The sequence below is a fragment of the Biomphalaria glabrata genome, chromosome 11 (genome assembly GCF_947242115.1).
Source record: "Biomphalaria glabrata chromosome 11, xgBioGlab47.1, whole genome shotgun sequence".
In the NCBI taxonomy this organism is placed as follows: domain Eukaryota; kingdom Metazoa; phylum Mollusca; class Gastropoda; family Planorbidae; genus Biomphalaria; species Biomphalaria glabrata.
Genome location: NC_074721.1, coordinates 30,365,186 through 30,437,274, shown reverse-complemented (window position 1 = coordinate 30,437,274; position 72,089 = coordinate 30,365,186). Strand labels below are relative to the sequence as shown.

The following is a 72,089-nucleotide window of genomic DNA, read 5'->3' as shown; positions in this document are numbered from 1 at the left end:
TTTGCCATGAATAAGATAAGTGGAATTAATTTGTTTTAGTTTTTTTTTTACTCTTAACAACTGACATTTTTCTGGGTGGAAAGACATGCTCCAATTTGATTCCCATTTCTGTAATTCATCTAATTCTCTTTGTAAAATATCTGTGTCTTGTGTTGTTTTTATTGTTCTATATATTATGCAATCGTCTGCAAATAATCTGACTTTTGTTCCTGAACTAATGCAGTTTGGTAAATCATTTATGTAAATTAAAAATAGTAGTGGACCCAAGACTGTACCTTGAGGTACTCCTGAGTTTACTGTTATCGGTGTTGATTTAGAGCCATTTATTATTACAGTTTGTTCTCTCCCTATCAGAAAGTCTTTAATCCACTGATGCAGTGGACCATTAATGCCGAAATATTTTAATTTTTTAAGCAAACTATGGTGGTGAACTTTGTCAAAAGCCTTAGAAAAATCTAGTAAGATAGCATCTATTTGTTCACTATAAATAGTTACTGTAAATTGTAAAGTCTACTAATGTCTAAATAGTAAAATAGTAAACTCACAAACTGTGACAAAGAGTCAAAGTGTCTAAAATATTGGAATTTTAAATAAAAGTTAAAGTTAACTTAGTTAAGTCTAAGTAAAATTAAAAATAAGTAAAGTTAAAAATCTAATTAGATCTATCTATTTAAAGCCACAAACCAATCAAATTTCAAATAACTGTTGTGCGAGTTAATGAAGTGACATGCTTAAATCATGTATATTTTATATCTAACTAATAATACAATCTTTGTTAGCATGAAAATTTACCTTATAACTAGGGACAGCTGTAATATGTTTAACAACGTGCGCCATTGTTGTTTCTTTCACGTGGGAGAGAAGACCGGAAGTTTGTGTTAACTTAACTAGGGAGTCTACGTATTACGTTATTATAGACAAATTTTTTTTCTGTTAGAGATCGAGTGCGAATAGGCTTATCTTGGACTTTGTTGGTTGTTTACATTTCAAGTAGATCTAGATTCTAGACAGTCGAGTCTAAGACTAATCTAGAGTCTAGATATCTAGAACTACCAATATTCGTATGTGAGTTACTTTTAACTTTAGTCACTGTGACGACAGTGACAGTGTCTACACTTAGACGACTTAGTCACAGTTACACTGACACTGACTACTGAGTGACTGTGACTGAGTGACTTCAGACTTACTCACTTACACAAAGTTACAGTTACTCTGACTCTGACTCAATTTACAGTACAGTACAGCAGGAGAACTCGTAGTCTGTGTCTGGTAGTGGGGCATAGAGTGCATTGTAGTGTCTGTAGTCAGTGTAGTGTTACTAAAGTTAAAGTAACTAATTAGACTAATAAATCTATATTGACTATTCTATATATAAAGAAAGTCTAAAGTGTTACTAAACTAAAGTAATAACTTAAGTAAAGTCAGCCTTAGACGCCTTAGTCAGTAGAATAGTTTCAATAGTGTAGTGACACTGACTGTAGTGTAGATCTAGAGTCTAGATCTAGTAATCTAGTAAAAACTCAGTACAGCACTGCCACCCACAGGTAACACTCTCATGACTAGAACTGACTAGATATAGACTAATATAGAGATAGGCATAGATAGATCTAGGAATCTCTAGATCTCTACTAGAGAGTATTCTAGAGTCCATAAGACATTACTTACAAATAGAAAAACAAAACCTTACTAAATTGACACATGAAATAGGTAGCACATAATTATCTTCTTTTTTTGAAGTAATATCTGATCTGTAATATATATATATAAAATAAGAGTCACTGACTCTAGAATACCTAATCTAATTCTAGAATGTCTAGATCTAATCTAGTAAATTATAATTAAGTAACTAGATCTAGTAAGTCTAAAGTCTTGTGATCTAAGTTTTCATTAATTGATGCCTGAAATGGAAAAAAGTATTTTAAACACTGGTACCCTACACAGTACACTGTGACTATAGTAGATCTACAGACTACAGGTAACACTCTCACGACTCACTGACTCAACTAGAATACCTACTCTAGAGTCTAGATATATCATCTAGATATAGTAGGTCTTAAGTTTTCATTAACACTACATTTTAAGTGATGCCTGAGAATGCAATGCAAAGTATTTATTGAGAATGTTAGCTTTAACTTCATTATATCATAATTTTAAGGTAGTTTTTATGGACTCTTTCTGCCTTAGTTTTTTTTAAAAATAGGTTTTCTTTCTGTTTGCAAAGTTTCTTTAATTTGTTGTTAAACAAGCATTTATTTATTTTATTAATGTCTTCTTCTGTTAGAAATGAATGTTGAAAATTTTTTTGCAGCTTGGATTAGGTTGCATTTGTTTCACAGTAAAATTTTTCATTTTGGTTTTAGATTGATTACTGCTTTTAGTAGATTATTTATTTTCATATCATGGTCAGTTAGGGATAATGTCATAATCTGGAAAACTTTTCAAGGTCACAAATTGCTTGTCATTTTATTATTTCTAGTCTTGTGATTGACTTAATCTATTCTTTTTGAGCTGCTTGTGTGAAATGTCTGCTTCAAATTAAGATGTATGAATACTTAGATTTACTAGACACCTTGCGATGGCACAGTGGTTGAGTGGTTAAGTGCTTGGCTACCGAAGCTGGCATCCTGGATTTAATCTAGGTGAAGATGGAATTTTAAACTTCAAGGTTTTTAGAGCATCCCTGAGTCTTTAATGGGTACCTGACTTTAGCTGGGGGAAAGTAAAGGTGGTTGGCTGTTGTGATGGCCAATTGACACTTTGCTTGTTAACCGTTTGCTAAAGAAACAGATGACCTCATGGTCTGAAAGGGTACATTATTATTTTTTTATTTTACCTTGCAGCACAAAGCCTTAAAAAGTAGGACAAAAAAAACATGACAATTAATTGCAACTAAATTAAAAGCAAGGCTTCACCGTATATAATTAAACATCAGGAAATCAAAGGCTGTTCATAATTTTTCAGACAGGTGACTTCATGCATAGATTGCATGTGGAACTCCATGGATATTTTCTTTAGATAGCATTTTATGAGAAAAGTGCTACTAATTAATTCAATAAGAGTATATTTCTGAACTTTATTTTCTCAATTGTGCGTTGATCAGCAAAATTGTTTTTGTTGTTTTGACTTGCACATTTTAGATATTCCTTCAGAAATGAAGATTATTATGGCAAGGGACAATAGTGTCACAGTTCCAACTTAGGATCAATCCTACCACACTCCCAAGCACATATCCAATGGTTTGGCATGTAGCCTCTCAATCACATTTTACCAGAGAATGAAAGAAACTTTCTTTTGAACTCTTTCAAATAAACAAAAACCTGCTCAGGAAGGAGAATATAAAAAATCGTAAATGCTCAACATTTTAAACTTTAGGCCAATGCCTACCTTGTTGGAGGAGACGACCAGATGTCAGATAGCCCAATGAATAATGGTACCCTCTAATTTCTCCCTTATTAAGATTTACTGTTTTGTTTCATGTGTGCTTCTTTCTGGTGTCATTTTTACATTAGATTTTTCTACATAAAATATACAACCAGCAGTATAAATCAGCTACGCTCATAGATTTTTTCCAAGGATTTATATTGTTTATTATGGCCAGAACATCACCTAATTTTTTTAATGAACTTTCAATAAATGGGCCACATTTTAACCACCCCCCTGATATAGCAGTGAATTATTGTACCTCTATTACATTGAAATGAGATCTTCCCCCCAAACACACATGCACTTAAGCTTTTGGAAGGTAGGTGAATTCTAGTAGCACTTTTACTGTTTACTTATTAACCTCCCCCATCCAGGGTCCTTCCACCCTCAACAAAAAAGTTAGTCCTACATACAATCTCTGACTTCTCTTCAGCTTCTCAATTTACTATGGAAATATTTTATATACTCCATGCTGCTTTTTTTACTGGAACTACCCCACCCACTTGCTTTCATAATTTTCAACTCTTTTTAGTGCATCTAGATATATAGCACCTTTGGTTAGTTTTATTTATTTATTTTCATCCTTTGATCATAAGGCTTAATAAGGATAACAAAGTACGATATTAGATATTGCAAACATTTCTTTGGCCCATGAGGCCTAGAGGGGAAAAATGTAGTTCCCAAGGTCCCAATTGAATTCTCCCTTCCCATTTTCAACACTACATTTATTTTGACAAGTCCTCTAAAAAAAATGGGAAATAACAGTTTGGTTTTATTATTTGACCTATCATTGATTTCATCTATCATTTTGATGCTATTAGCCTAAAGGAAGGTTAAACAAAATAAAATATGACATGAGGTAAAAAAAATTTACTTAGGGAAAAAGAAAGAAAATATGTGCTGTTACGATCATTCCCTTAGTTTTTGTATGGGGCAGTAGAGTTGAAAATTAAACACATTGCAGTCTGGGCAAAATCAAACATAGATGCCATTGTGCAGTTGCTGACTCATTTGACCCAACATTACAACCTAAAAGAGTAGGGGCAAGTACACAGCATTGCTTCATACCATTTTCTATTGGGAAGTGATCAGACAGGACACTGTTGTGTCTTATCCGGCCTTTCAGTCCCACATGAAATTGCTTGAGAATAGATAGGAATGTAAGTGGGCATCTGAACCTGGTCAAAATCCTCCATAAGCCATCATGACTGACCATGTCAAAAGCTTTGGTGACAAAGGCAATGTATAGGTTTATTAGAAAATACCATTCTTTCGATAGCAGATAATGACTTGTCAGTCAGCATTTGGGTCAGTTACTGACTTAACTAGCACATGAAATGCCTCCCCCCCCCCTCCCATTTTTATTTGTCTTTTAGAAGCTTGCATGGATCATTGTGTTTATTGATCAACAGCCAGGTCTGTGCAGCTGCTGTAATTCATTGAATGAGAACTTGTCTTCTTCATTGACTATTGATAGCCTTGTTGTGAAATGATACCCTCCCTTTTCAAGATCCATCTCATACCACCTGTTGTTTTTGTGTGTGTGTGTTTATTATTGGCTTTATTATTTATTTCATTTTGCTGCTACTATCTAGTTTTGTTTTACTGAGTATCAATAGATGGGCATTTTATTGATTTTTTTTTTTTTTGTGGCAAGGTGACAATTTTTTTTTTTTTGCCTTTACATACTTTCTGTATGCTGTTGTGCTATAGTAATTAATCTCTTGGATGATTGAGTAAACTCTGATTTTGGTTTTCTATGGGTCTTTTTTTTCAAATGTCTTGGGTGATGTGGTTTCTTTATTTTTGAGAAAGGTAAAAGTCTATAATCTATCAGCAAATTTTTAAAGTATTTTTTTTTACATAATTAAACCTTTTTTATGTATGTACTTACAATGTTAGCAGCAAAGTTGAGAATTTAAATATTCTATTGCCTAACATTTTCAAACAGTGTAATAACTTCACTATTTTCTCGGCATTATTTCTTCTCAGGATTGAACTGGACTAGAACTTTGAACTCTGGATTGGAGGCTCATTCAACGTCTCAGTCATTGCTTGACATGATTATGTATGCTAGTTAGATATTTAAAACCTTCTGACATTGATGGATTAGGGAAAAAAAAATCTAGCGTGAGCTTTAAAAGCAGAGAGATTAAAATATAAAAAAAAGAGACTAAAATGTCTCCTCTACTGGCTGCAGTTTTTGCCTTGCTCCTGTACTTGTTAGTTCGGCTCCTGCACATCACGACGCCCGCCTCTGCCCCACTCATCTACGCAAAAGATAGATCATCTCAGTTTGTACAATCAGTGTTAACACTATGTCCAATTTTACAGCAGCCGTAAGTATTTTAAGCTATAATAGTTTTGTTATGTCTTGCTCAGATCCATGAATTCATGTAGTGAATTTTTTTTTTTTAAAGTCATCTTAATTCATTACTGATTTAAATTGTACCAAATCTTACTGTCTGTTTCAGTCACTTTATCTTATGCTCAAACCAAAGTGTTGATATAAAAATTAGTTAATTTCATTACTAGTTTTAAAGTTGTTTTTCTTTTGTCTACAGTTATTTTCCTCCTCTCTTGTGGGGCAAAAGTGGGCACGTCCAGACTGTTTTGTATGCCAAGATGGGACGAGTCAATGTGCCAGTACCCAATGGCATTAGACACAGCATACTCTTGGTAGATGGGGCCACACTAACCTTTGACCTACACAAGCCTAAAGTGCCACATAAAAGTGGAGGCATGTAGCCTTGATACTTAGGTCTTCAAATAACATTTAGTTATGTTGTCTTTATCTCATGCATGATATACATGTTGAGTTAGGTTAAAGTTCATCTGGTGATAGCTGAAGGGTTAATGTTCTGTGTTATCTTAGATTTAATTTTAGAGTGTGCTATCTTATTATTTTTTTTCTCTCTATCAATTGTTTCTTAAGTAAATAAATTAATTGTTTTTTAAAAATTACTTTTCACAACAGTCTTATTCACAATAGGGATATTAGAACATGAAATTTAACTTTTTCTTAACATTCAATTCTCACCTCACCATCTATCCCTTAGTCTGTTGGACCATTGGGGCATCACATAAGGTCTGTTGACCATCTTTCTCCATTCATCTCTGTCTTTTGCCTTTGATAGAATCTCTTTCAATGACAGGACTGTCCATTCTTTGACATGTCTTCCCATCGCTTTCTCTGTCTGCCTTTTCTTCTTTTTCCTGGTACTGTTCCCTTAAGCTCTTAGGACTTTGTGATATTGCCATAGAGTTTTAGTTTGCATTTTTTTGACAGTAGTTAGCAGATCACATAGTGGGGTCCGATCTCTAAACCAATTCTATCTCTTATTTCTTTATTTGTGATGTGGTCTTTGTATGTGATACGTTGGGTCTTTCTGTATCATCTCAAGCCCATTGCTAGGACCCTTCTCTGTAGTTCTGCAGTCAGTGTCCAAGACTTCCAATCATATAGGAATTTGGCCATGACCAAATAGCCAGTGAGATTTTAGTGTTCAGGGCTATGTCTTTGTCTTTCCATATTGTTTTGATTTGATTTTAGTCTTCAATGAATGTGAAAAAGCTTATTTAAATATTCCATCACCATTAAATGATGGGAATAATGCTACATACGGTTGCATCAAACTGAGACATTAAACTAGTCTCATTAAGGGCAATCTCATCTGATTAAGACTGTAGACTGTAGATTTAAAAAATTGTCCATTAAGGATTCATGTCTGTTGTCAGCAGAATCCTATTGCCTATTGATCTGCCCTGGTATTGGCAACAACAGTGAGTCTCACTACATGAGGACACTCGTGGACTATGCCCAGAAGAATGGATACATCGCTGTAGTTTTGAACCACATTGGCTCACATAAAACTATCCCCCTCACAGCTGCCAGAATTTTTACTTATGGTAAGCTCATAACTTATTCATGGTAATCTCTTAAGTTGTGGTTATTTTATAAGTTGTTAAAAATGACTACATTAAGAGAATTATAGTTGTATTATTATTATTATTATTATTATTATTATTGAATAATGGCACTAAGTACATAGGTGTGGGTCTGCATGTGATTATTTATAAGTTTAACAGTAACATTGTGATTCAATTACCTAATCAATATTTATTTATTCTCTTGAGTGTTAAGGCTTGTTTTTTTAGGAATTTAGGGGATAGCCTGGTTGTGTGGTTTGCACTTGAGACTGCCATCTTGATGGTTTTAAGCTTAAATCCTGCTTGCCGCAATCCCCCACCATATTGCATGAGGTTTAGGCTAATATATAATAATTACAAATTCTGAAGAAAAATCCCCCAAAATGTTAAACAAAAAAAAAAAAACAATAATGAGACTCCCAGGCCAGGATGAAAGCAATGTTTCTGTCTGAGTTGGTTCCTAGCATATGTTATTGCACCTGATTTATCTTAACCTTGGGATGAAGAGCCAGGCCAAAAGTGAAGCACTCCAGGGAGACCATCTTATTTTTGTTCTATACAACACCACTGCTGAAAGGTGGCCTATCATTGAGCATAAGGACCCTTTGAAAAATGGTGTGCTGAGACAGATTGATTAGGCTCCCTGCTAAGTACTTTAAACTTGTTCAGCACTGCCACACAGGGTGTTGGTTATGTTGGGCCGAAATGGTAGTAGGGTCTGCCTAAGGTGGATTAGGAAGTGACATTTTAAGAGGATGTGGTTTACTGTTTCATAAGAGTGGGCGAAGTGTCTACAAAGGGGTAGGTGTTTGGGATTTATTTTGTTAAGATGATAATTTAACAGAGGTGTGTGTCCTGTTCTTAGTTGGAAGATTGTAGATTGCTCTTTGTGGGGGAGGAAGTCAATACTGTCCAGTTTGTTTGGCATGGTCATTTCTTTGTACATGGCTCTGCCTGTGTTTCCTGATGCCCATTGGTTGAGACACTCCTCTTTGTGATTGTTAACTAACATTGACCTTAGGTGAGGTACTTTGGCTATGTTTAACTTCAGCTATATTAGATAAAATGATTCATTCTTGAGTATTGCATTGTAACCAGAATTCACTATTTTAATGACCAGGTGGCACAGAAGAGCTACACTTGGTTAGGAAAGAAGTGGAAAAGCTGCTCCCAGAAAGCAACATCATCTTGGTTGGCTGCAGCATGGGAGGAAACATTGTTGTCAAGTATCTGGGGGAGAACAGAGAGCACCAGGAAGGTATTTTAGCAGCAGTGTCCATTTGCCAGGGATATGATGTTTTAAAGTGAGTTTAAATTAGCTTCCAACTCTCTAGCATCATGACATTTATTTCATTATTGTAACCCTTGTTTCCATTATATTGTGTTCACTTGTAGGATTGCGTCAGGATATTGAGATTCTAGCTTATGTATTTGTTATCTTCCGTAGCAGACTATTGTTACATACACCGTTTGTATCACAACAAATATTTTTGTAATAAATCCACTTTACAAAATATAAGATACAGAATACTCACTACAATTGTACATAAGTATAATTTTTTTTACTATGAGGTACTGAGTTCAAGTATCCATTACAAGGTCCATTATCTTTTACTCAAAACCCATGTTTGTAAATTTTCATTCACACAGACCATCACAGTGATTCTCAAGCTTCTATTTAAATACTTATATATTACCCCTATATCTCACAAATGTAGGTTGACATTTTTTTATGGTAATAGCTGCTAAATATAATCAACTTTTTTCCTGTCTACAGTTTAATAACCCTTTTTTTTTTAAAGAGCTAAACCTCTACTGCTATCATGGTATAACTTACGACGAGCGTACTTGTATGTGATGACAAGGAACCAGAAGAACTTGATTCGCATTCACAAGAAACAGCTACTGAGTGATGAAATCAAATGCAAATGTGACATTGATGAAAAAAAAGTTTTTTCTTCAATCACTTTGGAGCAGCTGGATGAAGCATTTACACGGTAACTCACTTATCAAAGTGACAAAATTTTAACATAATTAGTAAAACAGATAACCTAAAAAAAAAATCATTAGTTATGTTCACATTGTGGTAAAATTGTTGCTAAATACAGTTTCTCCTATTAGCTTCATAGGTTCAGGAATCAGGGTATTTTTAAACAGCTCAGACAATTTGTTATGTATATCTGGTACTTTATGTATATCTTTGGGGAAAACAATAACTATAATTGGCCACAGGGTTAAAACTTAGGCTTGACAAGTTATAATTTTTTTCAAAATATAATCAACTTAAAATTTAGCTGAAGTTTTTTTATTTTTGAAAATGCTTTCAGTGGTAAATACCACACTTTCTGAAATGCTTCTTTGTATTTAGTACAGAGCTAAATTAAATAGATGTTCATGAACATTTTGTGCACCATCTTATGTAGAAATGAGCTGGACTGAAATAGAAGAACTTGATTGTGCAAAGATGACTAGGAAGACTCTTTTCAAAACTGAAGCACGACAAGAAATAAATAGAATGAGAAATCATAGACCGGCATTAGTTTTATAAAGGAAGAATGGATTTTTTAAAAAGTTGTTTTTGTTAGTTGTTATGTTTGTGTATAAAGACAGTACAGACCTTCATCAACAGATATCTGAGAAATATCTTAAAAATACACTGGCAAAATACACCAAACTGTGGGAGATGGACGGACAGAGAAATATAGAGGTGCAGATCTTAGAGAGAAAGTGGAGATGGATAGGTCAGACCCCTAGAAAAGATACCAACAACAGAGCTAGACAGACCTTAGAGTGGGTGGGGACCCCCCCCCCAGCACAAGAAGCAGAACGTGGCAATGCAGTGCATTAGATGAAGCCGAGAGGAATAAAAAGAATTTGGAAGCCATTAAAAAACTAGAGTGGCATGTTTTTACTGAGGCCTTATGTTCCATGAAGACCGCAAAGAAAGATGATGATGATGTTTTGTTTGTGTAATGTCGTGAGAATGTGTTTACAACATTGATGTGGATATCGTTGATCATTTTAGCTTAATAAAGCCTTGTACCTGTATTAGGTTCTCTGGTGTTTTATCTTAATTCTTATTAAACATAGGTTTAGTCCTATCCATTCATCATGTCTTACTCAAACCTGTTTTAATTTATATATTGTACTAGTTGTCGATCATTGGGTGACCCATCGAGTATCTAAATTGACAAGAAACATAAACATAGTGCTCATTCATAAAATCCTAATGATAGATTTTTGTATAGTATTTAAAATTTCTTTTATTTAATTGTCTGACAGGAGGTTCCATGGATGCGAGACCCTGGATGAGTATTATCAACGTAACAGTTGTGGGGCTCATATAACTAATGTAAGTTCTGATAATGGTGACACCCTAGAGATTTAACATTTTCATAACAATTGTTTATGTTTCTTGAAAGTATCTGCTGGATAACATGAGAAACATACCGCTACTTATTTCACTGTTTTACTTAATTTTTGTCATTGATCAAAAAAAAAAAGGCATTTTCCTTATAATCTATAATCTGACATTATATGTATAATCTTGTACCAAAATAGATTAAGATTCCTCTTCTTCTGGTCAATGCTGAAGATGATCCTATTGTTCCGCTGGATCTGTTGGAATGTCCCAAAACGGCAGCCGGTGAGAATTGTTTGTTCATTACATGTTTCTCTGTGTTCCTATTGGTGCTTGCTACTTTATTGGAATGCTACAGATATCACACTTGTATCAAATAATTTCACATAGACATTAAGCTTTTTTTTTCTTACTCCTCTTTTCTTCATTCTTTGGCAGAGTTATTTCCTCCTCTATTACTTCCAGCAGTCTTAATTTTTAATATTCCTTTTTAAAAATGCAGTGCTTTTTTTTGTAAAAAAAAATAGGTGCCAATATTCAGGGATTAGGTGCTGGTACTCAGTAGTTGATTGTCCAACTTTTAACTACTAAAAATTAATAATATACGTTAAAATATAAGAAAAGTAATAACTTTTTCAAAAAGGTGACGGTACGCCGTACCGTCACAAAAAAAGCCCTGTAAAAATGATTTAGCATTTATTCTTTACAAAGGCTAACAGAGCTATATCATATGCAGAAACCTGTCTCCACATAAAATTCCTAGACTAAAGCATTTGAAAAAAAAAAAAAAGTTAACTACCAAGGGAAATAACTTTGTAGAATATCCATTTTATTCAGATATTTCCCTTGTCGAAGGGAACAAACTCAGATATTGAGTGATTCGAAGACTATTCCTGTTCTCAGTCACTCTGAATTAAGCAGATTCCACTGTATTTTAACTGTTGAAACAAAATAAACAAATAGTTCAATATTAAATTTGATAAAAGTCACTGATTTCTTCTTAACTTACCATTGCAGTTATGCTAATTTGTGATGTTATCATTGGCATCTGTATTGCATATATAGGCCTAAATGTATTTCCCTACCAACATGCCTAAACCTATTTAAATATATTCCCCTACCAACATGCCTAAACCTGTTGAAATGTATTCCCCTACCAACATTCCTAAACCTATTGAAATACATTCCCCTACCAACATGCCTAAACCTATTGAAATATATTCCCCTACCAACATGCCTAAACCTATTGAAATATATTCCCCTACCAACATGCCTAAACCTATTGAAATATATTCCCCTACCAACATGCCTAAACCTATTGAAATACATTCCCCTACCAACATGCCTAAACCTATTGAAATACATTCCCCTACCAACATTCCTAAACCTATTGAAATACATTCCCCTACCAACATGCCTAAACCTATTGAAATATATTCCCCTACCAACATGCCTAAACCTATTGAAATATATTCCCCTACCAACATTCCTAAACCTATTTAAATATATTCCCCTACCAACATGCCTAAACCTATTGAAATACATTCCCCTACCAACATGCCTAAACCTATTGAAATATATTCCCCTACCAACATGCCTAAACCTATTGAAATATATTCCCCTACCAACATTCCTAAACCTATTGAAATATATTCCCCTACCAACATTCCTAAACCTATTGAAATATATTCCCCTACCAACATGCCTAAACCTATTGAAATACATTCCCCTACCAACATGCCTAAACCTATTGAAATATATTCCCCTACCAACATGCCTAAACCTATTGAAATGTATTCCCCTACAAACATGCCTAAACCTATTGAAATACATTCCCCTACCAACATGCCTAAACCTATTGAAATACATTCCCCTACCAACATGCCTAAACCTATTGAAATGTATTCCCCTACAAACATGCCTAAACCTATTGAAATATATTCCCCTACCAACATGCCTAAACCTATTGAAATATATTCCCCTACAAACATGCCTCAACCTATTGAAATACATTCCCCTACCAACATGCCTAAACCTATTGAAATATATTCCCCTACCAACATGCCTAAACCTATTGAAATGTATTCCCCTACAAACATGCCTAAACCTATTGAAATATATTCCCCTACCAACATGCCTAAACCTATTGAAATATATTCCCCTACCAACATGCCTAAACCTATTGAAATGTATTCCCCTACAAACATGCCTCAACCTATTGAAATACATTCCCCTACCAACATGCCTAAACCTATTGAAATATATTCCCCTACCAACATGCCTAAACCTATTGAAATATATTCCCCTACCAACATGCCTAAACCTATTGAAATATATTCCCCTACAAACATGCCTAAACCTATTGAAATATATTCCCCTACAAACATGCCTCAACCTATTGAAATACATTCCCCTACCAACATGCCTAAACCTATTGAAATATATTCCCCTACCAACATGCCTAAACCTATTGAAATGTATTCCCCTACAAACATGCCTAAACCTATTGAAATATATTCCCCTACCAACATTCCTAAACCTATTGAAATATATTCCCCTACCAACATGCCTAAACCTATTGAAATGTATTCCCCTACAAACATGCCTCAACCTATTGAAATACATTCCCCTACCAACATGCCTAAACCTATTGAAATATATTCCCCTACCAACATGCCTAAACCTATTGAAATACATTCCCCTACCAACATGCCTAAACCTATTGAAATACATTCCCCTACCAGCATGCTGCTGAGAACCACGTTTTGAACAACAATATTTTGTTCCTTTTTTTTTTTTTTTTTTTAAACTTTTTAAGGTTTGTTGCCAAATGTGATATTTGCTCTGACCAAGCATGGTGGACATTTAGGCTTTTTTGAGAAAGGGATCATACGTCCTGATTGTATAACATGGATGGACAGGTATTTTATTGTGAGATTTTTTCTTGCTGATCTTTATAGAACTGCTGCATTAGCTTGAGCTCAACTTCACAGTCTGACCTTCATGCACATTAAAAAAAAAAACAACCACAAAAGTCTTTAGCTTAAAGAAATTAAATATGATGAGCACTGACTTTTATTTCTTTGTGTGTAATATTTAGAGTTCCAAGTTGCTTTTCATTTAGTAGTTAACATCATTTAGTTGACTGTGCTAAGTGAAGACAATGGGCTACACCCATTGAGACAAGGCTAGAAGCACCATTCTTAAGTCAAATAAGAAACATTTGGTCAAAGTTTTTATTTTTATCTTAGAATTACTGTGCCAATTAACTAAGGGACATGGAGGATATATGGTCAAGTGCTCAATTTCTGAACTGAGTTTGAATCCAAGTGAAGGCTGGGATTATGAATTTTAAAATGTGTATAACATTTCTGAGTCCATCCAACTCTAGTGAGTACTGGACATCGAATGGGAAAAGTAAAGGTGGTTGGTTGTTTATTAGTCACATGACACCCTTATTAACAAACTGTCATAGCAACAGAAAAGTCTTTACATCTGCTCTGTGGATAGTAAAGTCTGAAAGGGTAACTTTACTTTTTTTTTTTTTACTTTACTGCTGTAACATTAAACAAAAATAAATAAAATATTGATACAAATAAAACAATTTTGGGCTTTTACCAGGCTGATAATATCAAATCTATATGTTAGTCACAATCTAATTTTAAAAAATTATCTGGAACATTGGATTTCCAACCATAGTACCTTAGCAGAGCTAAAGTAATTACAGTGTTTGAGCCCCTTCATAAAATAACATTTTAAGCCTTGTAAAGTACACGCATCTGTACAAAATAAACATCCTTTGTATTATCCACAAGCCGCTTTGAATTAATATTCCTCATCATACATATAGATAAATGATTAAACCAATTTTTTTAATGCTGTCCAATATACAGAACTAAATTATGGCTGTTATTTATTTTGCTGATTAAAAGAGTTCTACTGATTGATAAGCAAAGCCAATGTTGTGCATCATAATCCAAGATATGAACAATTTGTTCTATTCCTATATAGTTGTAGTTTAATCAGCATAGGATTTGAGTTATTCTCATAGAGCTGTTCTTTTAGTATTGCTAAGGTTTTGAAAACAATTTTTTTGGTACTTTTAAATTTCTTTATAAGGCATCCTTTTTTCTCCCTCAGACTAATAGTTGAGTACGCAGATACCATAGTGACACTCCACAAAGAGGGAGTGCTGCCCCTAAGTGGTGGAGACTGCACAAAGTCTGCTTTGGATGGCTTAATTGATGGCCACCATGGACTTGACAGCCCGACACACCCATTAAGAAAGGAAGGTGCAGATGACCAAGTCGTGTCACAGTCAGTTGAAAATGTTGACTCAGTGACAGATGACTTAGTTTCATATCCACTGCTAAATGGATACATAGATGTGAAACACTAAGTTTGTGCAAGTGGTTGGGAATACATTTAGACAGTAATAACATTTTGAAGAAGTAACTTCAGTCATTATGATCAGAAACCGGTGAACAAAAATATAAACACATTCTAGAATCTTTTTTTTTTTATACAAAATATTTAGAAAAAAGGGAAAGATTTTTTTTTTTGCAAAATTGAAATGAATCTCATATTTTTTTAAAGCAAAGATTTGACAAAAATATAAGATTAAAAAAAAATAGTTATCTGATAAAAATTTAAAAGAAAGTCAAACGTGTTTATTTTTCAACTAAATGAGATAATTCTTGACCAAGTTTTTATCATTTTGTATGGGTCCAAATAGTTCATTATTCAAACTAATGCCATTTTTTTACCATAATGTCTGATTAGAACTTCTTATTCTAATTTCACACTATTATTATTATTATTTTTTTTTTTTGCTATCATACTAAGAGCTGGTTTAGAAGCTTTTTAGGATAATGTGCCTTTTCAAAATCTTACTTGACTGTCTTCTAGCTAAAGCTACACTAATGAGAAACTGTCAGTTGATTGGTAATATGAATGAATGGTTTATATTTGATCTTTTTTTCCTTTACCTTTCTTCCAACTTTTCTTTGTCAGTTAAAGGCCACTGTTTCCTTGGCACTCAAAACAAACCCAATGCCATTTTGTTAGGGCTGTTTGAATTGAACAATTTTAAAGCATTTTCCAATTTCAATTCATTTGCTTGTTTTCTTGACTTTAATAAAGAAATATCATATTGCTAATCATTTTTTGTATACAAATGGCTTATGCATACAAATGGCGTAAAAAAACAATATTTATTTATATCATAGCATTATCTTCAACAAATTTTATTTATTTATTTATTATAGTTATCAGTTTATTATGATCATTGAATGCATTCTAACAGAGCATTACTTCCTCTGTGATACTTTTTTTTTTTTAAACTTCTTAATTGAAACTTCAAAGTAATGTCAACTTTGATTTACTATTCAATATTAATTTTATCCACACACACAAAAGTTCTGTAAATGTTTAAAAGAAAAAAAAACATGAAAAAATCAAGAACTGCTATAGAATCTTTTTCTCAAACAAAAGGGAGAAACCAATAGTATAACTTTAAAAGACATTTAAAAAAAAAAAAAATTTTACTTGAAGAAAGTAAATACTTCTTCCACCTTCTATTTTACTTCTATTCATTTGATCAAAACCTTTTGAAATAAGAAACTTTACATTGCAGAATTGAAAAGAAGCAAAAACAATGTTTTGAACATCAGTTAAATGTTTTCTTGTTGAGTTAGCATTTCTTTAACTAAATAAGGTGAAGCTGAATGAGGAGTTTGAACATTATAGTCAAATTCATGTGGTGCTTTTTGTAACATATCATTTTGAATTGAAAGCGATATTATTTAGTTCTTAATAATTGTGCAACAGGTTTTTAAAACAATGTCAAAGTGTGTGTGTCCGCTTTGAAACTGTTTGTTTAAAAAATGTATTGATAATATGTATTTTAATGAGTTAAAGGATGGAAGTAGATAGAATCAGATAATGATCATTTCATTGGGTTATGTTGATAGTGCATTGTGCATTATACCAGAGAGGGTAGTTGGTAATCTCAAATCATCATTAAAAAAAAGATTATTCAAATTTTTTCCGATTAGACATTGCACAAAGATGTTGGTAACCAGGTCATAAAGGCTCTAGAACTAGCATATCATCTGTACAACAGAAGAATAAATAAAAATGTGAATGAACCTATTTAAGAAATAAGGGTAGTTTATTTAATGTTGATGGTTCAGATTTCTCTGAGAGCTGAAAAAAAATGTATTAAATAAGGTTTAATTAAATTCTGCATGCTTTATTATCAGATTGAGGGTAAGCTTTACAGAAACAAAAGCCAAAATTTGTAGACTTAAATGGCAAGAATGTCCAAACAAGAAATATTTAGTAAACAATTTTGTGGTGAATGCTTTGTGTAGTTTGTATGAATACTGCTCTTTATTTCCTATTCTGTTCAAGTGACATAATGCCATTGTTTATTCTATTATTGGGGTGTGTGTGCCATTTATCATTTCTATGAGATGAACCATAGTCGCTCAGCGACAGAAGGAGACCAACTTGTTGTTTATATTAATTTATATGTTGGCATGTGTCTGTCTAAATGAAATGGTTTTAATACTATTAAATGTCTAACTATGTTCCCAGTTAAAGGGATTTTTTTTTAATAACCAAAACAAAAAAAAAAAAAAAATTCACCAAAATGCTAAGAGAATATTTGTGCCTTTCTTTTTTTGTACTTCAATCTAATTTAGAGAAAAACTCAATATGAGGAACAAGTCTTGTCTCATAATTCCATAATAATTTCACTAGTGGGGCTTGAAGGTTTAATGGGGGGGGGGGAAATAAGTAGTAATTATATCTCTTTCCTTTATAAATAATGAAATGCATAGATAATTTTTATAGAAACTCAATTGGAGGGGAAAGAATATCTCAATGTCACTAATATGAGGTCTCCATTTGAGTAACATTTATCCAGCCACTGTAAATAGTCAGTTAGTTGGTATGAATGACATTTCATGGCCAGAATTTCACAATGGACTCTAGTTAGTTTATACAAGCATCTTGTTCATCACGTGTTCACTATTTTTCACTTCTATATATTTCTTACTTTAGCTTCCATACTGGCTTCAAGTATCGCTGTTCTATATATCAAGCATATAATGTTTGTGATATTCATTTCTATTATTATTTAATGACATTATATTCAGAAAAAAAAGAGTTCATCGCATTGGCGTATGCTTATCTATAGGCGTATGCTTATCTATAGGCGTATGCTTATCTATAGGCGTATGCTTATCTATAGGCGTATGCTTATCTATAGGCGTATGCTTATCTATAGGCGTATGCTTATCTATAGGCGTATGCTTATTTTTCACTGTCCTTCCATTGCTTATTTTGCTTTGCAATGAGAAAAACCAAAGCTGCCTTGTGTTGGACATTGTTTAACTCAGGACATTGATGCTATCCTACAACTTTTCTTCACTCTAATTTTTTAAAATATACTTTCAATGTTTTGACTCTTTTTTTTATGTAATAGTTTTTTTGTTGTTGTTCTGTTTTTTAAAATCCTCCTTTTAATATTTTGAGCCATACATTTTTTGAAATAAAAAACAATATTAGTAGTATTATTTTTAATATATATATATATATATATCTTTTTCCATTGCTTCCTTTTTCATCAGCATTAATTTTGTATTGGTCTTTCACATATATATTACAGGAATTTTCTAAATGCAACCTGCAGTTGTCAGCACTTTGTGATAGTAATCTTGCAGCCAACTGTGCTTTTTTTTTTTTAAAATTATTCCAATTTGTTTTTTATAATTAAATAAAAACTAGGTGAATAAATTTGTTCATCTTATTATCATTATTTTTTTCTACATTACTTAAGCTTGAAATGAAAATGATGATCACATTTTTAATAAGAATATCTTAATAAAATTCGCTACCTCCTTTTTTAAAACATTAAATGAAATTGATATTCATGTTGCAGAATTCTTTGAAACTTTCTCACCTGTTTATTTTAAAAAATCACATGTAAAAATTAAACAAAAATTATTATATTACTTTTCTTAATGTGTAGTTTTTTGTATCAAATTTATTAATATAAGATAGAAGGCCACAACCAAACTTTTAGAGGGTATTTCTACTAAATGTGCTGTGTTCATTTATTAAATGTACACCTGGTCCCTTTTTTGCTAAAAGATTCTCTTTGTCTGTGTTGAAAGGACAATAGTCTCTAGTCTCTTAAGGTTAGTATAACCTAATCAATTTCTTATTGTCCTTAAGAATGAAACATTACTTTAAGAAAAAAATATTTGATATTGTAAATACATGTATTTGTAGTGACTTTACTATTGCACTTGAAGGTTAGTAAGGACAATCTGGCAATAATATGCTTTACAAAATACCTTAATTACGTGGTAAAGGGCATCAACCCAGGAGCTGTCTCACATATTCACTTGTTTATCACAATACAACACCAGGGTAAAAATATGACTACATAATGACAGTATGCATGATTTTAACAAATATGTCTTTCATTGACATGTTCTGTAATTTTTTTTTGAAGGCAAATAACAAACTTGATATGTATAATAGTTAGATAAATAGATAGATATAATTGAATTAGATATTCTTATCATCATTTATTTTTCTTATAATTGTTAGTGTGACTTTTTTTATTTAAAAGAATGATATGGTATGTTTTATGGAACACTATTGACATTAGTTAAAACAATACTGAAGAATGAGTATTTTTTGTGTTGATTTTGGGTGTTCATTTATTTTTTTCTACAGTTTGTGTTAGTGTTGTATTTCTGTTTCTTGAAATTAAAATTTATTTGTAGATTTTCAGTATTTTATTTTCTTGTTCATTTTGTGTTGTTTTTTTTTTTTTTTTTTTTAATTTTGTGATGTATTTATGCTATTGTTATAGTCAGCTTTTTATAATCATTATTTTATATATTTGATTTATTTATCTAATAAACATTTCTTGTAATAATTGTTCTCTGTATCTTGGTCATTGATTATAATCTTTTTATATTCCTTTTTATTAAAATTATATAATTGCATACAATATTGAGACCTCCTAAATTTTATCTATATTAGTCATTCATATAACTAATACAATTTTTTTAGTAAAATGTATTAGACTTTAAGATTAATAGAATTTTTATATTTATGCAATCGGCAAAGTAAGAAATCCGGCATTCTATTGTTTTTCTATTTCCCGCATTCTTTTCTATTTCCCACATTCTTTTCTATTTCCCACATTCTTTTCTATTTCTCACATTCTTTTCTATTTCTCACATTCTTTTCTATTTCCCGCATTCTTTTCTATTTCCCGCATTCTTTTCTATTTCCCACATTCTTTTCTATTTCTCACATTCTTTTCTATTTCTCACATTCTTTTCTATTTCCCACATTCTTTTCTATTTCTCACATTCTTTTCTATTTCTCACATTCTTTTCTATTTCCCACATTCTTTTCTATTTCTCACATTCTTTTCTATTTCTCACATTCTTTTCTATTTCCAGCATTCTTTTCTATTTCTCACATTCTTTTCTATTTCTCACATTCTTTTCTATTTCCAGCATTCTTTTCTATTTCCCACATTCTTTTCTATTTCCCACATTCTTTTCTATTTCTCACATTCTTTTCTATTTCTCACATTCTTTTCTATTTCCAGCATTCTTTTCTATTTCTCACATTCTTTTCTATTTCTCACATTCTTTTCTATTTCCAGCATTCTTTTCTATTTCCAGCATTCTTTTCTATTTCCCACATTCTTTTCTATTTCTCACATTCTTTTCTATTTCCCACATTCTTTTCTATTTCCAGCATTCTTTTCTATTTCTCACATTCTTTTCTATTTCTCACATTCTTTTCTATTTCCAGCATTCTTTTCTATTTCCCACATTCTTTTCTATTTCTCACATTCTTTTCTATTTCTCACATTCTTTTCTATTTCCAGCATTCTTTTCTATTTCTCACATTCTTTTCTATTTCTCACATTCTTTTCTATTTCCAGCATTCTTTTCTATTTCCCACATTCTTTTCTATTTCCCACATTCTTTTCTATTTCTCACATTCTTTTCTATTTCTCACATTCTTTTCTATTTCCAGCATTCTTTTCTATTTCCCACATTCTTTTCTATTTCTCACATTCTTTTCTATTTCTCACATTCTTTTCTATTTCCCACATTCTTTTCTATTTCCCACATTCTTTTCTATTTCCCACATTCTTTTCTATTTCCCACATTCTTTTCTATTTCTCACATTCTTTTCTATTTCTCACATTCTTTTCTATTTCCCACATTCTTTTCTATTTCTCACATTCTTTTCTATTTCTCACATTCTTTTCTATTTCCCACATTCTTTTCTATTTCCCACATTCTTTTCTATTTCCCACAATCTTTTCTATTTCCCACAATCTTTTCTATTTCTCACATTCTTTTCTATTTCCCGCATTCTTTTCTATTTCCCACATTCTTTTCTATTTCTCACATTCTTTTCTATTTCCCACAATCTTTTCTATTTCCCACAATCTTTTCTATTTCCCACAATCTTTTCTATTTCTCACATTCTTTTCTATTTCCTACTTTGCCAAGGTATTGTATAGAATTAATAAAACTATTTTTTTTCTCGACAACAGATAATATCTGTATGAAGCCACGCTTGTGTCTGTGGAAAATTAGATGAAATATAAAGTCTAAGTAGATAATGTCACCTTCACATATCCCTTAGTTTGTTAAACCATTGGGGCGCCAATAAGATGTTGAAACGTCTTGATCCATTTGTCTTTGTCTTTTGCCTTGCGTGGAATTTCATTCGATGGCAGGCTTGTCCTTGCTTTTATGTTGTCTTCCCATAGCTTTCTCTGTCATCTTCTTCTTTTTCCAGATACTGTTCCCTGAAGGAAGGTCTTTGCGAGCCCTGAGGACCTTATGATGTGGCTATAAAGTTTAAGTTTGCGTTTTTTACAGTGTTTAGCATGTCATCTTGGGTCCAATGTCTGTAATCATCCTGTTTCTAATCTCTTCTTTTGTGATACCCAGGGTCTTTCTGTAGCATCTCCGTTTCATTGCTCTTCTCGAGATCTGCAGTCAGCGTCCAAAATTCACAAGTATATAATAACGTGACCGTGACCAAGCGCATCCGTCTGATTTTAGTGTCGAGGGCTATGCCTTTGGACTGTGCAATTCTGGCCAGTAGTTCAGGTTCGAGTTCCTTTATCTGAGACAATAGCTCCAAGGTATTGGCATGCTTGTTGAGGTTTTGGATAACTTTTATTATGTTTTGATTTATATTGAACCTTTTCATAATCGCCCAGAGTGTCCCATGCTATACTCGAAAGCTTTCTTGAAGTCAATAAAGACATGCAAAAGATTCTGTTGGTGTTGAAGTTATTTCTCGCAGAGTTCCTTGAGGTTTAGATTTTTTTTTTCTGTTGTGCTGCGAACTTGTCTAAATCCGCTTGTTCTTCTGATATAATTTTGTCAGAATTTGAGTTTCGCCGGTTTCATATCATTTTTAACAGAACTTTGCTGGGATGACTTATGAGGCTGATGTTGCAGTAGTGTAGACAGAGTTGTAAGTTGCCTTTCTTTGGAAGAGTGAGGATGAGTGATTGGGTCCAGAACTTGGGCTATTCTCCTGACTGCCAAATCTTTAAAAAGTGCGCTTATCATGGCTTCGTCTCCAGCCTTTAGTTCACTAGGAATGGTCTCCACCTCGGCTGATTTTTTCAGTGCTTTCACCGCTGATGCTACTTCCGAGCGAAGAAAATGACATTCTTTGATGTTGTACACTGCATGGACTTTTAGTATCTTGGATCTCCTGGGATTTCAGAGTTGTACAATTCTGAACAATACTCATTTCATCTTCTTATCACATTTTCCCCCTCAGTTTGATATCTAATGTTTTTGTCTTGTTTTGTGGTAGTTCTTCCATGCTTTGAGGTTGTGATGTCCTTTACCAGCTGGTATGCTTTTTTTTTAAATGTCATTTCTATTCAGCCTCTCCTCAATGTCTTGACATTTGTTCTCTATTCACTACTGCTTCGCTTTTTTCATTTCCTTCTTAATCCATATGTATACTTTTTTGTGTTCATGGACATATTTTGGGTCGGACTTTTCCCCTTTAAGCTTCCGACGCTTGTCATAGAGTTCTAGCATATTTAGGGCGGTATCTATGACTGCTGTGTTTAGCTTATTGACTTGTGTGTTGATATCCTGGTCATTTGAGTCTAAGATATTGAGGGCTGCAAAGCATCCTCCTACTTGTTCTTGGAATACGGCAGTGATTTGAGGGTCTTTCAGCTTGTCCAGGTCAAATTTTGTTTTGTTCCGATACCTTTTTTTAGGTGTAACTTGAAGTTCAGCGTACTTCCAACGTCAGTTCTAGGAAAAAATTTTCTTTTGGCCGTGTGGAGGCTTGCCTTAAAAGACTACTGCACCATGATATAGTCTATCTGGTTGTGGTGCTCTCCGTTGGGACTGTGCCATGTGGTTATACGTGACTTTTTGTGTCATCCTATGTGTTAGCCAGCAAGAGATTATTGTACTTCGCAAATTCTAGAAGTCGCAGACATCGTTCTTTAGTTGTGAGGTTACGGAACTGTCTTTTCCACATGTGCCCTTCCAGTTTTGGTAGGAGTCGTTTCCTACCTTGGGATTACAGTCTCCTTGTACAACAAGGATGTCCTTATTTGGACTTTGTTGATCGCTTCTTGCAATTGTTCATAAAACTCTTCTACTGCCTCGTCGTGATAGATTGATGTAGGAGCTTAGGTTTGTATGATGGTAGTTGAAGGGTGATGCCTTTAACTGTATAGAAATGCGTCGACTTGCTATTGGATATCAGTTCGCAACACACAGTTGAAGTAGTTCCTGTGCACAAGAAACCAGACTAATTTTTGTAAGCATCTTGCAATCCACTGTAGTAGGCCTACAGTTTCTGGCCCTCTTCGGTTGCTGTTTCGTCAATGCTTTCCCAGCGTATTTCCGAGAGTCCAATGCTGTTGAAATGGAATCTGTTCAGCTCGTGTGTGAGCTCTTCAACGTTTCCTTCGCGCCCTTAAGGACCTCACATTGCATGTTCAATAGGGATTGTATCTCTTGAATTTATTTTATTTGGTATGGACATTTCACCTCCTTTCTGGTCAGTGACGGCAGGCGCGGCCCTTGGTAACCCAGACGACGGCCGAGCCGGTATGGGCGTATTTACGGTCCTGATTTCATTTGGTGTAACAAGGGCTAGATACTTGCATTGTATTACATCAACTAGATCTACATGAAATCTAAATTTAGAATGAACAATTCCACGACTACGGTGCCTGGGGGAGGGGTTATATTATCTCTGTGCTGTCTTCTTCTTCGTTCTCATGTTACATGTCGGAGGGTTCAGATCAGTAATCCTATATCTGAGATGAACTGCGCAGTGGTTTTCAGATCAGGCAGGTCTCCGTATAGTTTTTGTTCTATAGGAAGGTTTTGCGGCCAGAGTCTTATTCGGACCTCTTGATATAGTGCTGTAAATATGGGGGGAAAAGTTTTTCTAGAACTTGCGTCTCTAGATAGCGGCTGGAAGTCTAGATCTTTAACTGATGAAACATTTAAAAATCAAAATTAAATTTTACGTCTCAAAAGTGTATGTAAAAAAAGCGTTACGAACCTAGAGGTGAAATAAAAATTGAAAGGGTGAGGGTTCTGACCAAGAAGCAACATATTGCGTTATTGAATTGAAAAGCCGAAGAATAGTCAGAGATTATTCTCGGGTAAAAGGCCATAGGGGGTGGGATAGAAGGGTGATACTATGATTCAATGGTCAAGAGTATGTGTGTGAAAGAGGTGTTATAAAGCTGATCGTTCCAATTCAACTTAACAGATACTAGAATTCACGGGCTATAAGTATTTGGGGGGGGGGGAGCTTTTAAAATGTCCGTTTTTTCTGGAAGTGAACAAAAAAAAAAGGATGACACGTTACGAAATGTATAGCCCGGAAACTATACTTAAAACTCGCTACTTGAATACACGAGCAGCGATGTACAGTTTTTTAGTCTTGAGGTTTCCATGCATTGAAAGAATCATAAGTCAGATGGGGCCAATAGCGTGGATTATAGCAGACAGCAAGTCATAGGGTTACCAGACGAGCGGCAAAAGGGTCGTGTCCTCCGTCCGGCAGGCATTGGCCCAACTTGTGAAAATATCCGGCATTTACTCTTTTACTGTTGTTTACTGCACTGGAATATTTTTCTGGTTTAAACACACAGCCTCTATAAGTGTGAAACGAGTTTTCTGAGAATCTCCATTATAAACAGCTGTCCCCTTACTCTATCCATGGCCGTTACTGCTGAGAGCCCTCAGACAGGACTTGGGGTGAAGAGCGCCCAGTCCAAGCCTGTTCGTTGGCAAAAGTCTTTCCAATGATCAGCGGGATAATGGCGCCTTCGGCGCCGATTCCCTACAGGACTTAATCGAAGGTAACCCTAGCAAGTCAATATCAGAATCAGCAATGAGTTATGTATTGTCAAGTCAACACTAGAATCAGCCTTGAGTTATCTATTGTCATGATACAAGATGTGACGATGAAGCTCTGTCTTAAGAGCGACCTCTAGGCATCTATTTATAAACTTGGGAAAACCATTTTCCCCTTGTTCTATTCAGAGAGAAACGGTGGCGGCAATCCCTTAATATCCAAAGAAAATGGTTCTTCTTCTTCTTCATCGTTCTCATTGTTATGTTGGAGTGTTCATATGACTAGACCAATACATGAGATGAACTGCGCAGTGGTTTCCAAATCAGGGAGCTCTCCATATAGTTTTTTTTTCTATTGGGGTGATTTGGGGCCAATGTCTTATACGGGCCTCTTGGTAAAGAGAGCAGTTTTGGAGGACGTGGTCGGCATTCTCTGGTGATACTCCACATGGGCAAATTTCACTGGTTCCAATTTTGAGCTTCCGGTACATGTGTTGTCGCATTCTGTTGTGTCCGGTCCTGAGTCGAAAGATTAGACGTTGGTCTTGTCGGGATAGCTTATAGTAAGCGTCATCTTTCTTGTGATTTGCATGAGAGCTCGTCCATTTCTCATTTATTTTGTTTACAATTAATTTCTTCATTTCTTCTGGATAGAGTGCAGAGTTTATTTGAGAGTTAGTACTCCCACTCTTGGCGAGTGTGTCAGCCTTCTCATTTCCTTCTAGTTGTATATGAGCTGGTATCCATTGAATAACAGTTTTTTTGCTGTTGTTGTTGAACTTTGTAAGTGCTGTTCTGAGGTTTTTAATATAAGAGGAATCAGAGTTTTGCAAGCTTTGGAGGGTTGTTTTCGCATCGGTTAGAAAGACAATCTGATTGTGAGGGGAACTTAGATGATTTGCTAGCGTGGTAGCAGCTAGTGATAGTGCTTCCCTTTCTGCTCTGTGACTGTCAGAGAGCACTCCAGTTGCAATGGATTTTTCTAGTTTTCCTCCATCTAGCCATTCGATAAGTATTCCAGCTCCTCCATTTGTGGTGGCTTTATGGGATGAGCCATCCGTGCAGTGGCGTAACTAAGGGGGGGGATGGGGGGGGAGAATTTTAAAATCCCCCCGGGCCCCCACCTAGAGGGGGCCCCCAAATGGGTGTCCGAAATTTATTTGTAAATACATAAATTAATATATTTGATTGACAAATAGTGTTAACGGGTGTCTTTTTTTAATCAACATTTATGGATTAAATTTATCACAAAGACTAAACCTAGATATTTTAAAAATATTTTTGCCGCAGAGATCAGTTTTTAAAGTCTCCGTTGCTCCTTCATTTTAAACTTTGTTGCCACGAATAAAACTGCATGATATACAGCGAATTCCAGGTATCTTGTTACCTTTACTAATAATAGGTCTAAATGGCGAGTATTATATGGCTACACTAATTAACCTTGAAGCAAAATTTACAGAATCGAATATAACTAAAAGTTATTCTTAACAATGCTAAAATTGTCCATTATTCGGGTTTGGCGTCTATAATTTCAGAATTAAACTTCACACTCGAGTTATTACCCCTTTATTCATCTTTCCTCAATCCAATGGAAACTCTCTCTTTTTATTTACATCTAATGATCTAATCCTTTTGCTTTCGCACAAAACATAAACAAAAAATAATGACGTAATATCATATAATATTAATACATCCTTCCTATTGAAGTTATTATCACACCCTTCCTTTTAAAGTTCTTAATAGTGATATCTACTAGCAGGGCCGGCCTAGCATTTGCGGGGCCCTATGCGAAACGGATTGCGCGGGGCCTAGTCTGGGTAGGGATAAGCACATTGTCAAAATTATTATTTTTTGAATTAGAAAATAGGCCTACTTTCGTTTTTGCAATAAATTTTTATCAAATGAAAGCTCGCAGCCTCGCAATGCCACTTTTTATTTATTGGCACCCCAAAACGTCAATTTCGTCTATTCTTCAGGAGATTTGAATAAATTCAAAAAAAGTTCAGGACTTTATCGTATATTTTGCATTTTCATGAGCTTTCCTGGAGGCCCTGAAAAATCAGGATGTCGCGAAAACCCTGTTATTTTATATACGTTATAATTGTTTAATTTAATAATGTACACTTGGAATTAGCGCGGGGCCTATGAAAGCGCGGCGCCCACTGCGACCGGCACTGTCTACTAGGAACTTTAACAATTCGTCCACTTCTGGTTGTCTTGACTGAACAAGTTCTCTAGACGTTGGTCTATAACTGTCTGTTTCGTTTGTAGCAACAGTTTGCAGTTCATTGTCTTCATCGGTATCATAGTACCCAGACATGTTGTCAGGTTCTTGTATTCTTGTAATTATCAAATTATTATTATATATTTCCAATGTGAATATTTATTAATATTAAATATTATTTCAATTCGTATTATTGTTATTATTTTCTGAACTTATAATATTTTGGCTTAAGTTCAGCCTGACAAGCACATCATACACATATAGTTGTAGATAAACTAATCAACTATGTGTATGATGTAAATAACAATAAACTTTATTCTTGTGATATATTTACAAATGACTGATTCATGATGAATGATAATAATAGTATGAAATATCAAAATGTAATAATATGTAATTTACAATGATCCAGTTAGTCTCTTTAGATAAAGAACATTCAAATAATTATGAAACATATAGTATATTACCTTAACTATAATAGGTAGTTCAATGGATCACATAGACCTTCAATCTCAAAACAACAACTGGTAATATATGTAGATCTAGCCTCTAGATCAGGTACTGTCCACTGACGACAATTCCAAAAAGTAGATGTTCATAGTTGACACTACACCATCAGGTCTGACCACTGCAACCCGCAGTCTGGAATCTTGAACCTCAGACTCATGTAAGAAGCAACCTGCACACCAAACGACCAAATAGGAGGAAGACCTCAGTCCTGTAGACTGTAGACCTCGAGTTGCACTCTCAATATAGAACTGAGACTGAATAGACAAGTCTTGACACTGAGACTTGACACAGAGTCTAACATATAGACTTGACACTAATACTTGAAATAGAGTCTTCAACTGAGACTACGACTAAAACTTAGTCTTGACGCTAAAACCCTATAGAAGATAAAAGAAAGGATTCTTCTAATCATCTATATCTAGTCTAATTATAGACTTACAAATACGAACGAATTCAAATAGAAAAACTATACAATGAAAAATAAAACTCACCCTAAACAGGGGTCAAGATAATCCAACAAGAAAATGTCCAAGGCAAATGCTAAGGCTATCCAATAACAAAAACCAAGGAGAAATTCAAGAGCTCTCAAAACACGTCTATCTGTACCAACGTACAAAACAATGGAGAGACTGTACTAGACGATAAATGACGCAAATCACACACACACTAAATTTACGTCACTAGAAGTTGTGACAAGCAACAAAAGCTCAGTCCTCTAGTCTACAAAGAAAAAATATTAATAGAGTAATGACGTCATCAATATAGTGATCAACGCCGCACTATCAATTAGAGAACTAATTCTACTATACAGTTACATAGATAACTGCGACACATGTCTTCATCGAAACTCTTATTTAAAAAGCGTTGATTTCTTCTGTATGTTATTCCATTGTTTGTCTTTATGATGTTAGATCTGGGTGCTGAATTGCCATGTTTGACCTAGACGAACTCTCCGACAGAATAATCTTTAGGTAGTCTTGCTTTTGCATCGTATTTCACTTAGCTTTTCATCTGTCGTTCGTTGAGTAATGTCTCTGCATTTTCAGCTACCAATTGTTTCAATAGTTTGTGATCAGTTGGAACGATTCCCTGAGTCTTCTACTCGTCAGCAGTTGTGATGGTGAATACGGCAGTCCACTTATCGGAGTATTTCTATACTCGAGCATAACGAGATATGGATCTTTCCCACTTTTGTATACTCTGGTCCTTTTGCTTTCGCACAAAACATAAACAACCAACAATGATGTAATGCCATATAATATTAGCACAGAATCTTCTTCATGCAGTGGAAAATTACGAATTTTTTGCCTATCTTGAATTCTGGTCAAGGTCTAATTAATATAGTTCGGAAGAAACTACAAAAGTCTGGACTGCATATACGGGAATCTGCTAAAGACGTTTTAATGTCAGTGAAGTCACAAATACTAGAAAGTATCGATGTAGATGATGTTATAGATGTCTTTGCTGCACAGAATGCACGACGTGAAGCGATATCAATTGAGATTTGTCACTTGTGCATTATTTAACTAATAAACAACGGTATTATTCATTAAGAGTCTTGATGATTACTTTTTGTTAAGTTTACTGATATACTGAACTAATTTGATTTGAGGCTTATATATTTTTGCGTACATTATCTCATGTCATATGTCGAATGTCAAAATGCAAGGGGCCCCCAAAGAGGTCAATCCCCCCGGGCCCCCAAATCCCTAGTTACGCCCCTGCATTCGTGTAAACTCTGATTGCTAGGGTAATTGGTATGTAGAAAACGGTTAAATGGTTCAATAAAGATCGTTTGGTTGCGAAACTTCTAATGAAATGGGACAGGATTTTATAATCGGGGGGGGGGGGGGGAAGGGTTAGCGGTAAAGCGCTTTATTTCCGAGCCGAGGGGTCCTGGTCTTGAATCTCAGTGAAAACTGCGATTTTGAATGTCAGGATTTTTATGACGCCTGTCTACCTAACTCTAATGTGTAATTGGCATTAGTTGGGGAAAATAAAGTCGTTGTGCTGTTTACACGACACCCTCGTTAAGCGTTGGCCATAAAAACAGATGCTTTTACATCATTATATCGCAAGGGGTACTTCCATTTACTTTAGAATCAAAGATTAAAGTCCGTTTCGATATCGGAGAGGTAAAAGTGTTCTGTTGATGCCAACAATGTTTGACCAGCATGCTAATGCAACTTCTTCTAGCCAGCTTTATTGCTGCTGAGCTGTAAGCTCTTTAGCAGACTGTGCCAAGGAAAAAATAGTGTGCTCTTCTCTTCAGTTGTTCAGCACTGCCGTACAGAGTGTTGGTTATGTTGGACTGTAGTGGTAGTAAGGTGGGCTTAAGGTGGATTAGGATGGGGCATTCAAAGAGGGTGTGGTTTACAGTTTCATAAGGGTAGGCGCAGTGTCTACAAAGGCGTAGGTGTGTGTAATGCAACTTGAAATTCGCAGGGCTACTTCCTCTATAAACTATGGTGCTCATATTGTCAATGCTGTTCAAACCTGTTACACGGAGTTCCTTAAGATATATGCATTTTTGTTTTGGAAAAGCGCTTTCGCTGATTAAGGCACTGTTTCGGGACAGTTGAAAAAAAGAGAGAAAATGGATTCTCCAATGACTCAGAGACATTCTTCACACAAAACACAATGTGAAAAAAATGTTCGCTTCACCCGAGAAGTCTGATATAGTTGTAATTTTAAAGCCTTTGATATATTTAACCTATTAAAATTGTAGTTTAAGTTTCAAACTTTCTTTGATTTTCCTTCTTTGTATAGTTTTGTAACTTATCTTTTTTTGTCCTTCTTTGTATGGTTTTGTTACTTTTTGTCTTTTCTGTCCTTCTTTGTATGACTTAGTCAGTTTGTCCTCCTCTCTGTATGTTGTCCCTTCGACGTGCAGTCTCGCTAATCCTGTGTATTACATAATAAAAATGAAATTCTGGAATCTTCAAGCAATAGAAACCACCTTGGTCTTGATTTCCTCTTGATAGCTTTCTATGACATCATTTCTCCGTGGAGTCCGCCCTTCCAAGACCGAGCCGCACCATTAAATAGGATTGTACAACAGATTAACAAAGGATAGAGGTGCAATTTATACACTGCGTTGTAAACACACTCGGATTGACATGGCACTCGCCACGGGTAAACTATGTTTGGTCGCAAAATAAGAAGCGGGGGGGGGGGGCAAAAACCCTTGAGAATCACTGGACAAGTGAATTAAATTGTTTAAATCACATAACATCATTATTGATTGACGTCTACACACTTACATAAACGAACGTATTTTAATTTACAACGGGCAAAAGGTGGAAAGCAGAAGGGGGGGGGAACAACCAAGCCAATTCCCATTTTGAAATAGCGAGTTCTATTTATAAACTATTGGATAAGATCTGCATAGGATTCTAAAGGAAGTTGGGAAGAATTCAGAGAGCACGGCCCGCCGATGACTTTGGAAAAATTCCCATCAATGCAAATCGGCTTTCCTAGAAAGACAAAAAAAAAAAAAAAAGCAGTGGTTATCGATCTACTATGAATAGCCAATCAATCCGCCTACACACATCATGTCCGGCACCACCCATTTCCATTAGCATGACGTCATTTCCGCAAAGGCTTCACTATTTGAAGTTCGGGACTGTATTTTCATTTTCTAAAAAAAAAAGGGGGGATTGATGGAAAACTTTTGTCAGCATTGCTAAATTTAGAAGCAAGTAATTTTTAGTAAAATGTGAAATTTTCATTGATTATCTCTCACCCCTCCTCACCCCAACTCCCGTTGAAGCAATGTTTTCCAGCAGATGCTATTTGTTTTCATTGGCCAGAGTGGACACTGCGCATCGTTTTTATGTACAACTTAACATGATACAAAAACACGACAACTGCATTAACTCTTTAGTTCAATTTTTATTTCAGTGTCGCTTAAAACATGAAAATAAGATAATGGAAGTGAGGATTTTTTCTCTTCTTTCTACAATTCCTCCTATTAGCTTGCAAACTCTTCAAAGGTTAACACGACACGACACAAACGATTTTTGACTCTTTATGTATGTCGATGGGGAAAAATATCAACTAGTTGGCTAGTAGTGAAAACTCTGGTTTGGCCAATATAATTTGTCAAAATAGAATTATCTTAAAATTAAATCTGGCTTACGTCTTTTTATTTTGCACACGGCTTCAGCGGAAATTCCCGCACTCGACTGCAAAATGTTTCTTTTATTCAGGTATCACTTTTTAAGACTGCATCACGAACGAAGACATTAGAGACACGACTAGTACAACGATTGGACCCCCACGATGACCCGCCAACTACTGTAAAAACAAATTAAAACTCAATGGCCATATTACGATGTCCTCATGGCTCGCAATGACCTTCCTTCAGGGAACTGTACCAGACAAAGAAAGTGATGGGAAGACATATATGTACGGCCTTGCCATTGAAAGAGATTCTATTAAAAGGTAAAATACAAAGAGGAATGGAGAAAGACGGTTAACAGATTTTGTGTGGTGCCCCAATGGTCCAACAGACTTAGGTGAGATGAAGGATGCAGTATGTGTCATGGAGATGATGGAGTAGGCTCTCCGTTTTATGTGCGACTGGCGCTGTCCATCAAAAGTAAGACTGATTTTTTTTTTACCCAAAATGTTTGAAACACTAAACTTGTAGTTCATCGATGAGTAGGCCTGTCACAACTCTTGCATACATATCTGAACATAAGTTTGATATCTACATAATGTTTAAATGACTGCACAAGAAAGAGTATAAGGAACACTGTGGATTGGGTAAACATCCATCGCATTACAGACAGAACTAGGAGAATTACAAAGAACCCAAAGATTTCTAGATTTACATTTCTAATAGTCCTAACACCACTTAAATGTTTCAATGTCAAGGTCTAGATCCAGGGCCGGATTTAAGTGAGGAAGGTGGGGGGTTTTTACCGTGGGAGATAAACAAGGGGGGGGGGAGCTCCACAATAGAGATTAAAAAAAAAACGAATTTCGACGGGTCATAAACTTAAACGTTTTTGTTTGTAGTGTATGTTTTTTTCGAACTTTTACTGACAATATTTTAAATCTTACAGTTGGCAACAATATCGTGGTTATGAAGTGTCTATTGGTAGCAACTCTGGATTTCCGGCGGTACATCCACCCGCGGCCTAACCCTTCACAAACTAAAAGAAAAAATACATTTTTTAAATTAAAATGAGATTAAATTTACAAGTGCTCTATATCTTTGTTATAAATAGGGCAAACTTTTAGATGTATTATTATTATTAATTTGTGGATTTTTTATTAAAGCTTTCGAAAAGTGTAGGGGGCTTCCACCGTGACCTCCGTCGCTTCCACAAAATTCCTGCCCTCAGGCCTCCACCAACTTAAACCCTGCTTAGATCTAAATCTATACCGTCTGCTATTGAAAAGTTGTAAAATTTTCCTTTCAGACCTTGTGATTCAAATGATGTAAAGGTCATCTATTTCTGTGGCCCATGGTTTATGAGAGTGTCATGTGGCGTGCACAACGACCAACCGCCTATACTTTTCTCCAACTAATGTCAGGTACTCATTAGAGCTGGGTGGACGCAGCTATTAACGATATGTTAACAAAAAAGTATTTCGTCTGCAACTAACAATCTCATTTAGATGAAATCAATGTCGCGGTAGTGGCACCTTCTAAAAATCAATATCGATATGGGAAAGCATAATTTTGCAGATGCTATTACTTGACCTCGATGGGCTCAATGGTCTTTTCTAGATCTAACTCAATCGAAGAGCTTTAAACATTTCCAAAGCCGCAGGCTCTTACTCTTGCAGTCGATGGATCTAGATCAGGATGTCCATACTACGGCAAGCGGACCATTTTCGGCCCGTGACGATGTTCCACCCGGTCCCTCGAAACGTCTGCCCTCAGAGCATAATGTAGCAGAAGGGAATCTCTACTATTGTGCAATCTTGGAGGAAGTTTCAAGAGGCCATATAGCACCGCACCACGTCTGGATATAGGCACCGTTGTTAAAAAAAAAGAACTATATAACAAGCAAAATAAAAAATACTTAAAAAAAAAAAGAAAACCAAAGCTGATCTAAGAGGAAAAACTCCACATTTACAACTATATATCTCTATTATGTAGACTTTATTTCCCCTTTTCGATATCAAACAAAAGCATTAAGTACCAACAATTATTTGACAATTTATTTTTATTGATTCATGTTCCGATAGGGACAATAAATAATTAATTATATGTCCACTTGATCCGAGGATGATTGTGGTAGAAATAAGGTGTAGAAAGTTTGTACCAGACAGACAGAGTGAGTTGTATTAAAACGTTGTTCTCTAAGAGGCTGATATACGGTACCGGTAGTGTGATTATTAGTGCACATCTATTCAAACTATAATATGGAAAACTGTTAATATTAACAAGAACAACATTTAAAAATTCTAAAAAAAACAACAACAACAACAACACGACTTATACGAAGTGTAGTTGTATCAATTAGTCTTAATTAGTTTGCATCAGTCATTTGATAAATTTTTAATTGATCCACATTTCTAGAGAAACAAAAATAAATCTGGGAATTTTTTTTAAAAAAGGAAACGACATGAATTCGAACTTATGGCTCTCGCATCCTCAAGCTGACAGTCTAACCACTCTGCTGGTGAGCTGCTTATGACGATAGAAGATTGATTAGTTAAGTATTGTTTAAATCTTACTTTAAAATGGTGACCAATAATTCAGCTTATGCCACCAATTCAGTCAAGTACAATTTCTTTTCCTTGTTAGAAATACCAAACATAATAATTAAATGGTTAATTTTTTTAAAAATTGATTCTTATTGTCAGGTAAAAGAAATAATTGTGCAAAATTTTCGCTCGATCCGAGATAGCGTGTCAGAGAAACAACGTGTACAAACTTTTTACCAGACATAAAATCATGCTTTATTGCATTGTTCGGGGTTGATGTTATAATTGTTTTTCCCGATCCACTAACATCAATGTTGAACACTGTTAAATATCTTGTATCAGCTAGGACTTTTTGAAAACAAGAGTCAAAGGTAGTGTCAAACCTGTATCTCTGTTATTCTATCCAGTAGCAGAATCAAGGAATGCATTTTTTAAAGCTATTGGTTATATTCTTTGGACTTTGCTTGTAGGTATCAATTCTTTTTGTCTTTTGTTTCTTACAAATTGTTTTTCTGTTCTTGTCAAATAGTCACTATTAATATATTATGCAATTCTATGACTTGCAGAATTTACTAATACATCGTGTTTAGGCCTACAATCCTGCATTTAGTTAACATCTACTTTCTGGATTCTTGAAAGAAAATTAATATATATATATATATATAATGGGGAAATATGTTTTCCCTTAATCCAATCAAGAAAAATTGATTCTATCAGATTTACCAATACAAGTAATGTTTGATAGAACTTTAAAAATATATATAAATATAGACACCATGATTTTTTTTTTTTTTTTTGGAGGAATGTCAAGAACCATAACTTTATAGGCTAATGGTTAAATGACAAACAGAGTGACCGCTCCTGCTTTTGACAGCGTGATCCCGAGTGACGTCAAGCATTCTAGATTCTGTCAGTGTTCAAACACCTTTAGGGACCATTTTTAAGATCAACACAAACAATCGTTATTCCAGATCAGCGTCTCGGTGCTTACCCCACTCTCTCTCCCCCCCCCTCCCCTCTCAGCCCCCTTTCATTTCTCCCACCAGATATGTGTTTCCGCTAATGTGGCTTTCACGAAAAAAATCAATGCACCCCCTTCTCCCTACCCTGATTTCCATAACAGCTCTATACCCCCCCCCCACACACACTCACACCAATCTCTCCCCACAGTCTTCGATGTAAGCCAGGCCTCAGCACATCAGTGTATACTGCATTACCCAGTAAAGAAAGCTCGGTTTTGATTGGTTGGGACAAATGAACGGACCCATACGCTGACCCCCCCCCCCCCCCACTTATACATGTTTCCTAAAATAGATTCCTAATATGAGTTGGTTTACTCCCACACCCACAAACAAAACTCCCTTTCCCACCCCCTAAACCACATTAGATTTCTCAATGCATGAGTTATTTACATTTTTAATGCATAAAAAGGAAAACAAAATTCTCGCGCGTCAGTCTTCCCAGACCGCAATATAAGGCATATGCAAAGCGGAATATTTGATATGTTTCACGTCTTTGATTAGAGCATTAGGTTCAGGAAAATGCACTGAAGATACGTGTGTGTGTGTGAGCTTGTGCATTGTACAGATAACTTAAAGCAGTGTCCAGCTTCTAATACTTAAGGACATTACACCTGGACACTACTTGGACTATCTGGCCATTGTTTGGTTATTTTCTCGATTTCGAGAGCTATCGTTAGGTAAGATACTATCATTTGAAATACTTCTATATATACGTAATGAAACTTCGAACCCTGGCATTGTTATATCCACCTCCTCTCGATATGTTCAATATATCTGAGGTTTAGAGGTAAATCCTGAGCCAGCCAGGAAAACCAATGACTTGGCACAGTTGAAGTCATTGGTTAACATGCATGGCTAGATGCATGACGCGTAGGACGTAATCATATTCTTTTTTTTTTTTTTTGAAGAAACGGTTGTATTTTATAAGATAAGATAAGAATCAATTTATGCTACGATATCGTTTTACGTGAGACTCATTCATACAGAATTATTAGAGTAATTGAGTTTTGCAGCAATTACTGTGTTTAGTATTGTCCTCCATTTATCATTCGTGAGTATAATCTTATAGCCTTATAATTGTTTCGAGAATAATTCTGTTAAATAAACAATTGATTAAGACTTAACTTGAATACTACTTACGTATTGTACTGAGTTAGAATACATCTTCATGAGTTTCTATAGACTTTTTTCAAAGACTTGTTGACAGCTGTTCATGACAAGTTATTATGCCTATTGCTTTTCGATGAAATTTGGAAATAGTTGAAAGTTGTATGATTCAACTGCCAGAAATATAAGACACAGTGTCGGACCCAAATACAACACCCAACGTACTACACACAAAAGTCAAAAATAAATTCACCTATTACCATACAGATGTCCGTATCGATATGATATCAATAAATATGCCACATTATAAAACGCGGCAATGGCCGCAACCAATGGCAACAATAACGAAAGATGCTATGTAACAGAATTATTCTCGAAACGACAGGGGAGTACAAATAGAATTGAACTTTGCAATAACCAGAATCATATATATTTTCTAGCAGTATTCTTAGGAAAGAACTTCATAAGGAGAAAACGTAAAAATTCGGGGACAGTTGCTATTTGTGTGTTGTTTTTTAACAATACCTCTATTCAAGTCAGAACTTCGTGGAACCTGGAACGCTAATCTCAAAAACGGCTTTAACGATTTTCCTAGAAATGTAGGTCTAACAGTTTATGTATATCGCCGAGAAAAGAATCACTAACTCGATGGCCACGCGTGGAAAACTCTAGTGTAACTGTTATAATTTATCAAGTAAAAAATGAAATAAATTTTAATTTGGCTAGAGAACAAGATCTAGGTCTAGATCTAACACCGGTATTGAAAGGACTATCGCGTTCTTGAAAGGACTATCGCGTTCGGGAAATTCCGAATGTAAGGTATTATTGATTCAAGGGTTTAGTAAGTAAATGTTCAGGAGAATTTTGCGTATCGTCTTCTTAGTCTAGATCTAAAGGCCTATCATTGAAATAATATAAAGAGTAGTAGATGTATACATTCGCTTAACCAGGATTCTTTCTCGTGGGAGGGGTCGCGGGTGGGGTTAAACGTTTCATTGTTTTTCAATCTAACATTCATTAGTTATTAAGAGAAAAAAAAAAACGCTCTATAAATTGTATAAAGGAGGTATTTTTTTTTTTGAAAAGCTGTTGTTAATGTTTTTCTTGTCATATATTTGATATGAATTTATTATTCCAATTAATTTATAATATACCTTTGTAGTCAAAGTATAGCGTGTGAATACTGTAATTATGTGTTATACCAGGGGTGGGCAACCTTTTTTTGGATCGAGGGCCGCATTTCTGAAAATTTGGGAATGGCGGGCCGCATATGTATATACAACTTAGAAAGATACTCTAGCTAACTTTTAATTCATATTTACACTGTATTATATTCACGTTTCTTTTTTTCCACACTCCACGTTAAGGAATTACTAGAAGAATTAGCAATTTTGAAATCAATATTTTTTAAAATTACTGTTGTCTTTTATATTACAATAACCCCACTAATATACAGTTGTACTTAATGTGCAGTATTTTACTTTCTACACTCATGCATAATGTTCCGGAACTGTGGAACTAGATTACTAGTTGTTATCCTTGTGACTGCTGTCAAATTACAGTCAGTCAAAATCGACCAGTAATTATACTTGTTTAGTTTCCCCCCACCCAAAATATAATGCTTGTTCACTGGATTAGACAATATATGTTCCGGAAGTTAAATGTCGGGACGAGCGAAACATGCAGTTTTGGAGCCGCATATGTATATACAACTTAGAAAGATACTCTAGCTAACTTTTAATTCATATTTACACTGTATTATATTCACGTTTCTTTTTTTCCACACTCCACGTTAAGGAATTACTAGAAGAATTAGCAATTTTGAAATCAATATTTTTTAAAATTACTGTTGTCTTTTATATTACAATAACCCCACTAATATACAGTTGTACTTAATGTGCAGTATTTTACTTTCTACACTCATGCATAATGTTCCGGAACTGTGGAACTAGATTACTAGTTGTTATCCTTGTGACTGCTGTCAAATTACAGTCAGTCAAAATCGACCAGTAATTATACTTGTTTAGTTTCCCCCCACCCAAAATATAATGCTTGTTCACTGGATTAGACAATATATGTTCCGGAAGTTAAATGTCGGGACGAGCGAAACATGCAGTTTTGGAGCATCACCAGAGAAATGCTGACCATGTCCTTCAATGGTGCATACTAAATCATAGATCCGAACAGGACTCTGGCCCCAAAGCCCCCCTATAGAACCAAAACTATTCGGAGAACTGCCTGATCTGGAAAACATTGCGCGGTTCATCTCACATATAGTATTACTGATCTGAACCTTCCAACATGTAAAATGAGAACAAAGAAGAAGAAGAACAGATGTAGGTGTACGCAAATAGTGTGAACAGCAGCAAAGTTTTTAAAAGTGTTGACATACAGCTTCTGGCACCCATTAGACTACTGTGGTAGTACTGACTGGAACTTCTCTTTGCTCGGAGTTATGTCATCTGGAGCTAAATCAGCTTCTGCGCTAAATGGTGAGCTAATGGTATTGAAAACTGGTTCTTGACGTCTTAAAATTTGCTTTTATAAATTGCAAAATTAAGGAATCTAAATAAGTGTTGTACTTTTAATCATTTCACTAGAAATAATTTCACCTTTCAGCAAAGGAAAATGACAAAACCTGTTTTCTTTTGCTTGCTTGTAGAAATGGGAAGGCCTTGTTTGAAAAGATTTAACATCCATTTACATTTTATATGCAAGGAACTCATTGCAATGGGAATTATGAAATATGAAATCTGTCTTCCACTCTTCATTAGAAATATTGGTAACAAGGTCACAGTCAGTGTCCTTCAAGTAACATAACAATTTCTTCCTTGAGATTTTCAAGTGTTCTCGTTTACATCGTCCATGCCTGGATAGCGGATATATTGGATTATTGTGTTTTTAATCGAAACTACGTTGTGGTTAATGTGCCATAACTCTAATAAGTTTGATTCTAACTTTCTATACTACAGTTAATTGTAATTTTATGCAGCTTTGTGCAAACTTTCCTGTTTAAAGTTTATGGTTGGGGTATTGAAAAAAACACACCATTTTACTCAGTCGGAGATCGAGCTCCACCACTTGTCACCCTTGCCATCTTGTTCCAAGCATACACAATATTCAACACAGTTCTTCATAGCATTGAATCAATACTGATCAGAGATGGTGTCTTGAATTGAGTATATTGATGTATAGCCAATAAGCATAGTCTTCGTTTGCTTGAAACTTTTTATAATGACAGTTTCAATAATTTATATTTATATTATTTTTAATATATTTGCATTTTTATAAGTATATACTGTGGGCACACCTAACTTCTGTAGGTGTCGGCGGGCCGCATAAAACACTCCGGCGGGCCGCATGTGCCCGCGGGCCGTAATTTGCCCACCCCGTGTTATACGATATACGTATGTCATATTACTTTACCCCATTGAAATAGTATTTGTACTTGGTCAATACTGTTTCAGGGATCCTCAGACCTCAGCTTAGGCTAGATTCACGTCTAGGGATTAGGACTTTTTTTTTTTGGGGGGGGGGGCGGGGGGCTCTTTCCATTTTGTATTGGTGGACACCTACCGTCGGTATTAATTGTTACCACTTAATATCGGGAAAAGAAAGATTCAATGTTCTTAACAACACATAATGGCAATGTCTTCGATTTCGAAAATTAAGGATAAGTGCACCCCATGGGCGTAGCTGCTGGGGGAGGGGGATTCAACCCCCCCTTCAGCGGGGTTTAAAGTTAAAACCCACATCAATATAAAAGTAAAGAAAACTACAGTCACATAATTCTATATACTTAGCCAAGGGGGTTTTTGAATTAACCCCCCTTTCAGAGGACTTAGTTTTTTAATAAATTGCCTAAAATTAGTTTATTAGTTTTTATTTTTCTGTTTCATTTGGAGGCCACTAAATTCACTTCGCCTAGGGCCTCCAATTACCTAAGGCCGGTCCTGACCAGGGTGTAATGGTATATCAAGATCATTTTACCATTTTTCTGGTTCTCAGGACCAGTGGTATATTCCAGGCCTTACTTGGCACCTCCGTAGAAACATTTCTAAGTGGAGACAGGCTAACAGTATAAAACACTTCCTCCAGTTGGCTTCTACAGCACCTTTCAGCGAACAGGCATTGCACATGGAGAGGATGAAAGTCTTCGCTAACTAGTCCCATTAGGCACGTCGTTCCTCATGGGGATCATACGGGTGGTGATGGCCGTCTTAAGGATTGCAGCGGTACATTTTATAAACACGTTAAACCTCTCGTGGGCTCGGCCTCACTATGAAGGAGGAACCCGGATGTGGCTCATTGAGATGTGTCTCACTGTAACGGATGTGATAAAAATGATGGGGAACCTATGGACAGAGGGATCGGTGAAGAGCCATCTCTCTTTCATGGCTTCTGGGTAAAATCCTTCTCGTTGGTCAAGGGTCATAATAGGGCACAAACTCGACCCTTAATTAACACTCAATGGGGTTTTCGGGACTCTCAAAATAAAGACAGCGAAAGAAATAGCTTTGAGCTTGATAAGCATATTTACTTTGCTTGATACAACATTGATTTTCAAACAATGTTTGGTGATTTACTTATATTAATAGTATATAAATACTGGCATACTTAAAAAAAATTGTACTTGGGAGGTCATCTCTAAGTCAGGCCGATAACAACAGAGCTAACCGAGTTATGTAAAATACCTCATCAAGTTGGACATAACCTGAAACAACTGATCGGTGGAGCGAGGGTCCAGTGATGTAAAATTCAAGAATCCTTCACTATGGACTTCAGATATCACTTTGAGATTTTTGTTTGGTTGCAAAGTTAAAGTAGACCATCTTTTTCTTATTTCGGCAGGTGTTTGTGAGAAGCTTGCTTTTCGATTTTGTCTTAGCACCAAGCACCCCCAGAGGTGCAGGCAAATTGTGGCTGATAGCACTTAATTGTCCGATAGCTGCTCAAAGGCCGTAGCTAGCTAGTGTGGCTTAAGAGGCCTTCTTATGGTCGAAAATAGTCCCCGGCGTTTGAGCATACGCCAATCAATTAGGAACGAGCACTCTTCGTGTTATGTCCGAGACATTTCTGTCACAGGTGGAGTGAGCTCTCCATTGCTGAAAAAAAGCAAATTTTAATTTTATTTCCCCAACTTGTGAGCATTTATGTATTTCAAGGCTTGGACACTTTAGCCACACAAGAAATGTAAAGTGCTACATATACAGTGTGTCTCACAATGTCATTTTAACACTTAGATATCTCACAAAGAGTACAGAACGACGAAGCGCTGATACATATATATATATATATATATATATATATATATATATATATATATATATATATATATATATATATATATATATATATATATATATAAAGCGACTAAACAATCCAACAGTAAGAAACAGGCTGTCGGATAAAATAAACAAAGATTACACAAGGAAGCGAGGAAAACAGTAAAAAGCATAAGACCTTGGGCTGATAGTATGATTCGGATTCAAAAGCGGATGAAATCCATACAAGTGCTTCGTCTTCCTTAGTGCCACCAGAGCATGGAATGGGTTGCCTGAATCAGCCAGGAAAACCAACGACTTACGAGTTTATTTCACGGATGAACACGCATGACTAGATCGACACTTGGATACGCTTAGAACGTAATTCTCTTCTATTCTGAAGTAACATCTGTACCAATATGCTAGGACAAAGTTGTACAAATACTCCTTCTTCCCTAGTGCTATTAGAGCATGGAATGGGTTGCCTGAGCTAGCCAGGAAAACCAGTGACTTGGCAGAATTTAAGTCATTGGTTAATATGCATGACTAAATGCATGACGCGTAGGACGTAATCATCTTCTTTTTTGAAGTAACGTCTGTATTATATAAGATAAGAAGAAGATAAGGAACGTTCATGTCAATGTGTCTACTGAATAAGGAAGACGATGAGGGAATGGAAGATTACGGGATTGCTAGTTATACCCACACTATGTACTCAACGTCACTACAAATGTACAGGTGACTGGTTTCAACTTCCAAAGTCTCCATTCAAATGTACAGGTGACTCTGGTTTCAACTTCCGAAGTCTCCATTCAAGTGTCAAATAGAAAACGTTCTTCAGAAACTACTTGGGAAGTATCATTTTAAATGTCAAGATTTCACATTGGCTGTCAGAAAACAAAAGTAGCGAAAACAATCAATACCTCACACTTTGAAAGTTCAAAATATGGAAGTATTTAATTAATGACTGTTTCTTTTAAATACATAGTGTATTTGATTACATGTTTTTAACTAGATATTGATATTTAATTGTTTTTAACATTATTTTATGTTTAGAAAAGTACATACACTCCCCCGCCCCCTCCAAACGCTTTACCCTTTCTTCCAATTGGCTCATGACTTTATTGTGAAAATAGTATAACTCTGATATTACTTATAGTTTGGAGGCACCTGAGGTGTATTCGGTAGGTTCAATCTTCTCAGTGCAATAACACGGTTTTTACAATTCAAATATTTACTAACAACAGGAAACATTAGTGCTGGGGAAGGGAGGCTACAGACAGTTATTTATATGTTGACAACAATTTGAAAAACTATTATAGGCTATATTTAAAAAATCATTTTTTAAAGAAACAAAGCTTATCTAAAAGGGCAGAACTCCGCCCTTAAAACTATATCTATAAAATATACAAGTTATTTCAGTATTCGATATCAAACAAAATAATTAATTACCAGTAATTAATTGAATAATTTTTAAATTTTGTTTTTATTAATTCATGTCTTGTCTATGCCAATGAATACATGTGCGAAGTTTCAACTTGATCCGAGAATGGGTGTGGGAGAAGTATCGTGTGCACACTTTTTTCCAGACAGACAGACAAACATATTGAGTTGATATAAGCTTTTTTAAAAAGCAGAGGAGATTTTAAATCAATTTTCAAGAAATAGTATTTCACCAAAGAGTTACCATTCCTGCTTAGCAGAGAGGGCATAAGGGACATAATTAAAAGATTTGCACAGTTAGTGGGACTTGGGTCATTCGATTTCTAAAAAAATGACACACATATTTAAATCTCGTTGTGCTTTATCAATCTAGGTCAATTAAAAGTAATGTCCACGTGTGTGTGTTTGTGCTTTTAATGTGATTATTACGCTCTACGCTTTTTTCACGTGTTAATGTAGTCGTTTATATTAATTAGTTATTTAAATTTTTTCTCCCAAGTGACAAACCATTGCCTGCTCGAACTGCACTTAGAGTACGTATATGACTTTGTCTTTCTATACTTAGCAGCGCAGGTGAGCTTTCTTAGGAATCACTGACCAGATAACGCGATGCAGTCCATGAGGTTTAATAAAACGAGCGAAATTAAGTTTTTTTTTCATTCGACACACACAACATCTAGGTCAACGTGTTTCCTGATTTAGATTCTAGCCAATAAGAGTTTGTTTACACTTCTGTCAATGACGGGGCCGTTTGTCACTGTTCTGTATGGTACCAGCACCAGTGTTTTTCTTCTTGTTAGAATTTTGATAAACTCTTCAATACTTCCACCTCGTGGGTATTTCTCACTACATCTGGGTTGATTTGAATCTGCTTGGGTAACTGATCTGTATTATTTATTAACTTAAATGTTTGAATTTAAAAACAGCAAAACACTATTCACATTGCCTCTAGACTTTCACTCATCTTTAAGCTGGTATAAGCATGATATCGATGTAGACTTGTAGACTATATGTACTGGTATATATTCGCCTGACTCAAGTAGCTTTTTGGTCGAAACCTTGCCAACAATGAGATCTAGATCTACTTAATTTGGTATGATGTAATGTAGGTGCAATACCAGTCGGGTTTCAACTTAAGTTTCCTTCAAAGTCCGGTCATTTTGTTCAGATACTGTAATGTATTTTTGGCCAAAAATTCAAATTCAAATTTTCATTTTTTTTCAAATTATATTTGCCTGCCATATATCGCTCCTTATTCCAATTCTAATTGCCATTTCTCGCTGTTTATTACAACTTTGATTTCTATTGTTGCGTGTTCGACTGGAGTTTAATTCATTGTCTAAACCTGAAACGCTGAAATGTGCACTTCAGTAGTTGCTATTTAATAAACAACTCGCTAATTGCTGACACTTCTTCTATAGCACTTTGCTCAAACACTCGAGCTTCTGTTATTGTTGATAGGTCAGTGAGACTGGAGTGAGTTCTATGTGGCGGCACATGTTATATTTAGCTTTTCATTCCTCCAGTTGTCATAATGTCAGGGTCCTAGTGAGCAGGTGGTCGATACCAGATTGACTGACCAGGTCTGGTGGGGTGGTTGGACAAGTAGAGGATTAGGGAGAATTACAGAGAAAGAGAGAGAGAGAGAGAGAGAGAGAGAGAGAGAGAGAGAGAGGAGCAAGTGTAAATATAGAAAAAGAAATAAAAGGAACACGAAGAGGAACAAAACAACAGATGAAACAAAAAGAACGGAGAAATAGAAGATTTAAAAAAAATGCAAGAAGAAGAGATAGAAAGAGAAGAAAAAAAAAGAGAGAAAGGAAGAGAGTCTAACAGGACTTGTCGTGAAAACGTTTATGTAAACATTCCGATGATTTAAAATGTATGAAGTTTCTGTTGTGCTCTCTGTTGTAGACGAGAGAGAGAGAGAGAGAGAGAGAGATTTGAGCGCTAAAAGCAATTCGTTGTCCTGTGAGGTGCCCTAGGGACTATAATTACTTATTTGGATTCCTAATAGATGTGACACGTTTTCATTTGCAGTTGGTACAACGTTCAGAGCAGCTGTTGACGGGATGTCAAGGACAAGTAATGGTGAGTACTAGGTCTTAACTTTTAAGACTTATCTAACACTTATATTCCCGTGGTTAGTTTTTATAGTAAGTAAAGTACCCTTGTCTATAGGGCAGATGACGTAAAGGTCATCCATTTCTATGGCCTATGGTAAACGAAAGTGTAAAGTGACCAGAACAACGACCGACTGCCTTTACGCCCCCCCTCCCAAACTAATGTTATGTACCCATTGGTATTGGGTGGACTCTCGAAATTCAAAATCCCTTCCCCGAGTTGGTATAGGTCTAGAGCTTGTTTGAATGATTAAATCAAACTCAAACAAATTTTTTCTAAATCAAACTCAAACAAATCCTCTCTAAATCAAATACCCCTAAATCAAAATCAAACAAATCTTCCCTAAATCAAACTCAAACAAATCCTCTCTAAATCAAACTCAAACAAATCTTCCCTAAATCAAACTCAAACAAATCTTTTCTAAATCAAAATCGAACAAATCTTCCCTAAATCAAACTCAATCAAATCCTCTCTAAATCAAATACAAACAAATCTTCCCTAAATCTAAGCAATCTTTCCTAAATCAAAGAAATCTTTCTAAATCAAAGAAATCTTCCCCAAATCAAACAAATCTTCCCTAAATCAAAATCAAACAAATCTACCCTGAATCCCCCTTTCTCCCCAGAAGTATTGAAATAGTAAGTAATCTTCAATTCTAAAGAAACGCCAGCTATGCGCCAGACACAAGATAAAGTTATCTTTTCCCGCGCGAGAAGATTTGGTTGAGCAGCTTGAAAGGGTAGCTCTAATCATCTAATGGCACTAGGGAATAAAGAGCACTTAATAAGATTTTGTCCTAGAATATTGAATAAGAAATGTGCTTTTATCTTTGTATCATTCTGAGTATTTTATTAGGTTACGTTTTTTAAAATGTTTTTATAAATTATGGTTCAGCTTTATGTGTATTATTGCAACTTTATGTTTTAGTCTTCTGTCCTGAAATGTCTCTAAATTTAATGATTTGTTTTACTAATGGTGTTGCTCAAGTCTAATGTTTATATTCTTAACCCTCTTGTCTGTTGTTTCATCCTACGTAGGACACGCCGAGAGCCACCCACACTACGCCTTCATGTATGGGACACTCAAGTCCAATGAGCCAAACCACAAACAGTTGTACAGTAGAGGTCCAGGCGGAGCCAAGTTCTGTGGCCGAGCCAAGACGTTAGCCAAATTTCCTTTGTTGGTCACCACGCCTTTCAATATTCCATTCTTACTGCACAAGGAAGGCATCGGACATGTAAGTGGTCATTTCGTTGTGTTAATTAACAGACAGACTTTGTTTCGCACTCACTCTCTCTCACAGAGAGAGAGAGAGAGAGAGAGAGAGAGAGAGAGAAGAGAGAGAGAGAGACAGAGAGAGACAGAGAGAGACAGAGAGAGAGAATTGTATGTTATCAATCACGAAACGTAGTGATATAGAATGTTCCTATGTGAATTTTCAAGTTACATTTTATACACATTATACACATAATTTGGTCTTTGCTTTTCATTTTTTACAATAGCTCTATTCAAGTCACACTTACGAAGTTGGGCCAAGCGTGTACCTAGACATTTGACAGCGGATGTATATCGTTGGGAAAAGAATTAATAGTTCGTTGACCACATTGAAAAATCTCTAGTTTCACCTTTATCTTTATCAAAGTATAAAAAAAAATGGCTAGAGAGCTAGAAAATCTTTTTCTTTTAAATAGACGTCTGGTATTTCCGCATGTATGTTTTATTTATTAAAGAATCTAACATTCATTAAGTATAAAGAGCAGAATAATTTTTCAATGAGTATTTTAAACATGTTTTTCTTGTTTGATTCTGGTTTACATTCTGTAAACAATAAAAGAGAGCAAGAGAGAGAGAGAGAGAGAGAGAGAGAGAGAAGAAAGAATGAAGAGAACATAGTGAAAGATCAATGAAGATCAAACTAAATAATATAATATGTATTTGTGCTACACACACACACAAAAGACAGCTCTAAAATATTTATTTTACAATGGTAGCAAGAAAATTATATTAAAAAATATACTTAAAAAAAAAAAGCTTCTATTAAATGTAATTGTATTTAATTAGTTTGGATCAGTCAGGAAATTAAATCTCAAATAGATCTAGACATTTAAAAATAAAAAAGGGGGGAAACGACCTTAATTCGAATTCATGGCTCAAGCCTTCTCAAGCTTCTCAGGTCAACATGGTAACCACACTGCTAGTGGAGAGCCTATGAACATGGAAGATTGTAGAGTTATCTATTGTTTCTATAGTCTCGTCCTATTTTTTCATGTTGTGTTCCCTAAGACTCAGACGACGACCTATAGAGGGGACTAATTCAGATTATACCACCACTTCAGTCAAGTACACATTCTTTCCCTTGTTTGAGAGACCAAACAAAATAATTAATTATAAATAGTTAATTTACTAATTAGTTATTTTTTTCTTGTGTTGTCAGGTAAAAGAATTAATTGTGCAAAATTTCATCCTGATCTGGGATTGGGTGTGAGAGAAATAACGTGTACAAACTTTTTACCAGACAGACAGACAAACAGAGTGAGTTGATATAAGCTTTGTAAAAAGTGCTTAATGTTGTTTTGAACCATTTAAAGTGCACAGATTATCAACACTTTCTATAGTCCTTACTCCGAATACACCAAAAAAAATAAAAAAAAATTTATTGTTTGTACATGGATAAAAATCTCTAATTGTTCAGAAATTACCAGCAGCTTTAAAATGTTTATTTTTCTCAGGTATAACCTTTTTAAATAATGAAAAGGTTAAGTATTACGTATGTTGAAAACAAAAAATCCTTGATATAAACGCTTCAGTGTTGTTTATAAATCTTGCTATTTACTTAGAGAATCGAAGGAGAGCTGTATAAACTGGACGAGGAGACCTTAAAACACGTGGACGACTTTGAAGGACATCCACACTGGTATGTCCGGCAGACTGTCCAGGTGGAGGTGTTGACCGACAGCCAGAGCAACAAGATAGAACCTTACATCGTCGACACGTGGATGTATGGGTTAAAAAGGTGAATGGTTTTTACGACAAATGTTTTGAATTGCGGCAGTCGTAAAACATGTCATGCATTACCTACAAGATGGCAGAACTACTCCCCCCCCCCCTTTCCTTTTCCAACAACCAATCTGTCAAGCATTTTTATTTTCTACAATCCCCTAAACTCGAAGTGAGAGGAATACATTGATGCAGAGGGGGCCTGTGCATTACGCGGGGCCAGGTAAAACTCTCATACGCGGGCCCGTGAGCCGTAAGCGTAGGCTATTTATACCGTACCACATAAATCTAACTGGCCAGTGTTTCCATAACTGTGTGGAACAATAGTATTCCGCGAAGTCTGAGTAGGTGTTCCACCTACTACTGGAATAATTAACTAGAAGGCCACCACGTGAATTAACCACGTTAATTAAAAAATAAGCGAAGTGTTCCGCTAAATACACAGATTGAGCAAAGTGTTCCGTTGGTGTAAAAGTTTGGGAAACGCCTTATTATTATTACAAAAATAATACAAAACATAGTATCTTAGTAGGTAGGCCTACTAACGTACTGTACTACTGGCCGTTTTATTAAATTTCGTACTATATGGATATTGTTCTGCATGTAAGAATTTGCTTGTAAGATTTTTTCCCCAGTCCTCTACTATTGATTTAGTGGGGCCTTTATTTAACGCAACTAATGATACAGAGAGCTTTTTGCAAGAAAAATCAACAAACTAGAGAATAATCATTTTTGCTGTCGCGATGCCCCCCCCCCCGCTCCATTCACCTTCCCCTAAGGCCCCTCTTATTGATGCTAGATCTCATCATAGAGAGGAACATTTAGTATTACAACTGCGTCTTTGGCGGAATAATCATGAAAACGCTCAATTCCTATTTTAGAACACAACATTATTGATAGGTTTCATTGGACTTTGTAATTTACACGAAAGGACAGCATTCGCTTGCCGGTTCAAATCTTCGGATTTTCGCTTGTAACACAAGCCCTGAATGGAAAAGTTTTAAATTTCTCCAGGGATAGTGGTTTTTAGCGGCCACCGAAAGGGAACTAGAAGGCCATGGGCGTAGCCGGGGGGGGGTGTTTGGGGGTTCAAACCCCCCCCCCCCCTGAAATGAAATTCCCCCCGCAGGAGGGGGGTGTCGGAATTTTTTTGCTTTGATTCTGTTTATTTTAGGAGAGATTTTAATACTAAACCATCACTTGTACCGTTTAGAGCTTATGGTTGGGATATTGTTCTTTAATTTATTAAAATCCTATTTTTATCAGTCAAAGCACGGGCTTCTGATCAGTTGCTACATTTGCCATCTTGTTCCAAGACAATCAAAACTTTCAAACAGTTCTTCATAATATTGAATAAATACTGGCCTGAGTTTGTGTCTTTGAATATTTCGAAATATTACCAATAGGAATAATCTTCATTTACTTTAAACCTTTTAGAATGACATGTAGAGACAATGTTTCTCTAGCCTCTTTATCATACATGATAAACAGAAATTTAAATAATTTATTTAGATGTTTAAAATTATTTTCAAAAATATATTAGCATTTTTTATAAGTACATGTAAGCTCCCCTAATTTCTGTAAGTGTCCGCGGGCCGCATAAAGCACTCCTGCGGGCCGCATGTGGCCCGCGTACCGTAATTCGCCCACCCCTGATATAAGCGGAACATAATTTAAAACAACAATTAATAAGTAATTTTACATATTATCGCGTGAACTGCAGGGTGGCTCGAATGCAGTAAGACTCCTAACGAAGGATTTTTTTTTTACAACCTTATTTCTCCATTCTTCCCTGTCATTTGTCTTGGATAGAATTTCATTCTGAAAATATTGAAACCTGCCTTCTTATCTTCCTGGGGGTACCACTTCGGGGGGCCGATTTTGAGTTTGTGTTTCCACACAAACTGTCTTTGTAACCTTGTTTTTTTTTTTCATTGTAATATCTAGTTTCCTGTTCATTATGTCTTTAAAAATACATCGCTATCAAGTCTATTTGTACATTTCACAGGTTCAAGCCTAGCCTACTGGAACTACCCTTGGTTGAGGTCTATCACGACAGCCATTACGACATTAGCCGAAGATACAGGCCATATGATGTGGTCAGGGACGGACCACTCCAGTCCTACTTATTCGATGATGAGTAGCTTCCCTTGTAACACTCAAAGCAATAACAACAAATACATAAACAGAATATATAGATCTAGGCCTAATCTGTGATTCATAGGGCACGGAGCCCACTTTGTGAAGCATACATATAACAATTTTTTTTTTTAAACTGACTGTTTAAAGTCAAAACTGCTGACTATGTTATTTTGAATGTCCGTATAATAGTTCAGCGAGATTGTGTCCATTTTACGATTGTAATTGGCAAACGTTCATGTACATATTTAAACATCTCATTAGAATGTAAGTGATGCATGATGGGAGAAGTTCTTACATTACGGAATTCACATTGTAACAAGCGAAATAAAGATATTTATGATTGGGCAATATTCTATGTTGCAGGTTGAAATTCGTTCATAGATGTAGTACATTTATGTGTAGGCAAATGTTCTGAGATGTTTAAATACGAAACTATCCGCTGGAGAGTCGACCATAGTGATAACCCATTGATAATGACGAAACTCTACATGAAATACTGATATTAAGTTTGTATACTTTGATACTCATATGATGAGCCCTCGTGAAATTCCATTGTGTTTTATCTAATGTGTGCACCCGTTGGAGATTTTCTTAAAATGGGAAAAAAAAAAAGGCCAGCTTACTTTTGGTGTTTCCGGAGTACAGAATGCAGTAACGATTGAATGGATAAAACTAAACCCGTTTTAAAACCATTTCCCCCCCCCCCTATTGAAGTATAGTGGAATCAAATACAAAATCAAAATGGTAACACAGAACAGATTGTTGTTAATGACTTTTAGTATGAGAGTCTCCAATAACATTTTTCTCTTCTGTTGTAAAATACATCTACGTCATTCAACGGTCATTCTCTTACTGTTGGGTTATTGTACTATCACGTGGCATCCATCAACAGTTCTTAATTTTATATATATCACATTTGTTTAAGTAATGTTCTTTGGGTGCCAGAGAAAGAAAAAAGATGATTGAGGGCCGGGATGGGATGATTGGGGATTTTTACAGGGAGCAATAATAAATGTTTTTAATGCAGAAAATAAAAAAAAAACAACAACTTAAAACTAATATTTGTCTCTTTGTGTTTGTCTCTTTGTGTTTGTCTCTTTGTGTTTGTATTTGTCTTTTATCACGTTTTGATGTCACGATGACCATTGAACAGTGCATCTCCTCTAAGAATACCCCAAGTTACATCACTTCAAAACAGACCCCTATTACCGTGGACAGTCCTGCATAACCAACACTCAGTACGTCTGTACTTCCAAAAAGATGCTCCTTACTTTTCAACGACACAGACTACAACAAAACCTCCAGCTCAGCTGCAAAAATCTGGCTAGGTGAATAAGAAGAAATTGTGAAAACCCGCGACGTGCAGCACTTTGTTTTATCCTGTTCTTTGACGCGCTTGTACAGATCATACTGAGAACATGGGAGAGGGTGAGACGGGCACGGGGGTCGGACCTACTTGGGGGGGGGGGAGATTAAAAAAAACACATCGTGGTGGCATCTCGGACGGTTAGACCATGACATACCAGTTTAACGCAGGACTGCTAAATTTTTCTATAGACGCTTATTTTCTTCAGTACCGCCTGATGTGGCCGTTGAGAAAGAGGCATCGCAACCTTGGAGCATAGCGGGTGTTTCATGAGATACACGTACATGGAAGATCTTCCAATGTGCTAGACTTCTGTGATGATTGTAGTCAGCAGACAGCAATTCGAAGACATCGTTCTCACATTGGCGGTCAAGGTCATGTCCTGTATTTTGGTCAAGGTCATGTCCTGTATTTGTGTGTGTGTGTGTGTGCATGGTATTTCTCTTCAGCTTTACCTTAAAATAAAGGATAAGATTAGTCAAGTATGCTCTAGGCGGCCATTCAGCTTTACCTTAAAATAAAGGATAAGATTAGTCAAGTATGCTCTAGGCGGCCATTCAGCTTTACCTTAAAATAAAAGATAAGATTAGTCAAATATGCTCTAGGCGGATATTCAGCTTTACCTTAAAATAAAGGATAAGATTAGTCAAGTATGCTCTAGGCGGCCATTCAGCTTTACCTTAAAATAAAGTATAAGATTAGTCAAGTATGCTCTAGGCGGCCATTCAGCTTTACCTTAAAATAAAGGATAAGATTAGTCAAGTATGCTCTAGGCGGCCATTCAGCTTTACCTTAAAATAAAGAATAAGATTAGTCAAGTATGCTCTAGGCGGCCATTCAGCTTTACCTTAAAATAAAGGATAAGATTAGTCAAGTATGCTCTAGGCGGCCATTCAGCTTTACCTTAAAATAAAGGATAAGATTAGTCAAGTATGCTCTAGGCGGCCATTCAGCTTTACCTTAAAATAAAGGATAAGATTAGTCAAGTATGCTCTAGGCGGCCATTCAGCTTTACCTTAAAATAAAGGATAAGATTAGTCAAGTATGCTCTAGGCGGCCATTCAGCTTTACCTTAAAATAAAGGATAAGATTAGTCAAGTATGCTCTAGGCGGCCATTCAGCTTTACCTTAAAATAAAGGATAAGATTAGTCAAGTATGCTCTAGGCGGCCATTCGAAACGTTTCAGACCTGAAAAGTAAAACATGATTTGCTGCTTGATTTTTGGGGTAAAAACAGACGAAGAACTACATCTTGTAGAGGAACTCCTTTATCATAAAGTTAAAAAGTTTCTTTTTCTGCTGGAAATGGTTTTCAATGGACCTCAACCTTCTGAGACACACTCTTCATAGAAAGTGGATTCGAACCCACGAGCCTAGCAGGAAATTAGTCTTTGTTGTTTATTGTTGGCTTTTTATTATAACTCTACTTACGAAATTAAGAATGTAAAAAAAGTAGGCTATAATTGTGGGCTGGTGTCCTAGTGGTAGCCTACTACGGTCCTTGAAAGTCCCTGTCCTGCTTCTTTCAGATTCTCTCCTAAACGTTCCTCCTCTATGGTCTCGCAAACAACTTTCTACAGGGAACAGTGCCAGTGAAAAGAAGGAGAGCAGACCAAACAATTGATGGGAAGTTGGGAAGACAACATCAAACAGACGGAGGTGTCAATGAAAAAAAGCTCAAATTCTGGCAAATGACAGAGAGGAATGGAGAGAGACGGGTAACAGACTATATGTGGTGGCCAACGGTACGACAGACTCTCCTTATATCAAGTAGATTTATTTAAATTGTATTTACATCTACAAAACATTCTTGTTGGAATTAGTGCCTGAAAAAATATAAAGTTTAAGTTGCAATAGCCATTGCCTAAGAGTCACGTGACCTCATCAAAATAGCAAACGAGCATTTGTTTAAAATGTGCAAATTTTCGTTTCAGTAAAAACAATAGAAATCGTATAATTTGCTTTGTATTTGCAATAGCTTTAGTCTGGTATTTATATTAATTTAAACTGTAATTTAAATGTGATGACTTCACAAATCCAAATCTTTGCAATTCTGTGCTGCTATTACATTTCCTTTAAAAAATGTCTCTCTATTTTAACCTCAAAGTATTTCTATAGAAGTAGAACTAGGCCTGCAGAGTAAAAAAAAAAGTTCAACATGTACGAGGATGTAAACACTTATGGGATTTATTAGAAAACTTCAGAACAACGGTAACAATATTACCTTTCCATTCCTGCGGCTATAAAAAGAACGAGGGAAGCTACTCGATAATTGACGTAAATGTCCCTTTTAATGATTATCTCTCTTGGAACGCTGTTTTCTTTCAAATATATGTGTGCGCCTTCACTATATGTTCTTAGGTTGTAAACCGGGGCGGACTGGGTATCAAAATCGGCCCGGACATTACCAGATAAACCGGCCCACAAATAGCATGTCATATATTTTTGGTGGGGGGGATTTTCACCCCACTTCGCAATATATATATATATATATATATATATGATTAGTGTGTGTGTGTGTATGTAATAAGTCTGCATTACATTCTGACCTTTCATTCTTTCAAACGTTTTTTCTAGCCTAGAATACTCTCTTCCTATAATTAGTGGAAAGACAGTACACACCGCCAAAGGGCAGCTAGTTAGTCCGGGTGAGCGCTGTGAGCTCCCACAGTGGGGGCGGAACCAAGCATTATTTCCGTTATTATAAGCTTTAAAAATGCATATTCTGAGGTATCTACAGTGCAATTAGCCTGCTACTCGCTAAAAAAATTCAAAAACCAAATCTGCTATTCAAAGGAGTCCAGCGACTGGTGAAAATGGTAAAATGCTTTAGTTTTTGTATTGGAGGGGGGGGGGGAAGGGTAACCACAAACCCCTTTTGGCTACGCTCATGAAATTTGGTGACTGTAGTTTGCTTAAGTTGGCTGCACTGGGGCAGTAAGTAAAGTTTCCCTTTCAGACAATGAGGTCTGAGGCAAGTGATGGTTTGAAGCATGTGTTATATTATAGGTGTAAGCCTAATTATCTACAAAATATATAAAGTTTGATAACGCATCGAAAACTGAATGTATGTATTCGTAGGATTACATAATGTAGGCCTATTCTATTTATACATGTATGTAGTCTGAAAACTATAAACAATACAATAGCCGCCTAATGAGTTTGAAGCTTTTTGTTATAGATTACAGACGTTTCTTTAAAAAATAAGATTGTTATGTCTTACGCATTTTATGTGTCAATCTAGTCATACATGTTGATCTGTGACTTAAAATATGCTAATTCATTGGTTTTCCCGGCTAACTCAGGCAACCCATTCCATTAAAAGATAAGAGAAAGAAGAACGGTTAGAGAGGCACTTAGCCTACTTAATGTGAAAAGCTCTTGCCTCCTCCTAGTAAATTCTCAAAAACCATATACCATGACCAATTATTTAAAATATAAATCTCCTTTCATTAAACATCGGATGTGACAGCGCTATATTGTAATAATTTTCATCATTAATGACTTCATACTAAGCATAAGTTTGCCATGAATTATAATAGTATAAAAATTGATTTAGATCTAGATTTATTTTTTTAATTAAATATTTTTTTTTGTAAGCCTTTTAGTGTAGTATTTTTAGATCTATGTTATTAAAAATAAATAAAAAGAAACTTACTTGTTCTGTACAAATCGCAGAAAGTAGAGCTTTATACCCATATTGAGCTGTGAATAAGTTGGGTGGTTTGCAATTTCGCGGCTGTGTGTATGTGTTAAAGTTAATTTCTGTTAAGTATTGTTAAAGAGCTAATTGTCACACCTTTTTTTTTGCTTCTTAAACAAACAATGTGACCCATTCGGCCAGCGGGCAATGCAAACTTACTTTCATTATATGGTAATCTAGATCTAGCACTAGATCTACCTCTAGATCTAGAATCTGTATGTAATCTATATAAGATTTACGTAAAGATATAAGCAAAGCTTTGATAATATTTCAATACGTAGCTTTACGTTTAATAAACAGCTCAGTTATGTACAGTACGCTCACTACGCCGAGTTATTTATTAAATTTAAAGTTGCTGAAAGTTTCATGATAAAATATCAATTAAAAAAATCCCGAAATTAAAAATGCCAATCCTCACCGAGATTTACACCCAGGACCCCAGTTTCGGAAACCATGCGCTTAACTACTCAGCCACCTCGCCATCCCCCGATTTGTTTCAGGGCCGAATTTAAGTTGGGTCATGGGTTGAATTAGGTGGCCAAAAATTAAATACAAAAATAAAAAGACATAAAAATAAAATTACGCAATTCCTGCATCTATCTAGATCTATATGTAAATCAATAAAATAAATTCATATAGCGTCATTCTCGTAACGTTGGTATGGACTCTTGAATCCTAGTAGACTTAGAGCTAGGCAAGTAGAGGAGTCATAGACTTTTGCTATGTTTGAAATTTGATCCAAGTTTTACAATTGTTTTCTCCAAACATTTTTTTAGTCCTGTTCGAGTCCCCAACCAATCGGAGACCAACGTTTGCCTATGCCTTAGGCCGGTACTGATGAATGCTACTGCCCAGGAGACTCCAGAAGATAGGGGCCTCCACGAAAGAGGTTTAAAAAACATCCAATTTTCGATGGGTCAGCAACTTTTTACTTTTTTTCTTTTCCAAACATTTTTTTGTCGAATTTTTACCGACAATATTTTAAATCATACGGGGTTAACCCTTAAAATGCTGAGCTGTTTTACAATGAGGCTAGACTATAACACGTGACCGTTTACCGAGCGCTCGTAGCGGGAAATCCCCGAGAAATCCCCAAAATGTTATTAGAAGCCACATTTGTTTTGCAACAGATGTACATTTTTATGAATTTATATCTATAAGCCCACGTAGGTCTAAGTATTTTATTTATCTTGTGATCTAAAGCTTAATATACATTGACTGTCGTATTTCATTGTGCTATTACGTATTTTTTCCCATTAAAACATCGTTATACAAGTGTAATGAACTAATCACACAAAGAGGGCAGGGACCATAGACATAAATATATATAGACTGGCCGATAAAAGAGTTTTATGAAACGAAAATGTGGGACTTGCAATTTTGTGTACTTTATTATATAGCAGTGTAGTTTTGTTTAATCCCTAAGACTGAAGATCATGCAACTTTTTACAATTCGGAAATCCGACAACAATAGATATACATGTTTTCAAGTTACATGAAGATATTTCCTTATTCCAGTCTATATTTATGTATGTCTATGTCATGGACTTTGTACGAGTATACTTATCACGTGTTTTTGGTTTATACTGCGTGCGTTGATTTACTCTCTTTAAAAATGAATGAGTAGAATTTCACTGTTGACTTTTGATTCATGACGTTTTGCTCGGTTATTAACACCAGGTCAATTTTCTTACTTTCTTAACATTGTTTTTTATGTTCTGCTAAGGAGCAGAAGGATCTCGTGAGAAATAAAGCAACAAATGTTTAAGATAAGATGTGTGGTCTCGAAACTGCTCTATTTTCCAATCTTTAGGAACGACATTTCGTAGCGATTCAACGCAACAACATTTTGCAGGATCCAAAAATGCTTCTTGAATCTACTGTGCGTGCATTCAATTAAATAGGAAGAAGCAACTAAGCAATAATTTATATAACTATAAACATTAGAATAATTATATATATATATGATAGTCCTACCTTAAAAACAAAAAAGCACTATCAAAATATTTCTCTCTCCACCCCCTAATTTTCAATATGCTAAAAAAAATATATCAAAACCATAGCAGTATTTTGTTTTGTGAAAATACAGATTCAATATGCAAATGATTTTTCATCATTCATTAAAAAAAAAGTATTATTTATTAAAGCAAAAGGGTTCAATATAAAAAAAAAATCACTAGCCTTTGCATCTTCAGTATCACTTTTAGTATTTTTGTAAAATTTGTTTTGTAAAATGTTTTTCATGTTTCGGATGTTCCTTCAGAATTGAAGATAGTTTACTTCCTAGTCCAAACCTCCCACAGGACGACAGGGGATGGGAGCGGGCAGGGTTTGAACCCGGAATCATCGATAAATCCAAACGACAGTCCAGCGCGCAAACCGCACGACAAGGCAACCAAAACGTGTCGGAGAGACGGACAGACGGAGGGACGTGCGGACAACATAGAACCTACGGGGGTCATTCAAGTACTCTTAATTAAAATCAGCGTGTAGCCACCCATTTTCCTCTAACTGAAGATTTATTTATTGTATTCAGTAGACCGTAATTATTTGGACAAGAAAGGAGGAATATTGCATTCAACATGTCAAAATGTTTCACACAACACCGCCTGGCACGCCTACTTCCGGCAGACGAACAAAAGGGGGACAACAAGAGTAAAAGGAGTTGTTTGCTTAACATCATTTGTTAATAGAATTTTGCTTCCCTCCCCTTGAAGTTATAATGATTTGCTTTTTTCTCCCATTAACAAATAATGGATATCAATGAAGGTTAATTATTAAAAAAAAAAGAATACAATTTATTATATGCATTCTAAATACATGTGCAGTGGTTCTGTATTGTCAGAGCTATGTCAGACTGACTCGTGGCTCAATCAATGGCGAGCTTTCTTCGATTATAATTTGATATAGCTGTTGCAGTTCAAGCTTTGCCTGCATGCATAGAAGGCCTACATGGTATTTACAAGGTAAATCTCTACCACAGAAATCGAATGTGATATTTTTTGAAATTCTTGTCTTTCCAGACCTCAAATGAAGAAGTAAAAAGCTGTAGTTTGTGTGTGTGTGTTTAACGTATCCCAGAACTAGGTACTGACTACTACTAAGTTATTAGCCAAGGGTCCGGGCATGCTACCCTGCCTCGTAGTGGCTCAAGTGGGTGTGCCTAAGGGTAGGCAAGAGCATCCTCAATGCACTGTTGTGTGGTTGTAAAGGAGCCTTGCGAACAATACAGCACAGTTGCATTAATGAACTGTCCAGCACGGTTAGCCTGGTATAGAATAGGAACATGGCGGAGGTTCACGGTGTATGCGGCCTCCGGACGCATTTCTGGTCCGCGAGCCCGGAGTGACCGTGTCACTGGAATTGACAGCATCAAAATAGACATGAGTAAGACCCTTCGCAAGACAGAACACACTATTTAACAAGGCCTGTGAGGGAAAGCTCTTGTTCGCTTTAGCTGGCCTAGGGTCTTAAGACTAGGGTCTTAAGACTCTACCTGACAGTTTCAAATTGGCTAAGGGGGCTCCTCTTCGTGCTTCATCTATTCCAATGTCTACATTCAGGGTAGACAACAACAAATGCACACACACACACACTAAGCAAAACAATACTGAAAGCAAAATTTTCTCTGACTAACACAGCCGGACCCGCAATTTATATTTAGCTTATCCTTATCAGTCATGGCTCTTGTCAAAGGCTTTGAAAGATGTAGGACTTTAATGGTTAACATATTTAGTGACATAACTTTATTAAACCCACTGGCGCCTATTGCGTTTGAATTGCTTCCTATGCATGTTGTATAATAAATGTTGATTTAATGATCTAATTTTATGGTAATAGTTGGTATTTTAAAAAAAATTAGAGTAGGGGCCTCGCAATTTGTAAGGCCGGCCCTGACTAAAAAGCACAGACCGCAATATAATTTATCGGCTACTTTTTTTGTCCATGTTCACATTCCTGACGACTCACGCTTCATTGATTTATGATAAATCACTAGGATTTCCAATGCTTCCAATGTAACATCCTGGTCTGCATTGTGATGTATGTTTTTAAATCCAGATTCACACACACACAGACATATACAAAGGTTTATCTTTTATAGGATAAAGTATATGGATAAAGTATATCAAAAACAAAATCAGTTTCTCTTGTGTGTTTATTACATAGCACAATTATCTTAGGCAGAGAAAATGAAAGAACATGCCTGGTATGTGGGCAGGGTTGTTATCCAGGGTGTTTCAAAGGAGCTCCCAGCCTCCCAAGAAGTTTAAAAAATACCCAGAAAGACGTAAAGGTAAAGACTAGGAGTAAGTCGTACTTGTGTTCCTGCTTTACTAGTGCCATTTGAGCATGGAACGGGTTGCCTGAATCAGCCAAAAAAAAATGACTAAGCAGAGTTTAAGTCTCTAATAATCATGCACGACTAGATTGACACATGAATGCGCGTAAGTATCTTCTCTTGGAGGGATCTCTTTACCTTACCTTTCCAGGTAAAGGTTCTCCACAAATTGTTGGCTTTTTCCTTGAGCTGATCGTGAAGATTCTCCACTAGTTCTTCGCGTTCTCCTTGAGCTGATCGTGAAGATTCTCCACTAGTTCTTCGCGTTCTCCTTGAGCTGATCGTGAAGATTCTCCACTAGTTCTTCTCGTTCTCCTTGAGCTGATCGTGAAGATTGTCCACTAGTTCTTCGCTTTCTCCTTGAGCTGATCGCAAAGATTCTCCACTGTTTATTAAGTTTTCTTTGTCACTGTTTTTGTAGAGATAGGATCGCTAAACACCTTTACGTTATCAAGGCAAACTTTATTTACAATAGCCGCGACATTATTTCAAGAACTTATTTTCAACAAGGTTGCAAAGACAGTTTGTGTTTCCACACAAACTCAAAATCGGCCCCCAAAGTGGTCTATCCAGGCAGGTAAAGGGAATGAAATTTTAAGGCAAAGAAGAATGGAGAAAAATGGTTGACATATCTTGTGTGGTGCCACAACGGTCCAACAGACCAAGGGATAGGTGAATGTGAAGACGTTCGATGTGAGCCTGGCCTAAGTAGTGTTTCGCTACTCCATCGGACGGCCTCCGCTGTAATAATATGATAATATGAAAAAGTACTTAAGAATTGATGTTTTCCATTATGTTATGCTTATATGCATACTATATAGATTTTTTTCCTATTTAAAAATAAAAGTAAAAATATTTTTTTTTCTAAATGTTGTAGTTATATAACTTAGCAATACAGTTGTTAAAAAATAATTTTTGTAAAAAAATCTAAACCGTTTGCATAAATGTGTTGAAAATATGTTGTATTGTAATCCTACTAAATAGCATCCCGTGTTTGTTACTATTAATAGTGAATAGTTGTAAAAATGGTGCACTTTTTAATGAAAAAACTGCTTGTATAGTTGATTTTAAAAATTAAGTTTTTCACTTTCAGAAAAGAAAAAAGTAGCCGTTGCATAAGAACTTTGCATGGTCTAAAATAACATGATGTCAGATATTCAATATTTTTTCTAGTTTACGAGGTCTAAACGGGACGGACGGACGGACGGACAGACTTACCACAGAAAGCTAATAGCGTCTAGTCCCCTTTCGGAGGCCGCTAATAAAAAGGACGTGAATATTTTCAATGAATCCTGCCCCTTTATGATCAGAACTTACATTGGGGTCATATTGAACACATTTGTTTTCTAGATCAACTCTGTGGTGCTATTCGACTTCTCAGCACGCAGCGAGCCGGCGTTTCACCGATTGTTTTGTTTCGTGGCAAAGGAACATTTTCATGATAAACTAAACAATGTCAAGAACGCTCAATTATTAACTAAATAAATAACAAATTTAGCTACAAATGGAAGAGCCATAGAGCTTAGTAAAGTTGGTTCTGCAAAGCTTAAAAGGGAAAAAAAATATCATAAGACCGAAACGAGTGATATTTAATGAAGACTTCCATTTATTTTGTTCACAGGATACACTAAAAGCTATTTATTTATAATTTTCTGCCATAGATGAAAATTTCTAATACCATATTCATGACGGCTACCAGGGCCGGCCTTAGGCCACTGCAACTTATGCGGCCGTAGTGGTCCCGCACTTTCATAGGCTCCCCGATAATTCTATGTGTAAATTATGTAATCAAACCATTATATCTTATAACAGGGTTCCCGATGATTCTTGCCTTTCCAGGAGCTAATGGAAGTCTCCTGAAATTATTAAATTCTCCAGAAAAAGCATAAAAATCTCCTTAAAAAAGTGGAAAAAAAATTGTCATATCCTGGTGTCATTCAATTACTTGAGGTCAACAATTCACGAACGATTTGGCACATCTTACTTTTGAGCGTGATCTATGTAGGAAACAGAATTTTGATGATATACTGTATGACTTCGCAATACGCAAGGCTCGTAAAGTTAATTTGATCGTAATTTTTTACTGCAAAAAAATGAACAAAATACAAAGACGAATTTATTTACTAATATAAAATCTTCATTTTCACTTAATATTCCTATTCCCCACCCAGACGGCCCCGGTAATCCGTTTCGTATAGGGCCCGCGATTGCTAAGGCCGGCCCTAATTTCATTATTCACAACCAATAGCTAACCTCTTCCCAATGTCACCATAGAACCACACAAACTCCATAAACACTTTCTGTAGCTCTAAGTTTCAAATACATTTGTCTCATCATTTATGACCTTTAGACATCGTGCAACTTATACCTTCAGTGTATACATTTAGCTCATATCTTCAGCTCATACCTTCAGCTTATAAATTCAAGTCATACCATCAGCTCAAACCTTCAACTTTTACATTCATCTTATACCTTCAGCTCATACCTTCAGCTTATAAATTCAGGTCATACCATCAGCTCAAACCTTCAACTTTTACATTCATCTTATACCTTCAGCTCAAACCTTCAGCTCATACCTTTAGCTCATAGATTTAGCTTATATAGCGAGGCAATATTTCCTTGTATAATGAAGTCATACGGCTGTTTTTTTTTAACCCACCGATACATCGTCAATGAACAGAAATGACAAAGACTTTTTAGTTTTAAGAATGACTCGGACATTTTTATGGCAATTTGAATTTAAGAACATAAACAGCACAGGAGTTACAATTTATATTTTTTCTCATTTCGGTTAAACTTTCTCATTGGTAATTATTAGTATTTCTTGTAACAATTAAGCAAAACACCAGTAAATTATTCTTCCCGAGCAAAAACAAAATATATAATAATATTTATCTCTTGTCTAGGCTTGGCGGGCCACATAGAAACTTTCGAAATGCCATGTATGGCCCGCGATCTGCGTGTTGCCGACCACTGCTTTGCAAGATCAGCGACATAGTCTATGTAATGAAATCTATCAGTGCCTCACAACGTCCATTCAAAGAGAATATCATGTAATCGAAGCTCTCCATTCATCCATAGATTTGACCCATATCGGAGCAAGAAAAAAAAAAGAGAAAGAAATGTGAATGCCCTAAACATGTTTTGTACGATTTAAAGCCCTGGACAATAGGAAGTGACACACTCCATACTTTGACCTAATCTTGTGGCATTGATTCAGGAGAAAACAATTATGTTAATAGTTACATCAATAGTTTAAAAGAATTGTGTTAAATTCTTATATAATGAATAGTATTTCTAGTTGAATATGTAGGCCTGAACTCAATGAAGCGAAAGAAAATAGAAAATTATCGATTATAGTCATATAGTGGACAGTGAATAGGTCTTATATCCAGCGTCTCTCAAACGATTATATGTGATCACCTTATCCCAGATGAAAACAAAAAGTTATTTCCTGATCCATTAGTCCGCATGGTAGGGTTTTAAAATATAATGAGAAAAGTTTCAAGAGACCTTTAGTAATTATAATATAACTTGTGTGAAGGTTGAGATATTTTGTTTCACGTGGCTACGCAGTCCTAGCAGTGATCTACATGTTTTGCCACATCTAGAGCAGACAAAACCGTGGTGTATCCCGCGGCCCCGTCGCTATGCTAGTTAAAGCAAGCTGTCCCATGTCAGGTCCTCTATGTCAGTTAAAGCAAGCTGTCCCATGTCAGGTCCTCTATTCCAGTTAAAGCAAGCTGTCCCATGTCAGGTCCACTATGCCAGTTAAAGCAATGTCAGGATACCCCTAACAACAAGATGACCCAACTTTCATGTTCACGACTCATTGAGCCTACGTCATAGGTTCCTCCTCCAATGTGAAAGCCCGAGCCCAAGGGGGGAATCTCCTTACTCCTATAATGTACTGAAGCAAACCGTGGGAGGACCATCACCACGCGTATGGTTCCCGCTGGGAAATGGTCAACGGATGGGACTTGGTTAGCACGTGCATGTACGTTCGCTCACGTTCTAGGCCTGTCTGCTTCTCCGAGCGGACATTTTCACAGAGGCGCAATGCTGAGGCGACGGGAGCTGGAATCCTCCAAACGTGTCGTCTGCACTGTTGCCAGGGTGGGTTCAAACACCTCCCCACCCCCCCACAGCAGCGACAATCAAGCTCTTTAACATCAAAAGATCCCCAAGATCATTTGACTGTGATAGTACTAATGCTTTTTCTTCCCTAGTGCTATTACAGCATGGGATGGGTTGCCTGAGCCCAGAGGCAGCCTTAGCAGTGCGCGGTGCCCCTAGGCAAATGTCATAAGCGGGGCCCCTGAGCCGTAAGGGAAGACTATAGTACAACGTCACGCTGACGGAATCGTCCGCCTCTAACGCCGAAAGCCTTATTTTTGTTACAAAACATACTATCTTACGTAAGTACTGTACTATTGGCCATTTAACTACATAAACACGTAGTGTTCTCCACCTTAACATCTGAAACTAATACATCCACAAAACGTTATGTTTTCTATATCTGAGGTACTGGTCTTGAGTCTCGGCGATCTTAATTCGCAGAAGATGTTCATGTTGCATGGTTGGGTCGAATTGGTCAAGCATCTCAACCAAGCCTTAAAACTGACCGTTGATCGCCACATTAAGTTTCTTTTTTCTCCCACGAATTGCGCTGTTTCTTTTTTGGGGCAGGTGGGGGTGGGGGGGGGGGTTAGCAAGGTGTTGAGTGCTTAAGCGCTTGGCTTCCGAAACTGGGGTCCTGGGTTCGAATCTCGGTGAAAACTTTGATTTTGAATTTCAGGATTTTTAGGGCGCCTTTAACAGGGCCGGTCCTACAGATTGCGGGGCCCTAAGTGAAACGTATTGCGCGTTGCCCGTTCTGGGTTGTGATAAGGATAATAAGTGAAAATTAAGATTTTGTGTTATAAAATAAATTCGTATTTGCATTTTATTCATACAAAATCACGGTCAAATTAGCTTTACAAGCCATCTACATTAGATAGTAGTTTTCCAACAAAAAAACAATAAACATTCCGATCTGCCTTTTAGATTTACTACGACTAGCAAAATATCACTTTTATTTTTTTTTAAAGAGGTCGAGATAAATTTAGATCTATATGCCAGTGACTGTTGAAGTAAACTAAGTATTTGAAATTCTTTTTTTTTGGGGGGGGGGGGGGGCTAAAAGTCGCTTTATTATTAGATTTTTATTAAATGAAAGCTGACAATGTCGTTTTTTTTTTTAATCGTGAGTAGGAATGACACCACAAAATGACAATTTTGTCTGTTTTAAAGTAGATTTGCATCCGTTTTCAGAAGATTTTTAATAATTTCAGGAGATTCCCCCCCCCCCCGAAAAAAAATCCTGGCTACGCCCATGATGATGATGGCTCTACAATATAAATCACACACTACAATGACATTTGAAGAGAAAACATGTTTATCATTTGGACCGAAAAACCTTTTTATAAATAGCCGAAACAACATATGAGACATTGAAAACTTCCACTATGAGTGAAAAAGTACTTTTGAAAGAATCAATACACTCGATGTTCTTTGGATTGTCTCAGTTAAACTTCAAACGTTTCATTCAGCCCACACCACGTTATAATAACAGATTGATCCTAAACTGAAGTGGAGCTTTCGCAATTGATAGATCTATATCATCTAATCCTTTGAGACACTGCTAGCAGTAAGGAGTTATACTCACAGCAGAAGAAAAGTATTTCTCTATTTAATAGCACCATTGAATTAGGTCACCATTGACTTAGGTCACCATTCAACTAGGTCACCATTCAACTAGGTAGAGAGGAAAGTTTGAAACTAACAATAGAAAACTAATAAACATTCTATTTTCATAAGCACTGCCCTGGCACAGTGGTTAGTGTACTAGCTTGAGGAGGCTTTACCGCTGGAATTCGAATTCAGTTCGCTCACCTTTTTTTTTCAATTGAGAACGCTAAAAGCATGACATTGAGCTAAACAAAAACAATTGGTAAAAATATTTCTAATCGCACAGATTTATTCTTGTTGGTCTACATCTATTACACATTTATTTACATGACTGATTCAAACTAATTGATACAACTACGCTTAATATAAGTTTTTTTTTTTTTAATTGTATTTTTAAAAATGTTCTTCTACGCATTGAAAATTGTAACTATTGTGGCGTAATTTATTTGTTCTTTTGAAGACTATCACAAAGTATTGGAGCTAGAATAAGGTCAGCAAACTTGTGATGTCACGATGGTCGTGCTATAAATAGCAAGGGTACACGAGAAAAGTATATAAAGTACATAAAGAAAGTCGAGCTTAGCGTCGAGGTTTGTTAAGTCCGTTGTGCTCAGTTCATCAATACTAGTTTGGCTAAAGAAATGTTTTCCATGTGAACTCCATATTGTGATTCAAACATAATTGTTCCCTATTGGATTTATTTAATTAGACTACTCATACCTCAAATTGTATTTATATTCTTTATTCCTTATGTGTTGCGTTCATTCTAAGACAAAGAATCCTCAAAGTCTATTATCGCAACTTGAGATCTCTTTAAAGCGTGACGTCTAGGGAGAAGATTTCGGAGAAGTGCAGAATTTTAAGTGGTTGTGATCTGCATATTTTGCCACATCCAGCGCAGACAAAACCGTTGTAACTTGTGATCTAAACAATCAAGAATAACCCAAGCGACACGTCAATTAGAGTGTTTGTAGAGCTTCACTTCTGCTTGTACAGACATCGGCGGTCCTCAAATTGTAAAAAAAAAATTATAGTTGAACTAAAAGTAGCCAATTGTACATCATACGAGAATCGGAATCCGTCATGCATAATGTCATCAAATTGGTTGTTGTTAATGATGAGGTACACTATCTAAACATTAATTATAGCTACTAGACTTACTTAATTATAGACGTTTGGTGACTGCCATTTAAACATTAATTATAGCTACTAGACTTACTTAATTATAGAAGTTTGGTGACTGCCATCTAAACATTAATTATAGTTACTAGACTTACTTAATTATAGACGTTTGGTGACTGCCATTTAAACATTAATTATAGCTACTAGACTTACTTAATTATAGAAGTTTGGTGACTGCCATTTAAACATTAATTATAGCTACTAGACTTACTTAATTATAGACGTTTCGTGACTGCCATTTAAACATTAATCATAACTACTAGACTTACTTAATTATAGAAGTTTGGTGACTGCCATTTAAACATTAATTATAGCTACTATACTTACTTAATTATAGACGTTTGGTGACTGCCATTTAAACATTAATTATAGCTACTAGACTTACTTAATTATAGAAGTTTGGTGACTGCCATTTAAACATTAATTATAGCTACTAGACTTACTTAATTATAGAAGTTTGGTGACTGCCATTTAAACATTAATTATAGCTACTAGACTTACTTAATTATAGACGTTTGGTGACTGCCATTTAAACATTAATCATAGCTACTAGACTTACTTAATTATAGACGTTTGGTGACTGCCATTTAAACATTAATTATAGCTACTAGACTTACTTAATTATAGAAGTTTGGTGACTGAATTTAAACATTAATCATAGCTACTAGACTTACTTATTTATAGACGTCTGGTGACTGACATTTAAACATTAATTATAGCTAGTAGACTTACCGGTATTTAATTATAGACGTTTGGTGACTGCCATTTAAACATTAATTATAGCTACTAGACTTACTTAATTATAGAAGTTTGGTGACTGCCATTTAAACATTAATTATAGCTACTAGACTTACTTAATTATAGAAGTTTGGTGACTGCCATTTAAACATTAATTATAGCTACTAGACTTACTTAATTATAGAAGTTTGGTGACTGCCATTTAAACATTAATTATAGCTACTAGACTTACTTAATTATAGAAGTTTGGTGACTGCCATTTAAACATTAATTATAGCTACTAGACTTACTTAATTATAGAAGTTTGGTGACTGCCATTTAAACATGCTCTTTACGCTAATAGCAAAAACAAAAAGTATGTATGAAAAAAGGGAGCAGCAGGCAGTGGCGCGACTAGAGTATTTGGCGCCTAGTGCGTGTGACGCGAGGTGTTATTGTTGGCTCGTTTGATGAAACTCTAGAAGTCTAAATTGTTTCTCTCGCTCACATTTGTAATAATATAGAACAAACATACCGCATCTAACACTAAGAACAGACTAGAAGATTTGATTGTTAATTCAAAATAAATTCGTTAATACAGTTTACAAAAATATCAGAGAATAAAACAAAATAATGGGATGAAATCAAAGTATTAATGTGTAAAGCAAATTGCTAAAGTCTGAATGATTGTGTGTTCATAAAGTTCATATCTTACTGTCTGCTTATTTCAGTAGCTGCTGGCACATTGTGTCGTCTTCTGGTGGCGGAGTAGTATGGTGGTCACTCAGTAGGATGTCTTCCGTCCTTTTTTTTTTCTAGCTGCAGGTAATCTGGCACAAGAGCTAATCCGCTGCCCGACTAGCAGTAGAGGAAGTTGGTGCTGCAGTCTAAGTTATTGGTATTTACTAACAGCTTGGCCATTTGTCCCTTTTGACAAAGGTTCTCAAACTTTTTGGACCCGAGGACCCTATTATATTGTCAAAACTTGCCTACGGAAAAGCATCATAAATGCCTATTATATATGTAACAAATGTAAAAAAACAACAACAACAACATTTTGTTGAAAGAGTGTTTATTGAGATTATAACTTTAATTGAAAATAAAATAAAACAAATGACTTGGACGAGACTGATGAGATTTTATGAGTGTATTTATGCCCGGCTGAACAAATTTCCAGTCAGTTTCTTGTATTTGAGAGGAGGTTCATTGCGGCAAGGAATCCACATTTGTGACATAAAAAGACGGGAAAACAGTCGACAACTTCTTGACAATGACCCTTACTACAGCATACACACGTGGTATCATGTTTTTAGAACCAGACTTTGTGGTCTCCTTGTTCAACCATTGGTTTCAGTTCCTCGTTTGTGGATATTTCAATAAGCTGCTCATGCATCAGTATGGATTTATCTGTGATTGGGATCTGAGTTTGTTCCGCGTTAAAGGGTTTATTTAACCGTTTGGGAATATCCAAGTGAAGAATGTCTTCAAATCTTTGGTTTAGGTCGTCATGAAAGACTCTATAGTAAAAGTTCCCCTTATAGACCATGCGGTCTATAGGGCAGATGATGTTAAGGTAATCGATTTCATTCTCCAATGGTTAACAAACAGGGTGTCATGTGGCCAGCACAACGACCAACTGCCTTTACTTTCCCCAACTAAAGTCACAGTATCCATTTGAGCTGGGTGGACTCAGAGGTGCCCTAAAAACCCCGAAATTCAAAACCTTAGTTTTCACCTAGATTCAAAACCAGGACCCCAGAGTACAGAGAGAAGAATACATAACAGACATATTAAACATGAGTGAGGAGCGAGTTGATTATTATGCGATAGGATAAACTTGTTTTTAGCGAAGAAGTTATTTTAGCTGTATACAATTATCATCTTTCTGAGGGGCCCCTTTGGGGTCAGCGGTCCACAGTTTGAGAAACACTCCATTTAATAAACCTCACTTCTTATTATATAAATTCTACAATATTTCGGGGGTATCTCTTATATAGATCCGACTTGGTTAATCTTTTTTGCTCGACAGGTGAGTAAGAAAGTTATTGTAAGAAAATTGTTTTTCACACCCATCTACATACCGAAGTCTTGGGTGGACAAGCAAATAATTGACATTCTAAAAATGTTTTGTTTCTCTCGACTGTTAGGTAAATTCTAATGAACTTTTGTATGATAGAGTTTAAATCGCCACATTGCGGTAACTCCTTTTATGTCCTCTCTTGCGGCCCGCACCACCCGCGCATTACTAAATGCATTTCTGGAAGGAAATGCAGCTTCAAATTACGGGGATCTTACATGCAAGTTCTTACGGGAATACTGGGGACATAGATATGACAGTGGATTTTCAGGATCAATTCTACACACACTCACACAGTAATCTCCTCTTTTCGATTTGTAAGATCCGGTTTGCACAAATTAAGCAATAAAATAAAGTTGATCAAGTAACTTAGAAAGGAGAGAAGATAAAGAGATATTGAAAAATGTAGGGGCGATATAATGATACACAAAGAAAAACATAAGAAAATAAAACTAGGAAACTTTGAAGGAATGCCAGATGATATCGACTTTATCGACTTTGATTTAAATGGGATATAGTCTTAAATGTTTGAACTCTAGATTTCACACATTTATTGGCCGCTAATGCTGACGTGGACAAAACATTTTCTTTATCGTCCTAATTGCGACCCCCACTTGCCACACCAATAGACCACCTCTGTAACTTTAATCAGCCAATGACCTAGGCTTAACTTAAAAGTGACCTCTTCCGTTTTGTGTGTGTGTTACAAATGAGCCTTTATTAGCAGACATTTTTTTTTTCTATTTTGACATGTGGATGTCTTCCGCTCATCTAGATAGTTACGTTTCTTTACATAGATCAGATCCAAGTTTTTAAATTTCATTCCCAACAATCGCAGACTATCAGGCTAAACGTTTTGCATCGATTCCAGTCCGTGACGTAACAAGGAATCAATGTTCTGATTGGGTCTTGGCACTTCTAGTTTCTTGTTCACAAAACGGTATGCTCAGAGCATCTCATGGTTCATGGGTCCAAATCCAAACAGTGACCAAACTGGGACGGGAAAGTTTTGTTTTAGAACTCACCGGGAAGTGCTACCAGAAACATTGTTTTTGTTTTTCTGTGGGTACACAAAAGCTGCTTCACGAGTTGTTAGCAATGTTTAAAACCACTTGTTCTTTATACATCGTAATCTCGTTCTAAAAACCAACTAGAAACAAGAAATTTTACCAATAGTTGTCAATACTCTCTGAATATTCAAAATATACAGTGTTCTCTATTAAGGCAATGAATTCACGTTGTGCCAAATAAGAAAACTAGAGGTTAAATAATCTTCGGAATTGAAGGCATTGCCATTATAAATGATTCGAGTAACTAATAGTAATCAGTTGTTATCCGTTTTTCTGTAGAATGAACAATAATAATAATATCGAAAAGCTTTCTGTGAGGACAGAGAATGCGATGGTAATAATATTAATAAAATAATTGTTCTTTGAATTATTAAAAACCAGACGTTATGAGTAAGGCAAGTGATGTGGTGTGTAATACAGAGTACTAAATCAAAACGAGTTTAATATATAGTCTGTTTGTTTCTCTCATTTCTAACTCAATACAATAGAGAGGTCTGATTTTGTTGAGTCTAGAATTTCTAATGAGCCAACGGATTGATTAACTGATTACAATAAGAAAGAGGAAGAATAATTGAAGGCATCTTGGGATAAGTTTTGAATAATTATTACATTCAACATGTTTCCTTATAACTTGACGCTATGGAGTGCACTGTGGATGTTTCTTTGGCTTTTTCAACAAGGTGAGTTTGAAACTAGAGTAAATAATTTGATTGCATTCGGTTTTCAGGCTATTGATGTTATACCTCTATGACTTCTGAGGAATCAAAACTGTTTTTTACAAAGCTCATATCAACTCAATCTGTCTGTCTGTCTGTCTGGTAAAAAGTTTGTATACGTTATTTCTTCCACATCCATTTTCGGATCAAATTGAAACTTTGCTTATAGTTAAGTTATAATGGTTTGATTTAATAATTTACATCTAGAATTAGAGCGGGGCCTACGAAAGTGCGGGGCCCACTGCGGCTGCTTAGATTGCAGTAGGCTAAGGCCGGCCCTCCACGCACCACACGCGCATTACTAAGTGCATTTCTGAAAGGAAATGCAGCTTTAAATTCCAGAGATCCTAGTGGCAAGTGCCAAGTTCCAACGCCATCTATTTTTTTCACCCATTTTTTAAAATAACTGACCAAATGAATCAAGAACGTCAACTTATGAATGGCTTGTAATAATTGTGTATACTGGGGACAGAGATATGACAGTGGATTTTCAGAATAAATTTTACAATACAATATAGAGGTCTGATTTTGTTGAGTC

The 72,089-nt window shown here is 35.7% G+C and overlaps 3 protein-coding genes and 1 long non-coding RNA gene across 8 annotated transcripts in view; 2 read left to right on the top strand and 2 right to left on the bottom strand.

Moving 5' to 3' along the window:
- The window catches only part of LOC106065679 (GTP-binding protein 4-like), a 16,079-nt gene extending 15,158 nt beyond the window's left edge, over positions 1-921 (bottom strand). The window contains exon 1 of the mRNA XM_013224567.2: positions 793-921. Within this exon, the coding sequence (XP_013080021.2) occupies positions 793-837 (45 nt within the window). The 5' untranslated portion in view covers positions 838-921. The remainder of the gene's footprint in view (positions 1-792) is intronic.
- Positions 913-19,678, top strand: LOC106063105 (monoacylglycerol lipase ABHD2-like). 5 transcript variants are annotated; one of them, XM_056003875.1, is made up of 10 exons: positions 913-1,061; positions 5,416-5,762; positions 5,988-6,163; positions 7,165-7,332; positions 8,474-8,657; positions 9,156-9,350; positions 10,636-10,705; positions 10,915-10,999; positions 13,533-13,635; positions 14,855-17,370. In XM_056003875.1, the coding sequence occupies exons 2-10, from the start codon at positions 5,602-5,604 to the stop codon at positions 15,111-15,113; spliced, it is 1,401 nt and encodes a 466-aa protein (XP_055859850.1). In that variant the 5' UTR covers positions 913-1,061; positions 5,416-5,601; the 3' UTR covers positions 15,114-17,370. The 5 variants fall into 5 exon arrangements, with proteins under 5 accessions (XP_055859850.1, XP_055859849.1, XP_055859854.1 ...); XM_056003874.1 differs by having other exon boundaries at positions 913-1,065; XM_056003878.1 differs by lacking the exon at positions 913-1,061 and adding an exon at positions 1,441-1,544.
- On the bottom strand, positions 12,339-13,028 carry LOC129921664 (uncharacterized). The gene is made up of 3 exons (XR_008773619.1): positions 12,714-13,028; positions 12,534-12,605; positions 12,339-12,461 (listed from the first exon to the last, which is right to left on the bottom strand). It is a non-coding gene; the product is annotated as an uncharacterized LOC129921664 (long non-coding RNA).
- Positions 19,679-36,149: 16,471 nt separating the features above from the next.
- LOC106071026 (putative gamma-glutamylcyclotransferase CG2811) lies at positions 36,150-51,681 on the top strand. Its single transcript, XM_056004883.1, has 5 exons — positions 36,150-36,251; positions 45,429-45,479; positions 46,550-46,749; positions 48,350-48,525; positions 50,518-51,681. Exons 2-5 carry the CDS (start codon positions 45,461-45,463, stop codon positions 50,651-50,653), a joined length of 531 nt encoding a protein of 176 aa, XP_055860858.1. The 5' UTR covers positions 36,150-36,251; positions 45,429-45,460; the 3' UTR covers positions 50,654-51,681.
- Positions 51,682-72,089: the final 20,408 nt, after the last annotated feature.

Bases quoted from the DNA above. Each gene is read 5' to 3' on its own strand.
- LOC106063105 (XM_056003875.1), top strand. From the start codon at position 5,602: ATGTCTCCTCTACTGGCTGCAGTTTTTGCCTTGCTCCTGTACTTGTTA. The intron at 5,763-5,987 runs GTAAGTATTTTA...TTTTGTCTACAG, and splicing joins TGTCCAATTTTACAGCAGCC to TTATTTTCCTCCTCTCTTGT. The intron at 11,000-13,532 runs GTGAGAATTGTT...AAACTTTTTAAG, and splicing joins ATGTCCCAAAACGGCAGCCG to GTTTGTTGCCAAATGTGATA.
- LOC106071026 (XM_056004883.1), top strand. The intron at 46,750-48,349 runs GTAAGTGGTCAT...CTATTTACTTAG, and splicing joins ACAAGGAAGGCATCGGACAT to AGAATCGAAGGAGAGCTGTA. The intron at 48,526-50,517 runs GTGAATGGTTTT...TACATTTCACAG, and splicing joins TGGATGTATGGGTTAAAAAG to GTTCAAGCCTAGCCTACTGG.